We start from the raw sequence: 72089 nt of genomic DNA, 5'->3' as shown, positions 1-72089 counted from the left end.
ATCAGGCTACCATCGACTAGAGTTGAGCAATACTGTGAACCAGACAACTCCGAGTGTCGGAGAGCCGACTTGGACCTCCTGCCCGAGCTTCGACGCGAGGTTCAACTCTGCATGGCCTCCTACCGACAAAGAGTGGTCCGATACTACAACACTAAAGTTAGGCCAAAATCTTTTAGACCCGGAGACCTGGTTTTGAGGAAGGCAAAAATCTCGAAGCCTCAGGATCAAGGAAAACTATCCCCAAACTGGGAAGGACCCTACAAGATTGCAGACACCTACAGGCCGAACGTCTACCGACTTGAAATCCTGAAAGGGACGGCCATTCCTCGGACTTGGAATGCTGAGAACCTGAAATTGTATTATCAATGAATTTTGTATGCTATTCTTGCTCGGAATACAATACAATTTCAAAACTCCAGAGTCTATAAAGTTTGGCTCTCCGTCGAAGGTCGGCTCTTGCCAGGAGTACGAGCCTCGACGTCCCGACTTGGTCCCAACGTCTCATTAGGAATCTATGAGTCTACGACTCTACGCCGAATCTATGACTCTACGCCGAAGCTACGGCTCTACGCCGAATCTACAACTCGATCATCGAACCAACGGCCTTCGCCTCTAAAGGCAAAAGGGGCTTCGACCAACACGGCTGGCTAACTTGCCCACTTAGCTTTGACTAAGAAGGGCAAAATGCCAGGACGACCGCAGTCGCGCTCGCGACATGCCGACTTGGTTACGATCGATCGAAGGATATTCGGCTTGCCACCGTTTATCATACGTCATGACGTACCTGTCGACCAAGGTCTGGGCAATGGGTATTCGACTTGCGATGAACCGACTTGATCACGATCGGTCGAAGGATATTCGGCTTGCCACCGTTTATCATATGTCCCGACGTGCACGCCCGATAAAGGGCCGGACAACGGATATTCGACTTATCATCGTTATCCTATCCGAATACGTCGGACACCACTCGACTATCAGACTCTACAGAATGATCATGCCGACGAGCTACGTTCGGTGATTGGCCAACACTCGGCCTAACAAACACACCTGACCAAGGTCCGGGCGGCAGAGACTCGACCTATAATCGGTGCGGCACTCGACCATTGGGATGCTGGCCTGCGATCGGGGCTTGCACTACTTTTGGCACGGCGCGCGCTACTGACTACTTTGATCGGCTATGCTACACTCTACCGAACGTCCTAACGAGGTGTGTCGGAGCTATGACCTATACACTCGGGGATGGCTCGGCAAATTAAGCACTTCGAACCGCATGCAAGAAAGTGTGAAAAGTCTTTAATTTTGTTAAGTTGAAGTGACTTACAAAATTGGACCGAAGCCTAGCTACAAAATTGAGACGAAGTCCGATTACAAATATCAAAGACAAAACAGAAACAAAAAATACAAAGGTAATGGAGCAGGTACTCTGACTATTCGTCGGAGTCGACTTCTTGCATCGGGTAGAGTTCGGGAGCAGCCGACGTGCCCGTTCGGGTCGGGGAGGGACCGGGGGTTGGAGCCACCTCATCTTTGACAACTCATCCCATCGGCAGTGGGTCGGCCTCCTCCTCTGCGGCTTGGTCCTCCGACCCTGGAGGGACGATGCCGCTCAGGTCGAGCTTCGGGTGCAGACTCTGAATCGCATCCCGGGCGTCCTCGTACCCCACCCGATAGGAGGCGAAGCTGCTCTCCAGGAGCTCCTCCCGGTACTCATCCGAGCCACGGAAGTCCTCCACCGTCCAACTCAGTGCCTCCTTGGCCGACTCCGCCTCCGCCTTCGCTATGTCGGCATCGGCTTGGGCGGAGGACAAGTTCTTTTCGATCTTAGCCAGGTTCTCCAGGCTAACGCGAAGCTGTTCGCGCTCGGCCTTGAGCTCCCTGATGCAGCTGTCCCGCTCACACCGCAATCGATGAACGGAGCAGGTCTTGCGTCGAACCTGATCACGAACCGACTGAAGTTCGACCTCCGAGTGGCTAGGCCATTGGTGAGTCGGGAGATCTCCTCCTCAAGCCTAGCCTCGCAGTCGACCGACAACTTCAGCTGATCAACCAACGTCGCGTTCTCAGCTTCAGCGGTCTCGACCCTATTCTTCCAGGCCGCTCGGAGATCGCTGAACCTCCGATACCCGGCCTCCAGCTCGGACATATTGTAGATCAGCTGCGAGAAACAGGCTGGTCGTCAGTAAAATGAAATGGTAAAAAAACAACAAAATGATGAGGAAAGAAGGAGGGGAGCTCACCTGGATCATAGTCGGGTAAAAGAAAGAAAGCATGTCGGTCACCCGCCGACTCTTCATGATCTCCCGATCGACCGGGAGGATGGTTGCTTGACACAACATCCTGATCAAATTATGGTTGGCCAGGGCCGATGCTCCTTCGAAAAGCTAGACGTCGGATGATGCGGTGTGGCCGGCCGACCTTGTGTCGTCACCCGACGCCATCGGAGCCTTCCCTCATTCGGCCACTCAGGCTCGAAAATCAGAGAGAGATGGGAAGCTCGAGCTCGATTGGGTCCCTCCTGAGGCCGCGACGGCGGCCGCCGCAGGTCGTTCGGGCTCATATGCTTCGGCCCAAACCTCTTTCGTGGGTGGAGGAGCCGACACTCCTTCGGCTGCCCCCTCAGCCGCTCCTTCCTCGGGTGGCGCTTCGGGTGGCACCGCTGGTGCCGACAGGGCTATGACCGGCTCATAGCCCGATGCCCGTTCGGTGTCGGGCTGCGCTACCACCATCGCGACGTCGGTCGGGGATGCTATCTGAGGCCTCTTGGGAGGCCGCGAAGGTCCGACCCCAGGTGCCGGCCTCTTCCTCACCGCATATTGCCGAATATCGGCATCTGTCAGTCTCACTCTCGACGGTATGCCTGCAATTTTAACAAAGGATCAGGACAAGTCCAAAGACAGATAAAGAAGATAAAAATGACCGATCGACCGAACAATACCTAAATGGAGAATCGAACTCAGGCCGGCATCGTACAGAGCTTGCTCGGTGACGAGTTCCCTCTGCTTCGGTACCGACACATCCTTCAGTCGGTGAAAATCCTCTCGGTCTCCATACTCCACCCGACTGTTTTCATTCGGCTGAGTCCGAGGGTCGCCCCAGCAGGAAGGAAACCCCCAAGGTAGCAAAGAGGAAGCAAAGAAAAATTAGTTCTTCCATCCGTAGATCGACGATGGAAGATCGGTGATGAACGAAAGACCCTTCCGGAGATTGAAGAACCACCACCCTCAGGCTTTTGGGTGAGGTCGGAGGATGAAGAACGTCCGGAAGAGAGAGATACGAGGATAAGTCGGCAAAAGCCGACACAGCAAGGCAAAGCTGATTATCAGCTGGACTGAGTTCGGTGCCAGTTGCGCCGGACAAAGTCCGTAGTAATCCAAGACGTTCCGAACGAACTCCAGAATTGGAAAACGAAGATCTGCCCGAAGGTCCTCGACATAGAAGACCACCTGGTCCGAAGGCGGATTGTTAACCCGACCCTCAGCCCCAGGGGCGAAGTGCTCGAACTGCTTCGGGATACTGTACTGCTCCCTGAGCCGTTCGACGTTTGCCCCGAAAGTGAAGAAACCTCCACCTCTGGGGTCGACCGAGAATCGTCGGTCGGGTTCCCCGACTGACTTTCTCGGGGAGAGGCTCTAGCCATGATGCTAGCCCCAGAAAGGAGAATAACAAGGAAATGACAAAGAAGGAAGGACGCAAGGAGACAAGAACAGAAAAAACTTCGAGGGCTCAAAGGAAGAGGACAAAGACAACTACCTGGAACTGGGGGACAACTCGACAGAGCCTCAGCGCCAGGAAAAGATTTGCAGCAGAAAGTGAAGTTTTGGATGCAAGTGGCCGCATATATATAAGGCCCTTCGACGGTCGAGATGAAAGCGTGCCGAACGAGGGTTTCTCAGATATCGACATGTGGCAGCACCCGGGCCCTTCCTCGGTCCGATGGTTCGATGCACCTGCCCTCAGATCAAGCCACGTCGCCTCCATCCGTGTGAACGGTCCCGACCCAATAGCGCGCTGACATGTGGCAGAAAAATCGCATCTCAAAATTTGCTAACCGACGGCGGTTCGTGTTCCCCAAGGAGACGGCGGTTCATGTTCCCAAGGAGACGGCGGTTTGCATTCCCAATGCGACGTCTGATATCGGATCATTCATTGGAACGGTCGCCAGAGTCGGAGCATGACGTGCTGGAAAACCACTCCATTCGCCCGAAGCCGTCGCCGACGTGGAAACGCTGGCCAATACGACATCCGACTCAGGAGTGGGGGGGCAACTGTTGGGATATACCGACTGACCCCTCTCCGCCGACTTACCCTCGGACCGGTCCGACCGATGTCCGACTCTACCGACCGGACCGACAGACGACTCCGACAGACGATCCCGACGATGACTACCGATAATGGTTGCTGATAATACCCGACCGAAGGTATGTTGGCCGAACAGACCCATACTGTTCCCGACTGGCCAAGCGACCGAGCCCAAATCACCGACCCACTGTCGGGGGTGGCAGCCGACGTCCAACTTCCGCAAGGCACCAGACCAGCCAACGGTGTCTTCGGATTATCACCCGACGTCCCAGCAGTCGAATACCGACCTACAGTCGGTCGGCCCACCCAAACGCCGTGCGACCGCTATGGGCAGTTGTCCTATCAAGGACATGCGGTATGGCCGCCCTAGGGCACTGTCCTGCCAAGGACATGGATTAGTTCCAGTGACTTGACAACCCACGATGATTTGACAGCCCCCGACGATTTGACAACTCCCCAATTGTCTACGCCATTAATGATGGGACCATACCGCATTCTACTATAAAATGGGGTAAGGCAACAGTGTTAAAGGGAGGCTAAGTTTCCTAAGCTCTTGAGCTCTTTCTCTCTCCCGCTGAGCGTCTGATTTTCCACTGTTGCCTAGTCTCCTCTCTGACTTAACCGTCGGAGGGTCCCCGCCAGAGGCATCTCCGGCCAGTATGGACTTTTCTTGCAGGTGCGCGATACCAGCGATCGGACGATGGGGAGATTGGCCGCAACAAGTTACACTAGTCCAAACTCATGAATCCCATGAGATTTTGGGATCGAATATCCAAATAGATCCGTACTCTTCATCAACATCTCTGCCCCCATAAAAGTACATCCTGAATCAGAGGTCCATGATCAAGGTAGACTTTGAGCTATATATAGATGGAATGATATGCAAAAATGTTGTACATTACCTAAATTTACTTGGAGCAAACTAATATGCATCAGTCATGAGCCAATCTTGTCTGCTCATCTCAACCATTCGTTTAGGAGCATAACATGAAGAGCAGGAGTACTCGCTTGTTCAACGAGTGCGATATCATACTGGTGATATATGTGCAGTCTATCTCAAATGACATAAAGAATAGCACTAAAACTTTTTCCCAAAATCACTCGATTAGATATTTTTTAATGCTTGCACTCTTATGCCCATATAATAGCAAAGAACAATATTAGGGGTATAAATAGACTGAATTGGATAGGATTATACTTAAATCCAACTTCAATATAAAATATTTTGGACTTAAAAACTTGACTCCAAAATCGAACCAAATACTCTACTAGTCCAATCCAATCTAGTCCGAAAAGTTCGGATTGGATTGAATTAGATTTTTGAACTTTTACATACATTAGACTGTAATTTGGAACATAATTCAAAAGCAAGTTATATGAATTCAAAACATATACTACTTATAGGTACTCTGTAATATCACCCTACATCTAATAACTAATAACTAATCTAATAACTAATATTATAATAACGATAGATAAAAAATAAAAAATATAAATTTCAATACCAAGGATCTCAACAAGTCGTGCTATAATAGTATCATGTAAAAATCATGAGTTCTAGATTCTTAAGAAAAATTACATCGTCAAAATATAATAAGTTTTATAATATTTAAAAAAAATTAAACTTGAAACACATATACACACACAAACACATGCGTGTGCATACATATATACGTATGTATGTAAAATCCAAAAGTCCAAACTAGAAAAATGGATTGGATTTGATTTGGACCCATAGTTTGGACTTTGGATTGGATTTAGATTTTATAATATTAAATCCAAATCCAAGTCTAAAATCTAAAATTTTTAAAAATTGACTCCAAATCTAAAATCAAAATTCAAAAATCCGATCCAATCTTCTAGTTTGGTTTGAATTGGTTTGAATTTTAAATTTTTTCCGATCCACTTACACCTCTAAACAATATCTTCAAATTACCTTTGGAGCAAACCACATAGCAAATGCCCACATCTAAAGGTAGTTTAAGGGTTTCTGCTGTCTAAATATGCGTGCACTAATCCACAGTGAAATGGAGAATAAACCTCTTTTTTGTTGATACATGGAGGATAAGCCTCTTTATAGGTAATGCCAAGTAAAACAAATCAACAAGCGTCCAATAATAATAAAAAAAAAAGAGCAAAATAAGCAGACTAATGTGGAGGCACCAAATTAGAAATTATGAAGAAGCGGCAGCTCCTCCCACTTGCAGAAGCACACCACAATCCACGACGCATATTATGAAAATCCTTGCTGTGTATACGTCATGATTTGACCATGCAATACTATTAGATACATGTATGTGGGTTTGTGAGCGCGCGCAGGCGCGCACATCTTTGCGGTTTCCAAGCGTTTAGATTGATCAGGATTGCTCTGGATAACACTTAATTTCTTGTTCATGGCCTTTACCCTTTATGCTGCCCAATGCAATGTCAATATCAGGAAAATCTTGAGCTAAAGCCTGATCGAGAACCCAATCTTCCAGTGACTTAGAGATGACTCTCCAACCTGAAGTGGTGGACCACATCGACCTACTCCACCCCAAGAGGAGCCTCCATACTTCCACCATCGAAGCCGTGGAGGAGGAACCCTAGATTCCTTGGAGGGCTTGGGGAATTTATTAATTAAGCATTGGTTTTATAGCTTTGTTAGCATAGTGAGTCTGGCACTTTGGAGATCCAGGCCGATCTGACTGACCCATCGGCCGTCGCCCGATGTTTATTACAGGTTGAGTTGATAAAAACCTGCTCTTTGGAAAAAAACTATTTTGACCCAATGACTTCGACCGTTCGATCAAATCGGACTCAAACCGCACAAACTGATAAAAATTATGAAAAATACTTTGAATCGTTATGTTAGATTCACAATCATTAATTTAGCAACTCCGTAATCAACCAATTTCTGTGTATGGGAACAAATCCTTGCTTAAGCATCTTACCGTCCCAGGAGCCCGCTATTCAGTGGAAAACTGCTCGTGCTACAATCTTTGCATCTAATGAGGTTTTAATCAACATTGTGCATCCAAATAATGGATGCTATTCCCATTATATAACCACTGTTACAATTGCATGAAGGCTAAATAATAGTCATTATTTGATTTTATGTTACGCATGAAGTCACTACATCAGCTGTTATTTCAAACCTTGGTACCCACCAAAGACCTAGTTTAGGTATTCAACACAAATATATTATAAACTGACTCCGTCAACTCAGAATCTATTTGCAGAGGATGAAATTAAACAATGACACCTTTTCTGATACATAATGGTCTTTGAGTCAAATAATTTTTGGGATAATTATGACAATATATATAATGGATCATTCACAGAAACTTGGTAGCAGGTCCATAATACTACTGTTTCAATTTCCAAGGACTGCACTTGATGCTTTGAGATTTGTGAGTGTGCAAAATGAGCTCGAGGGCCTTACAGATAAAGGTAGCTGTGCTGTGCAATCAGAAGAAATCTTCCAATGGCACGAGGGGTTCCTTGAATCTGATGGAACACATAAATGTGGGGAAGTAGTCAATGCAGTAATAATACTATGTACTTTGGCCAGGCAACTTTAAACCAAGTCACCCAAACAATTATACAGGAAGATTATTAATAATTTAGCAAATAAAAAGCGATTTTTACAATGAGGGAGTTTTGTTTATGTTTTGTTCTAATAGACATCTCAGTGGTTTCTCAAAGAAGATGAGATATAAGCTTAAGGCACACAGAGGCAGAATAAGAAACACAAGTGAACCAAATCGTGCTTGGGCTTGTGGTCTGAAACGTTTAAGCTCCACTTGCAAATCATCATGGTTCTGAAAAAGCAGTACAAGCTGCAAAAGAAAACAAAAACAGCATGTAAACACAATTTAAGTAGGCAAAAATCTAGTGGTATTAAGATTAAAATTTTTGATCCTGTGGAACGAAGATGTCCTGATTTCTCTATGGAATGGAATGCCTTGCAGTCCCATCCTGTTAGACAATGGTCTCGGTTATGCATCCTAGTAGGTATTCTCCATTTCTCTCCATTTTTTCTTTTCTTTCTTTTTTTTCTTTTTCTCTTTCCTTTTCTTTTTTCCTTTTCATTTCATTTCTTTTTTTTTTTTAATTTTTCTTATTCTTTTCTTTCACTTTTCCCTATTCTTCATCTTTTCTTCCTTTCCTTTTTTCCTCTTTCTTTTTCTCTCCTTGTGCGGATGGGTTTCCAAGTCTCCAACTGTCCCAGTCCCATTTTCTCACAGAAATGGGGTGGGATAGTCAGGATGCTCGTTGTCCTATTGAGACATAAAATCTTGATTGAGATAACCATATACCTGTTGATAGATTTCTTGGGACGTTCGTTCCTGACCTAGAATGTCAAACAGCGACAAGTACAAATGATAATCGCGGGCCTGCAAGACCCAATGCAAGTCAGAAGAAAAGAAATTTGGTAGCTTGAGATCCATCATTGAATTAAGATAAGAATGATATAACAACCATAAATATATTTCCACTATTCTATGAAAGGTATGTGTAATTCTATATTCTGGTCAAACTTACTGCAACCAGAAAGGAGGAAAACAAAAAATGCATGAAGAAGTAAAGGATGAGCACAAAACCAAATTTTTGTATATCTGATATCAAGCAATTGATCTGACCATTTAATTTGAGAGTGAATGTTGGGGAGTCCCTTTCACCGTCAACTAATTGAGGAAACAAAGAGAGACAAAGATCGAACTTGATTGCTATTAAAGTCTCACAGATACCCTCTCCATATACATGTTAATATCTAAGAGATGCAATGCCCCCAAAATCTTCTCACCATGCAAATCCCCTCTGAATCCCTGAGAGGCAGATTTTATGTCCTGGGCCGATAATAAACAGCTAGCTGATCCTTTTGGGTCCTCCAGGCTAGAGGCAAGGTCTAACCAGGCCTAACCAAACACTTTTTGTAGGCAATGGCATCTGATACTTGCATCAGACATGCTATTTTTGTTTTTCCCCACAATGTAGCATGGTGTACATATGAGCACCCATTTTCATTTTATCTTTCACAACCTCAACGATGTTTTAAGGTCAATTTATGCTAATACCAGCATAGCCTGATATCCAATAGCATCCTTTAAATCGACCATATAGCTAAAATACATAATGATTTGAGTCTTTAGCATGATGTACATGTGCAGGTTTGGCAGCTTTCTTAGGCTAAGTGACTTATTTCAGAATGGAGCTTTTCGGAGAAAAAATGGTAAGAGAGAAGATAAACCTGTATTTTAAAAGATCAAGCTCATATTGATCATATGATTGATAATAAGATACCAAAATTTCACTGCTGGTTTCAAAGCAGTAAGAAAATATACAAGTTCCAGCAAAAAAGCTAGCCAGGATGAAGATGAAGTTAAATCATGGGTTTTGTTGCAGTAAAGAAGCCATTTAACATGATCAAGTTAATGAAAAGCTAAAATGCATCCCTCGTGCAGGACAAACATGTAACTAATAACCATGCAGCCCCCACTGTGAGGAGGTTGGGCTAAAATAAAATATGAAACTTGTCTACTTGATTAATGGTGGTGGATGTTTTCATATGAGTGAAGCAAGACACCGATGAAAATAATTAATCTTTAGTTCTCGGTACTTCATCAAGATACAGTCATAAGTAACATGTGATGTCATATTTAACTGAAGCCAAATCTCTAACAAGCTGGAAGTTGCATTGGTTCAGTCAAACCTTATAATGCACAGTAGAAGTAAAAAAGTTGCATCAAAGGTCTATTATACTTCAAGTTCTCGATCTAGATTTGTTAGCAAAATTTGAAAAGTTAATGTGTTCTATCACATATCATTTTCATGATGAACTATGGTTATGCATTCATAAGTGAATTATGGGGTTCAAATAACACAAAATCAGCATAACCTGGAATGTATGTTATCTTGAAAGAATACACCATCCAACATGGCTCAGGGTGATTTCCCTAGGAAGTGCTAATGGTTGTTGGTGCAAGTACTGTGACCGACAAATAACAGCAATGCAGGTCAGCCTAACTGGCAGCACTTTCATCATTCTACTTTAACCAGGCAAAAATGCATTGCAGAAAAACAGCTACCAATATTTTCATACAAAAATTAGAAATGCAACTAGGTACTCTCGAGATAATCACCCCCCTGAGCTGTTATTTTTTTCTGCTTAATGCATTTAAATTCCTTTACACTCAGCAGAAACAAGTATAGATTACTCAGAAGGAGATTTTAATCCAAACGTTTCTCACCTTTATTTTTCTTACAAATTTGAGGGCTTCCTCGAATGTCACAGGTTTGCATCTAAAAATGAAGGGGTTGTAGTCCAAGATAAGACTTGATTGTTGTTTAAATAACACCTTTACCTTTGACAGAAGCTTGGTGATAGTCATGCTGCACATGTAATGACACAGAGGTAAGGAAAAGATTTTGGGACACTTGAGAGTAAAATTTAGAAATTAATGACAAATATATATAAAAAAAATCCTAGTATAGAGTCCCATGGCTTCATAAGCATTAAACTTTTGATGAATCTATGCCCTTTCACCTGAAAACATGCCCTTCAAATTGTAGAACATCAATCATTATCCACTGATATCTCCTAAAACCAGAATTAACAATAAATTTTTGATCCAGTTTTAATACTTAAAGAAAGAACTAAAGCATTCAATTTCCCAATCAAATCAGATCAAAACTGTATATTTCTATTGTGGAAGGAAACAGTATATGAAGCCATAGTATCAAGAGTAGTGAATCTCCTTCTGTTACATATAATGTGATAGCCTCGCATATATGGGTAAAATTGATGCTGAACCTAAGTTGTGAAATGTTTATAAGTATACTGTTTGGTCCTATTACTCACATTGTTGAAGTAGTCAAAAATATGAGTACATTTATCAAACCACATAAAGTAAAAAAGATGATAGCAAAAGTACCTTTTACATTGGTTCATGAATCAAAGCAATCACAAACTAATCCTTTCTCTCGTATCAGTTACATGCATCCCATGTGCTATAAAATACACATAAATAATGGAAAAAAAATAAAATCCTAAATATTTCACTGGTTGATGGGGTCACAACTATCCATCTAATTTTCCGTCTGCTCAGTCACATGCATCACATGTGATTGGATCACAATGTCGACCGAAAACATAATCCGAGATATTTTGTTCTTTAATGGGATCACAGCCATCCATCACAAACTCCTTGAAATTGAACTGATCATATGTATTCCACAGCCCTAATGATAATTTAGTGAAAAGAGACATATCTATAGTGGTTGAAGGGTGGGGCATGATATAGAGTAGAAATATTAATAATGAAACAGAAATTATCAAAGAGTCTCCCCTTTCCTCTTAACTTTTGAACCAAAAAAATATACAGCTTTTCAAATGAGAGAGTCCATAGCTTTACTAAGAACTCACTAGAGCCCACATATTATGATCTGTAGTCTCAGAGTGGAACACCTAAACCAGCAGAAAAAGGACAGATTCCTTATACTAGGAAGCGAAGAGTCTATTGGCTAAGTGCCACTTCAGATGGAAAATATTCAACTAAGTTATGCAGTGTCCCAATGAGAAGCCATGGTAAACATGCTAAAAGACCATTGAAAAGTTGAAAGTTGACTGTTTCGAGGCAACTAAGATTGCTTCAGAAAAACAAACATAAACCTTACAGCCTTAAGATATGGGAACTGCTCGGATTTGCTTGCAGGATGAGTCGAGAGGATTCTTTATATCTAATGCATCTTAATGTGGGGAGGGGATAAAAAAGACCACAAGTTCGTATGCGTTTAGAAGTTTGGCTTCCCCATATTTGTAGCTTTCTGCAAGAGATTGTCGACGCTTGTAATGATACAGATTTGGGTTAAATGTATCTTTCAGATCCTTGAGAGGTTTCAGTATTGCTTGTTAATGAAATTCGTAACCCTAATTGGTAAGATGATTCTGTATCCTTGTTGCAAGAGGGAGAAGTACTCCATGACCTTGGACAAATATACAGATGAAAGCATCTTTATCGATCAATTCTTCATTTCGCCCTTGCATTTCCTATTTCTCTCTTTTCTCAAGTAACTATTCTATTGTTATCTGATCTCATCATATTAAATCCGTACATTGATAATTCAATCTCTATATCATGAATTTTCATGGAATAACTACTACATTTAGCCAAAATTAGATGGTTTGCAAGAAAAAAAATATTCCAAGGCTTTTTCCTAAATCAGATTTCCCGGTACCTAATTCTCATAATTAGCAATGGGGAAAGAACAAAGGAGCAACTTAAGAATAACTTATCCAAAAAGCATTTCTATAAAGAATTTCGGGTTTATAACAGATATAGCTCGTTTATTTCTTCTTATCACTTCACAAAAGTAATGATCAAAAACCCTTCTCAGGATAATCTTCTCGCCGTGTCTCCTAAGAACTTCTTCCAATTTCATTCCAAGATTTAACAAAAATCAACCTTATTCAACAGATTAACAATAACAAGTTAAAAAAACAAAAGCCCCCGCTCATCGCCCCATCCTTCCCAATAAAAAAAAAATAAATCAAAACCAAGTTGTAATGTCGTACAGAAAAAAGAAATCATAATACCCTTTTCCTACGAACAAATAAAATCCAGATGTATATCTTCAGAAGAAGGAATCAACTTTTACAAAGATCACATATTTCCTTCAATACATCAATTATTATAGCAGAATTAGAGGAAGAAAAAGAAGAAGAAGAAGAGATAAGAAAAGAATATGCTTACGGATGAGATGATGGGGTTAGAAGATTCCAAGGTACGGGGGAAAGATGGTTCTACGACGAGGGGTTTTATAGCTTTGCATCAGAGCTGGCATCTAATCATCTGTTGTAAGGTTACCGCGATGCCAGACTGTGATTACGGTCCAGCAAAATCGGTTTCCGATAGGGCCGGCTTAGTTCTCAATTGGTTACGCACGGTTCAGTGCCATGGACTCGTGCGGCCCTAATTAAAGCATGTCATTAACCTCAAAACCTTGTTTTTTTTTTTTTGAAAAAAAAAAAAGTAGCAGAAGATAGATACAAAAACCAAGAGAAATTATCGCAAAAAACGAGTTGGCATCTTCATCTCTTTCTCCATCTCTCCGGCCTTCCTTTCCTTTGCATGCGTGACAAATCCTAGCTCTTGCACTAATCCGAACCAATTCTTACGTTGCAAGTTGCCATTCTTTATTTATTTTTCTTGAATTGACCTGGTGATGAGAATTTTCCACACGTGATTGCTATCTCTCCTGCTTTCTCTGACGTAGTCCATGGCTCGTAAGCAAGGGAAGATTGATATCTTTTTAGATTCGTTTCAAAGCTTAATGGGTGTCTTTGGGATTCAAATCTCTACCTTTTACCAGGAATAGTTTATTAGTTTGACCAGTCTTTTCTTTTATTTTATTACCTTAAAGGTTTTGCCAATTTTTTTTTTTTTTTTAAAATCTCGGCTCGCAAACAACAATGAAACACCTAGAAAACGTTGGCATTGCATGACAGCTGTTTAGCGGATAACGTTGCTATTTAATTTTAAATCTCTCTCCGTGTCTCTCGCATATACTGACAGAGATACCCATTCACGTGGGATAAAACTTCCCCTCTCTCATTCCATTCTCTTCCTAATTTTCCCTCAAAGCTGAAACAAATTAAGCCACCTCTTACCCAAGAAACCAAAAACAAATTAAGTCATCATCATAATAGATAACAAAACAAAGGGTGGGGTGGGCGGTGGGGGTTGTCGGGTTGTGATGATGAGGAGACAAAATGTGCTTTAGTCAAACCAGAGAACCGTTTTTCATTTTTTGTGAAAAAAAAAAAGAAAAAGAGTATTGCTTAGATGTGCAAATAATCATGATGACAATGATGTAAATTGTGATGATTGCAAAATTGCAAGACCGCTAGTTCATAAATGGTCATTGCATTTGTTTAATATATATATCGTAGGTTGGCGTGTTATCCACCGTGGGATTTGCGCGGTCCAATTGCACCCGGTGCTTGCGATACGGTGGCCTACTTCTACAGCAATGCCGGTATTTTCACTCCTCGTCAGCACCCCCATGACCGGGTCACCCATGTCCTGAACAATGGGTGGTCATATGGCATCGGAAGCCCATATCCAGAATTGCAATAGCTCATGTGCATTTAAAATCTAAATTTTGTTCTCAAAGGATAACTTGATTCGGATTTTACCCATTTCAGTTTCAGATAAAGGTTTTATGAACTTCAAACACCATTTATGATTTTCAATCAAGAGCACCAAACCCCTCCTAAAACCAATTTGTCGTCATTAATATCATATTATAACAGAAGTACCTCCAGACATTTCATGCGGTACGTTTATCATCGACTAGCATGACCGTGAGAGACCGGAAGAGTGCAGACACAAAGTAGCATGCACGGCAGGGTGGCACCATCGGCACCGTAGCAATGGAGTCAAGGCAAGCTCCACCCGGCCATGGTTTCATCTATCATTTTATTTTCCTGGTTTAATATAAGGCTTTGAGATGTTTTGGTCCACGTGTTGGCGTGCACTAGATCAACCACGAGTAGCAACTCCCTGCAAACCCGACCCTCCAGGCAATCCATGCTCTCAAACGACCACATGTTCTGCTCGTTATAAAAGAACATAATTCGATAATTCTAATATGCGAAGTAAGTTCCACTTCCTCTCAAAGAACACTGTAAAAAATAGCAACCAGTTCACAGAGTATCAAAAATTTTGACATACTAAAATCGAGCATTAAAATTCAATGGCCGCTAAACTATAGGTCCGCCTTCTGTCACATTTGCATTGCATGGCTACACCTGAACAAGAGAAAAAAAAAAGAGTTTCAGAATCCAAGCATTTTGTCCTATCACATGATGGAAAACCATTAGAAACAGAAGCCTGATGGGCATAGGAAGAGTAGAAGTCTTGTATGAAAGCAGAAAAGGAAATTAACATGCAAGAAATCTTGGAAACTGTTGATCAGAAACATTTATATGAATATGACCATATTTTGATGTATTGTATTTTATCAAAAAGTTGTGCAGTACGATAGTCACCTAGAATCAGGTGACTCGATGAAGGGCATCAGTCGTGCTTGATGAACAAGCACAATGAGCCCAAAAGAAGGGAAGATACTTCAAGCAATCCCTATGAGAATATATTACTCAAGTAAATGATCATCCCAAAAGTAGAAAAACATGTCTCAGGTAGAAATATAATGTTTATACAGATGAAAAGGAATGTAATAAGAGAAATAGTACACCATAACAGGAGTTGATGCTCTAAATATTAAAATTATTGGAAAGATCACATTTTCACAAATAAACAAATGAATAATCCTGGGTAGCTTGTCTCATTTCCACAAAATACAACAAATTCTACCTAGCAGCTTAAGGACTATGAAGCATGGATGTAGGACACAGATTTGCGAATTTTTATGGCTAGGATCGATGAATGGATACATGGATAATTACATACATAGATACAAACATTGCACATGTTACATTCATTCACTCCATTCATTCACCCAAATGGATGCACATACATGTGAGGTAGAAAGGGATCTGTAAAGCATTCTGGAATATCAAAATGACATTTCCAGAACCCCTTCTTCCTTCCCTCCCCAACATTACCTGGGCACATTGGAGAAGTACCTGAAGCCTTTTCTTAGGTTTTAAAAAATAGGATACATGTTCTAAAAGCATCCAGCAAATATCAATACCAAGTCTCTATCAGATACAGACAGGTCGTAATGACCCACTAGCTTAAGAAGAAAACCTTAAGGATCTCTGCTCTTAAAAATCTGAAAAGAAGCTCATGATTTAATATAAGAGGCAACACTGTCAAGATCAACAAACTGCAGAGGGGGCTAGATTGGATCACATAGTGAATGTTAACGATGAAACTATAGGGACTGTAAAAACTATATAGAAGATGCTAAGAGTGATCATATATGAAAAATGGAGAATGAATCCTAGGATATCTTTAACTTCAAAAATTACAACTACACCTAGATCTCAAAGTTCCCAAAGCAGCAAATATATGCCCAAAAGCTTCAACAGATAAATGTGCTAAATGTTATGACAGTAAAGCATTCACCTTTCAAAATAAGAGTTCCAACAATTTCACTATAAGCATGAATATGGTCGCAGCTCAAAGAAAATAAAAAGCAAGTCAATCATCCTACTAAAGTTTTCCAACTTCACACTAAAACCAGTTAGTTGAATAGGAAGGATGAGGGTGCAAATCTCATTCTTATGATCCTAGAACACAGCAAAATTGCTACTCTTGGAAGAAAAGTGATTGGGCCCAAAGCCCTGTTTACCATCTTCCAAAACAAATCGAGTTTTAACAAACGACCATTACAAGCAAGATGAGAATCCTCTCTAGCATTTTAGGAAATAGCCTAAAATGCTAGGGTGCCCATCACATCAAATATACCCAAAGAGTGATGTGGTATATGCAAGCAAATCCTTTGCGGACATCTTACTATATTCAACAAAAGCAAAAAAGTGAATCCAAAATGTTCCAATTCAAGAAATTCCTCATGAACAGGACATGCTTGTCAGCTAACAAGTGATATCTACCTCCCCAAGCCAAGCATTTCATCATTCTACTTCCTTTTGTATCTCTGCAATCACAGTTGACATAGGCATCCCCATGTAAGTGTGGCGTTTAGACTCAAGAAACACCAACCAAACAGGTTATAGGCATGAGATGATGGGTCAAGCCTAGCCACCCAATTTGAAGACATGCAGTTAGGAGTTCAAAAGTACAGGACAGATAGCTGAAGTGAAAGTGAGAAAGATGGGCATAAAAAGCAACAACCTTGCAACAAGAGCTAGTGCAGGCGAGCAAGACAATCATGGTCTTTAATGGGGTCAGTATCACCATCAAGCATGACGTCAAACAAGGTGCTATCCTAAAGAGACAAAAGTAAATAAGAAGACAGAGCGAGGAAACATGAAAAGAAAACAACCTTACCCAAAGCAACAATAGAACCCGTATGACTCCAAATGGTGACAGAAAAGAAGTTCATTGTTGTGGCACGAAGGATACGGAAGAAACATCGAAAAGAACGGGTTTTTAAGTGAGAACTGTTCTTCCATGCGCTCATCATCGGAAAGCATCTTCTTTTTTTTTTTTTGAGTAAATTACCGTAACCCCACCCATTGTTTCGGAAATATTCGTATAAGCTCCGGTCAAATATAAAAATTTAAAATTTAGAAAATAAAAAAATATCAAAATAAAAAAAATATTAGATATTTTAAGACTCAAGTAGATTAGATAGTGATGATGTTAGTAAGATAATTAGTTTATTTAATAGAAAGATATTCGTAGGGGGTTACGTGTCATGTATATAGCAAAAATCAGGTAGTAGAATGTATATTTCCAAAACGTTAGGTGGGAAGCTGCAATTACCTCAAACCTCGAGGAAGGTCAGCTGCAATTACCTCAAACCTCGAGGAAGGTCATTGTAATTTACTTTTTTTTTTTAATGCTTGATTGGTAGAATTATACATCTCAAGAAAAGAAAAATGCTTCTCTGTTTGCACCCTTAAAACAAACACTCAATGCATCAAAAATTTACCAGAAAGAACTTTCAATCGAAAGCTCTAGAGTTTTACCGCAAAACATAAACATATCCAGCTAACAAGATTTATAAAAATCAATCAAAAAAAAAAAAAAAAAACTAGATGTCTCTATTTCACATCACAGAGGAATTTCACATCACAGAGGAAGCAAATGATCCACAAACCCTCTCAAAACATCATAACGCATACATCTTAGAATGAACAAACCGAAGAAGCCAAAAAGAAAGGCATTAGAGCCTCACCTCAAATGTTGCTCGGATACATGAAAACCCTAACTTTCCCGCCCATGGATTTGGGTGGGAGGTTGGACTTGAACTTGGCGCGGACGACGCCGCTGTTGCCGTGAGGGCGGGTGACCTTGCCCCAGATGCACCGGTAGCGGGTCCCGTCCGACTTGGTCTTGGCCTTGTAGATGTACGCCATGCGCTTGCCGCAGTACCAGGCCACCTCCTCCTTGGTGTTCACCCCCTCGATCTGGATCAACGACGTGTTCTCATACTGGTTCGACTTCGACCTGAGCAAAATCTCTTCCCATTAAATCAATCCGATCGGAAGAAAAAACAAATAAAATCGAACGAAATTCATCAAAAATTGGACCTCTTGTAGCCAAGAATCGTCCCACGAACGTAAAGCCTGCGAGAGAGAAGAAGAGAAAGCGATGAATGAGAGAGACGATTTTTAGGGTTAGGGTTCGGGTGGAGATGGGAGAAGAGACCGACCTAACGCGCTCTCCCTGCCGCCCCTTCACCATTTTCACGCGAGGGTTCTTCGGAGTGAGACCCGAAGATGGTTTTAGACGGCAGCAGGCGAACCCTAACGGGTGAGAGGCCGCGGGTCCTCATGAGACGGAGTGCTTCTTTGATCGGACGGTCGGGATCGCATTTATAAAAAGTTTGGACCCTCCTCCCGACTCACGCTAAGCCCAGGCTGCCCAGCCGAGTAATAGAAGGCCTGCGCAAATGATTAGATGTTTATTACCGGATGCTAATACAGTAATACTGTTCTCTCTGCAACATCTCTCAGTTTCATTCCTTCTTTGAGGACAAACTACAGAATGGGGTGGGTAAAAGTTCTGCACTCAGAACTCATGTATCCAAAAATCAGCACCTTCATTTAAAATTTGTTAAGATATCTGTTGCGGCCAATCACCTCGTCATCCGATCATTGGGAAGCGTACACGTACACTTACAAAAACGAGAAGTCCACTCTGACCGGAGGTGGCTCCGACGGAGACCCTCCGACGGTCAAGTCAGAGAGGTGACTGGGCAACAGTGAAATATAGACAGAGAACTCGAGCGAGAGAGAGAGAGAGGAGCGAACCTGCATTTTTGGGAGAGACGGAGCGGATCCATTGCACTGTTGCCTTCCCGGTTTATATAGCGGAGCACGGTATGGCGCCGTCATTAATGGCGCGGACAAGTGAGGAACTGTCAACTCACTGTAGATTGTCAGAGTCGTCGTGAAGATGTCACGTCGCCGCGCGGCTGTCAAATCACCAGGGTTGACCATGCCCCCGGCGGGACAATGCCCCTAGGTAGCCGTGCCGCATGTCGCTGTCAGAACTGACAAGGTCCGGCGGCTGTACGGCGATTGAAGGAACCGACCGACCCAAAGTCGGTAGCCAGCTGAGTGGTGTCGGGCCCCTCCGTTGGTCGGCGAGCCTTCTATGAGTCGGCCATCGGACCTCTGGGTTCAGTCGGTCGGGAAAAGGTGCGCCCGACGTATCCTCAGTCGGTCGTAAGCCGATAATTAGCCGGTGATGGCGTCCGTCAATCGGTCGCCCCGACCGACGATCGGTCGGTCTATCGGCCAGTCGGAGTCGTCCGTCGGAGTCGGTCGGGCCGTCGGTCGGTCAGTCAGACCGCCGTTAGTCGGTCGGGCCGCCGGTCGGTCGGTCGGGCCGCCGTTAGTCGGTCGGGCCGCCGGTCGGTCGGGCGGGCCGCCGGTCGGTCGGGCGGTGGGTATCCCCCAACAGTTGCCCCCCTCCACTCCTAAGTCGGGTGGTGAGCTGGCCGATGCTTTCATTCGGGCAGCAATCCCGGACGATTGGGAGTGGATTTGTCGCATGCGTAGATCCAACTGTACCGTCGGCTGATCCGATGTCAGACGCCTCACAAATGCCAAGAGATCCGGACGTCTAGTCGGTGTCGGTAGTCACGTCAGCGTCAGGTGTCAGACGTCGCGTCTTGTCGTCGTCAGACGTTACGTCGGTGTCAGAAGATCGGATGCCGGACGATACGGCGTCAGACGACCGGATATTCGGCGCCGATCGCGGGAGAGTGGGCCGCTGTCAGGCATCCCATCGGGAACGCGAATCGGCGCGGGCGCATGAATGCGGAGCCGCGCCCCGCGTGCCGCGTATCGAGGGTAGTTGGCCGGCGCCTCCCTGCATTTAATGTGGGCGGTGCGGCCGTCCTGGGATGGGGCGCGCCGAATCTTCCGCCAACCGGCGAACGCCACGCGTCGTGCATCTGAGGGCCTTCGGTCGGCGCGGAAGCATCTCGGCCGTCGGTCGGCCCTATATATATAGGACCTTCCGGACCCATGACCCACATTTGCCATTTCGCTGGGGAAACTCTGTCCGGGCGATTTCTCAGTCGTCGCGGGTAGAGCTCTCTTGCTTCCGAAGGGATCCATCTGGTTCGTGGTCCCATCTTCTTCTTCTTCTTCTTCTTCTCTTTCTTCTTCTTCTTCATTCGGTTCTGGTGCAATGACCAGGACACCGACTCAGGGAGCTCGGTCGGGGAACCCGACCGACGACTCCCGATTAGCTCCGAAAGATGAGGCCTCCTCGCTTTCGGGGCCGAATGTCGATCGGCTTCGGGAGCAATATCGCATCTCGGAGCAGTTTCGGCTCTCCGCTCCAGGGGCCGGCGGTCGGGTTAACAACCCTCCGCCTGGCGATCTGGCGCTATATGTTGAAGACCTTCCGCGGGTCTTCGGCTTCTAATTCCGGAGTTTGTCCGAAATTTATTAGATTATTACGGACTCTGTCTGGCGCAACTGGCGCCGAACTCTGTCCGTTTAATCATTTCCTTCGTGCTGTTGTGTCAGCTCTTGCCGACCAACCCTCGCGTCTCACTCTTTCGGGCATTCTTTGTGCTCCGACCCCACCCTAAAGCCCGAGGGTGGTGGCTCTTCAACCCCCGGAAGGGTCTTGCCTTCATAACTGGTCTTCCATCGTCCATTCATGGATGGAAGAACCAGTTTTTCTTTGTCTCCTCCTCATCTCCTTGGGGCTTTCCTTCCCGCTGGGGTGTGCCCGAACTGAAGCCAACGACAACAGTCGGGTGGAGGCGGACGACCGGGAGGACTTCCACCGACTGAAAGACATGTCGGTCCCAAAGCAGAGGGAGCTTGTTACCGAACAAGCTCTCTATGATGCCGGCTTGAGTCTGGTCCCCCGAATAGGTATCGCCCGATCCCCCGGTCTTTCTTTTTGTTCGGCTCTTGGTTCGGTCTTTAACATTTTTGTCGGTATTGCAGGGACACCACCAAGGATGCGGCCGACAGATGCCGAGATTCGGCGGTTCGCCACAAGGAAGAGGCCAGCATCGGGGGCCGGCCCTTCGCGCCCTCCGAAGAAACCAGCTCCAGCTCCGCCGACCGTCGAGGCATCGGCAACCGACCAGTCGGAGCCCGTAATAGCCCTCGCGGCTCCGACGGTCCACGCAGAGGAGAGACCGGCCGAGGAGGCGGTCGAGGGAACATCGGTGGCTTCGCCGGTGCGGGTGGAGCCGGATGACGTTCGGGAAACCGAACATCGTCCGCGGCGTCCGTTGGCACAACGGGGGGCGCCGAATCGAACTCCAGCGTTCCATCATTGCCGGTCCCGTCGGTCGGGGCAGCTGATCGGGGGAAAGCCCCGATGGAGCCCGAAGACGAAACAAGGTCGGGGAGCCGATCTGCGATTCCCAGCGCGCACTACCCCGAAGGAGCGTCGGCGTTGGCTGACCACAACCTCGCGAGGAGGTTGTGTCAGGGGATCCTCCTCCCAGCCGACGTAGAGTCGCTGCGATCTCGGCAGGTGACCGAGATGCTGTCGCGGTTCTACCCGACCATGGTTGAGGTAAGCTTCGCATCACTTCTTCTTTCCCTTAGAAATTTTTCTTGTCATGCGATTCTGACGAAGCTTTTTCAATCGGCAGCTGATCTTCACGATGTCAGAACTGGAGGCCGGGTACCGAAGGTTCGGCAGCGTCCGGGCAGCCTTCAAGGAGAGGTCGGCGGCGGCCGAAGCCGAGAGGGCGATGTTGGCCGACCAACTTCAGCAATCGGCCGACCGGGAGGCCAAGTTAGTTGACGAGATCTCTCGGCTCGGGTCCGAACTTCGGTCGGCCAAGAAGGAGGCCAGGCACAAGGGTCGGGCCGTGCGTCGTCTTCGCCGCGAACGGCACGGCGCCACCGCCGAACTCAAAGGGGAACGCGAGCAACTCCGGGTTAGCCTGGAGAAGCTCGCCGAAGCCGAAGAGGAATTATCCATCGCCCAGGTCGACGTCGAAATGGCGAAGGTTGAGGCGGAGTCGGTGAGGGAGTCGCTCGCCCGCACGGAGGACGAGGCAAGGTCGGCGAAAGAGTCGGCCGATCGGGCGGTGGAAGACTTCCGAGCCTCCGACCGATACCGGGAGGAGATGCTCGAGTCGGGCTTCGCCTCATACCAGGTCGGGTTCGAGGACGGTCGGGATGCCGTCCATGCTTTGTACCCGGAGCTGGACGTCAGTCGCGTCGTCCCGCCGCTAGCCAAGGAGGAAGGAGCCGAAGGGGAAGGAACCGAGGAGATGGCCGACCAGCCGTCGGGAGGCGTCGTCGTGGTGGAGGAAGCCGTCCCGGAGCAGGTGCCGGCCAATATCCCCTCGCCTACCGAAGCACCTTCTTCAGCCACCGAGCTAGCACCGCTTATGGCCGACACGCCGATCATCCCCGATCCTCCGTCGGTCGAAGAGATCGATTAGGACAGATGATCGGGCCCTGTCGATTATCTCTGTTTTTGTTTTTCTGAAGCACTTGTAATCGGGCTTCGACCTTTTCTTGTAAACTTTCTTTTATCTATGGATAAAATTTCTTTAAGTCTTGAATGAAATCTTCTTTTATCTTCTCCCTTTGTTTGTAATGTCGAACATGTCTGCAATGTCGAACGTGAGTCGCTAACTTAGGTAAGTCACTAACTCACGTAAGTCGGTAGGACTTCAGCAACTCGTGCAGCTTCGAAGGAAGAGTAAGTCCCGACTTTGGGTCGGCTTCTAGTAGTCGAGCTCATTAGTCGGGCGTGTCTCGTTAAGTCGGGAGCCGACCGAACCTGGTAAAGGTTCGGTAGTTGGGCTCCCATAGACGCGTTCAGTCGAACACCGTCCGGCGCAGTGTCGGGGGAACGATAGTAAGTCGGATCCCCATGCTCTTACGTCGGGTATTCGTTCGGTATCCTTCGACATACGGTTGCAAGCCGAATGTCGTCCAGCCGGTCGTAGGTCGGTCGGCAAGTCGTCAATGCGACTAAGGTCGCATTGTTCGATAGACGGTGGTAAGCCGAATATCCCTCGACCGGCCGTAGCCTGGTCGGAAGTCGCGACTGGTCGGGGCCCGATCGGCATGTCGGCCGATGGTTCGGCCCGAAAGTTCGATCGTAGAAGGAGTATGAACTCCCGTCGCAACAGATGCATCGGCCCTTGTCAAGGGCGGATGTGTTGCTGAAAGTTGAAGGAGTGCAACTCCCGTTGATATGGATACGTCGGTCCTGGTAAGGGTCCGATTTATCATTGATCGTCGAAGGAGTGTCAACTCCCGTTCTTGTAGATGCACCGATCTTGGTAAGGATCCGATTTATCATTGATCGTCGAAGGAGTGTCAACTCCCGTTCTTGTAGATGCACCGGTCTTGGTAAGGATCCGATGTCTCGTCGACTGTCGAAGGAGTGTTGACTCCCGTCGTTGTAGATGCACCGGTCTTGGTAAGGATCCGATTTATCATTGATCGTCGAAGGAGTGTCAACTCCCGTTCTTGTAGATGCACCGGTCTTGGTAAGGATCCGATGTCTTGTCGACTGTCGAAGGAGTGTTGACTCCCGTCGTTGTAGATGCATCTGTCCTCGCGAGAGTCCGATGCATTACTGATGATGAGGTCGTCGGTTTTAGGTGGATGCTAGGTCCACGTTAATACGTCGGGGCTGAGCGCCGATCATTAGTCGAAGAGTCAAGACTCCGAAGTTTCAAGCTGAATTTGTATTCCGATTACTGAATTACAAAATTCACTGGCAATACAGCTTCAGGTTGTCGGTGTTCCAGGTCCGGAGAATTGGCTTCCCTTCAAGGGTCTCTAGCCGATAGGCTCTCGGCCCGTAGGTGTCTGCAACCTTGTAGGGTCCTTCCCAATTTGGAGCCAACTTCCCCTGATCCAAGGGCTTCGAGACCTCCGCCTTCCTCAAGACCAAGTCACCAGGCCTGAAGAGCTTTGGTTTGACCTTGGCGTTGTAGTACCGGGCGACCCTCTGTCGGTACGAAGCCATTCGGATTTGAGCCTCATCTCGTAGTTCGGGGAGGAGGTCCAGGTCGGCCCTCCGACCCTCGGAGTTGTCCGGCTCCTGGTACTGCTCGACCCTTGAAGATGGCAGGCTAATCTCGAGCGGGATCATAGCCTCTGTCCCGCAGGCCAAGCTGAATGGCGACTCCCCGGTCGGGACGCGGGGGGTCGTTCGGTAGGTCCACAGAACGGAGCCCAGCTCGTCGACCCAGAGACCTTTGGCTTCATTCAGTCGGGTCTTGAGTCCATGGAGCAAAGTTCGGTTGGTCACCTCGACCTCGCCGTTGGACTGTGGGTGCCCGACTGAAGTCAGTCGGTGCCTGATGTTGAACCTGGCGCAGAAGTCTCTGAAGTCCTGGTTGTCGAATTGCCGTTCGTTGTCGGTGATGATGGTGTGCGGCAATCCGAACCTGAAGATGATGGACTTCTGGATAAAGTCCTCCATCTTCCGCTCGGTGATCTGCGCCAAGGACTCGGCCTCGACCCACTTCGTGAAGTAGTCGATGGCGACGACGATGAACTTCCTCTGGCCCGACGCTGGTGGGAATGGATCGAGAATGTCGACCCCCCATTGGGCGAAGGGCCATGGAGCGACGATTGGGGCAATTTGGCTGGCCGGTCGGTGTTGAATATTGGCATACTTTTGGCATGGCTCGCACCTCCGGACCAACTCTGCCGCATCCTTCTTCATGGTTGGCCAGTAGTAGCCTTGTCGCAGGACCTTGAAGGCTAGGGACTTGCCCCCCAAGTGGTTTTCGTAAATTCCTTCGTGAACTTCTCGGAGAGCGTAGTCGGCGTCGGTCGGCCCCAAACACCTAAGCAAGGGAAGGGAGAATGACCTCTTGTAGAGTCGTCCGTCCATGATCACGTATTGTGAGGCCGACCATCGGAGTCGCTTGACCTCCGCGGGATCTTCAGGACTGATCCCGTCGGTCAGGTACCGGACGATCGGGTCCATCCAACTTGGTTCAGACGTCAGCTGCTGTACTTCTTTGACCCGATCGATGCTCGGCTGCTGAAGGTTTTCCACAAACGTCCGACCTAAAGAGTCGTAGGCCGACGTTGCCAATCTAGAGAGTGCATCGGCACGGGCGTTCTCCGACCTAAGGATGTGGGAAATTTCGAAATACTCGAGGTGCGCCATGAGGTCCTTCACTTTTTGAAGGTACTTGATCATGGTCGGATATCGCGCCTCGAACTCGCCCTTGACCTGCCCCACGATCAGCTGAGAGTCGGAGAATGCCCGGAGGCTGTCGATGCCCAGCTCCTTCGCCATCCTCAAGCCAGCGAGGAGTGCCTCGTATTCGGCTTGATTGTTGGAGGCCTTGAAGTCGAACCGGAGGGCGTACTCGGTGACCACCCCCTCCGAATTCGTGAGCAGGAGCTCGGCCCCGCTTCCCTGAGCGTTTGAGGCTCCGTCGATATGGAGTACCCAGGTGGAGATCGGGTCTGGCTCAGAGACCGCATCTCGTCCTGGGTCTTCACCTCCCGACCCTTGGTCGGTTGTCGGGCACTCGACGATGAAGTCGGCCAAGACCTGAGCCTTCAGGGCAGGCCTCGGTCGGTACTGAATGTCGAACTCGCTAAGCTTCATCGCCCACTTGGCCAGTCATCCGGACGTGTTCGGTCGGTGCAAAATTGCCCTCAGGGGCTGGTTGGTGAGCACCACTATGGCATGGGCCTGGAAGTATGGTCGAAGTCGCTGCGCGGAGACGGTCAAGGCGAAAATCATCTTCTCCGTCTCCGAATATCTGGCTTCGGCGCCGTGGAGCACTTTGCTGGTGTAGTAGATGGGCTGATAGGTTCGACACTCGTTTTCCCAAACGAGCACCGAACTGATCGCCTCGGGAGATGTGGCCAAGTAAAGATACAAGGTCTCCCCGACCTGCGGCTTCACGAGCAGCGGCGGGGAAGCCAAGTACTTTTTCAAGTCTTCGAAGGCCCGCTGGCACTCATCCGACCAAGAGAAACCGTTCGCCTGACGCAAAGTCTTGAAGAACGGGAGGCACCTTTCAGCTGATCGGGAAATGAATCGGCTAAGAGCGACAATTTTTCCGTTCAGTTGTTGGACCTCCTTCTTGGTGTTCGGATGGCGCATGCCGAGGATCGCCTTTATTTTCTCAGGGTTGGCCTCGATCCCTCTCTGTGAAACGAGGAATCCGAGGAACTTCCCTGAGGCCACCCCGAAAGCACATTTGGTCGGGTTGAGCTTCATTCGGTGTCGTCGAAGGGTGCGAAAGGTCTCCTCGAGATCCTGAACGTGGTTCGGGATCTGCGTGCTTTTCACCAGCATGTCATCCATGTACACTTCCATGTTGCGCCCGATCTGGTCTTTGAAGATCTTATTGACGAGTCGCTGGTAGGTGGCGCCGGCGTTCTTCAATCCGAAGGGCATCACCCGATAACAGTAGAGACCCTTGGGAGTCACGAATGCGGTGTGCTCCTCGTCTTCAGGCGCCATCCGGATCTGGTTGTACCCGGCGAAGGCGTCCATGAAGCTGAGCAGCCGAAATTCGGACGTCGCATCCACCAGCTGGTCGATCTTCGGAAGTGGGAAGCTATCTTTTGGGCAGGCTCTGTTGAGGTCGGTATAGTCGATGCAGATCCTCCACTTCCCGTTGGCTTTCTTAACCATGACAACGTTGGCGAGCCAATCGGGATACGTGGATTTCCGAATGAAGCCTGCTTCGAGTAGCTTGTCCACTTCTTCGTCGATGGCCCTCTGCCTCTCTGGGGCGAAGGACCTTTTCTTCTGCCTCACCGGCCTCATCGTCGGGTCGATGTTGAGTCGGTGAGTTATTGTTTCTGGGGGGATGCCCGACATATCTGCTGCCGACCAAGCAAATATGTCGGCATTGGCCGTCAGCAGCTCCGTTAGTCGACGTCGGGCAGTTGAGACCCGACCCAAACTTTCCTGTCGGAATTTTCTCCTATCGGGATCACCTCGAGCTGCTCGACCGGCGAACCTCGTTCTTCCTCCTCCCGTTGGTCCAGCTTGTCGATCGTCAGAGAGCCCCTCGACTCGTCGCTTTGAGCGAAGATTTGGAAGCATCGTCGAGCGAGCTGCTGATCTCCGCGCATCTCCCCGATTCCATTTTTGGTCGGGAACCGGACAAGGAGATGGTACTTCGAGACGATCGCCTTGAGGGCGTTCAATCCGGGTCGTCTAAGTATGGCATTGTAGGCCGAAGGAACTTGGACGACCGTGAAAGTTAGGGAGACCGTGCTTTGCCGTGGTTCGGTGCCGACCGTCACGGGCAGAGTGATTTCTCCTTCTGTCGTGACGGCGTCTCCGACAAAGCCGATCAAGGGCATGGAGACCCTCTTGAGTCGGTCAGTTGTCAGTCGCATTCGGGAGAAGGTAGAGTAAAATAAAATATTTGTCGAACTTTCATTATCAACAAAAATTCGTTTCACATCATAATTCGCTATTGTCGCCGACACAACAACAGCATCGTCGTGGGGAGTCTGGATGCCCCGAACGTCGTCTTCAGTAAAGGTAATTACGTCGTCCGGGCGTGGCTTCTTCGTAGGCTCCCCTCCCGCAGACGTCCCCAGACCCAGCCGCTTGGAGATCATATTGATGACTCCGACCGTCGGCTGGTTGGTCGCCGCCTCTTCGGTCGGCCGGGGGCGTCGATCGGCAACTGGTTGGATCGGCGGACCCTTCCGAAATTTGTCGAGGTACCCCCGGCGGATGAGTTCTTCGATCTCATCCTTCAACTGGATGCACCGCTCGGTGTCGTGGCCGTGGCTTCGGTGGAACCGGCAGTACTTCCGACGGTCGAGGCCCTTTGCCTTCAGAGGCGGAGGCCGTCGCAGGTATTCTTCCCCTCGATCTCCATCAGGATCTGCGCACGGAGAGCGGAGAGAGGAGTGTAGGAGTCATACCTGGGACGTACCGGCCTCAGAGTCTGTTGCCGGGGCGATTTTTGGATCCGTCGGGGTGGCGGGATCCGACTATCGGTCGGGGGCCTGCTTGATTCGGCGGGCTCCCGACCTTTTCTCCGCTTCTCTTTCGGGCCTCTGGGCTCGGCCAAGCGTCGGTCGGACGCTCCTTCGTCCACGTGCATATACTTGTATGCGCGCTCCAGTAGCTCGGCATAAGTCCGGGGGAGGGTCTTGTCCAGAGAATAAGTGAATCAGGACGCCCTCAAGCCCCGCTTCATGGCTGAGACAGCCATGTCTTCGTTGAGGTCCCGGACCTCGAGCGTGGCCGTGTTGAATCGCACCACGAAGTGTCGGAGCGTCTCGTTTTCCCCCTGCTTGAGGGAGAAAAGGCTGTCCGACGTTCGCGGCGGCTTTCGGCTGGTGCTGAAGTGGGCCACGAACGAGTGCTCGAGCTGCCCGAAGGAATGGATACTTCCCGATCGGAGACCGGAGTATCAAGCCCTGGCAGCTTTGCGGAGTGTGGCGGGGAAGCCGATGCAAAGAAGAGCGTCGGTTGCCCCTTGAATCGTCATGAGAGCTTTATAGCTCTCGAGGTGGTCGACTGGGTCGGTGGAGCCGTCGTATGGCTCCACGTGCGGCATTTTGAACCGACTGGAAATCGGCTCGTCGAGGACCAGTCGGGAGAGAGGTTGGGCGGTCTGGAAGTCGACGTCGTTCGAAGACTTCTGACCGTCCATCTGCAACTGGGCGAGTCGACGGTCGATTTTCTCGAACCGTCGCTCGTAGTCGTCCGCTCGTCGATGCTGGGAGACCCCAGGAGTGGAGTCTCCGGAGGATTCTGAGAGGGAGGCCGACGGCGTGTGCGGCCGCTTCTCTTTCCTCACCCATTCCAGCAGGGAAGGAGAGGGCCGTTGGGACCGTCGGTCGTCGCGCCATGGTCGTCCCTCCTCTTCTCCGTGGGAGCGCTGTTGGGGGCGCTCACCTGGAGGCGACAGGGATCGACGCGGTCGTCGGCGGCTGCTCCTGGAAGGCATAGGTCGGGCCGCCGGTTGCTGCTGGAGGCTCTTGACTGCGTCGGTCAGTACGGTCATCTGCCGTATGATGGCCGCAATCTGCGCCTCCGTGGTCACTGCGGGGCGCGGAGAACTGGGCTCCGCCGCCGGTGGTGGCGGGGAGGCCTCTTCCCGACGGGAAGAGCGCCTTGCCGACCCAGTGATTCTCGATCGTTGAGCTCTAGTCTTTGTCATACTGCCCCCCTACCTGGCGCGCCAATCTGTTGCGGCCAATCGCCTCGTCGTCCGACCGCCGGGAAGCGTGCACGTGCACCTGCAAAAATGAGAAGTCCACTCTGACCGGAGGCAGCTCCGGCGGGGACCCTCCGACGGTCAAGTCAGAGAGGTGACTGGGCAACAGTGAAATGTAGACAGAGAGCTCGAGCGAGAGAGAGAGAGAGAGGAGCGAGCCTGCGTTTTTGGGAGAGACGGAGCGGATCCATTGCACTATTGCCTTCCCCGGTTTATATAGCGGAGCACGGTATGGCGCCGTCATTAATGGCGCGGACAAGTGAGAAACTGTCAACTCACTGTAGATTGTCAGAGTCGTCGTGAAGATGTCACGTCGCCGCGCGGCTGTCAAATCACCAGGGTTGACCATGCCCCCGACGGGACAATGCCCCTAGGTAGCCGTGCCGCATGTCGCTGTCAGAACTGACAAGGTCTGACGGCTGTACGGCGATTGAAGGAACCGACCGACCCAAAGTCGGTAGCCAGCTGAGTGGTGTCGGGCCCCTCCGTTGGTCGGCGAGCCTTCCATGAGTCGGCCATCGGACCTCTGGATTCAGTCGGTCGGGGAAAAGTGCGCTCGACGTATCCTCAGTCGGTCATAAGCCGATAATTAGCCGGTGATGGCGTCCGTCAATCGGTCGCCCCGACCGACGATCGGTCGGTCTATCGGCCAGTCGGAGTCGTCCGTCGGAGTCGGTCGGGCCGTCGGTCGGTCGGTCGGACCGCCGTTAGTCGGTCGGGCCGCCGGTCGGTCGGTCGGGCCGCCGTTAGTCGGTCGGGCCGCCGGTCGGTCGGGCGGGCCGCCGGTCGGTCGGACGGTGGGTATCCCCCAACAGATCCAAATTCAATGTGAAACAGGTAAGGGCAGTAGGATCCAAGTCAGCTTCAGGTTCAGTTACGTGTGCCTAAGGCTATCTTTAGTCTTTTTCTGTAGATTCACAGAAATTAATTTTATATCATTGTATATTTACATTTGGCTAGTCATTAATCTATTTCATAATCATTAAGATCTGAATCCTATACATTATGTATTCTAATTGGTTGTCCTATGTCTGAAATCAACATGATAATTTTTTTCAACCAATATCTAAGATTTTGGGTTGAATTTAGAGTAGATTAGCAGCATCCATGGTCACCAATTGTCAAATCTAGTATTGGCTGTGTCCTGCATTCATCTGGCCAAATTATCAGTCATATGGAACATCAGCGGTTTGAAGGGTGGCCAGATGATCTTGATTCCTGAGTTCTGCCACATGATGTGCCGGAGGTCACCAAGGTTGACAATAGTTGGAGAATCTGCCCGACCTGATGCCAGAGTTGCTCGGATAAAAAGGAAAGAATTCCATGCGGTCCAGAAGCCTTAAAAGCCTCTGGCTCAACTAGCCGTGCATTGTAAACAGGTTGGGTTGGCTGTCCAGAACCTTCATTCTGATAAAGCACCAGATCCGGATGGGTTTTCAGCAATCTTTTTCCAACAATTCTGGTCCATAGTTCAGCGTGAGTTTGTCGATGTTGTCCATTATTTCTTCTCTTACGGTTTCATGCCAACCTCCTGGAAAAGACTTTCATACTATTGTTGCTAACAAAGTCTAACCCCTCAACCCCTAATGATTATGAGCTCATAAGTTTATGTAATATTGTTTCTAAAATTATTGCTAGGGTCTTAATCAGTTGACTTAAGCTGATTTTGCCAAGTTTGATAGCTAAAGAACATGGTGCTTTATTCATGGTAAGAAGTATTAACTCCAATATATTGTTGGCTCAAAAAATTGCATTCTGTGTCTCGGGCTCAATGATCTAGAAGCTTAATGATGTTGAAATTGGATACAGAAAAAGCTTATAATAGGTTGCATTGGGCCTCCTTGCTTAGTGTTTTTTCCCAGTTTGGCTTCCATCCTAAAGTTCTTAATTGGATTTAAGCTTGTATGTTTGACCCTTCATTTACTTTGCTGATTAATGGCTCTCCTTCTAATAACTTTTCAGTTTCTAGGGGCCTTCAGCTGGCATTATCCGCTTTCTTCTTATATGTTTATCCTATGTTCTGAGATCTTCTCAAGAATTTTGCATTGCGCTGTGCAGAATCAATTGCTAAAAGCTAGAGATTGCGATCAAGTCCATCAATTTTTCATGTTTTTTATGCTGATGACTGCTTGTTAGTTGCCAAGCAACCATTAGAGATGCTGCATGTCTTGGTGCACTGATTCATGCCTACTGTCATCACCTAGGGCAAGCTGTTAATTATGCTAAATCACATATCTACTTTAGTTCTTCCACTTCACCTACTATTAAAAATTCTATACTTAAACTTTTACGTGTTTCATGAAAAAAGGATGCCTTGGCACTATTTTGGTCATTCCAGTATCCAGGCAACCTCTTTATGCTGTAGATTATCAATTTTATGCATAAGTTGGCTGAATTTTTCTTTGCTGAGATGATGAACCAGATTGAATTGATACCCATGCCTTAAGGACTCTGGTCTGATCAGCTAGTCTGGGGGCATTCTAAACTTCCAGAGGTTTCTCTTAGTGATATGAAACAATGGTCCTCCTTAAGGCAAAATCAGTTGAATCACTACTCTTTCAATTGATTTGGAAATTGCTGATACCATCTACAATCAAAACTCTTTGGTGTTTTCTCGGAAGAGGTAGATTGCCTACTTAAAGCTTATCTTGCCCGTTGTGGTATTATTTCAGCGGACATACAATTTTGTGATTTTTGCCCAGGAGCTGTGAAAGACAGTGCTCATGTTATCCTTCGCTGCTCTTTTGCTTATACTTGTTGGCATTACCTACGTAATATGTGCCGAGTTACTTTCCAATCTTTTGATTTGCCAGACTTGATTAATTATATAATCAATGTCGAGGTGAATCAAGATTAGAAAGTTCTCTTGGCATGTTTTGTATAGATGTTATGGCAAGGTCGGAATGAAAGGCTATTTAACCATCATACTTACTCCGTTTCAGATTGTTCGCCAAACTTTTATGCTATCCAATTCTCTTGCTTACCATTCGTTATAGAATCTAAAGGCTCTAGGTAGGTACTGAGGTGGCTTTTCTCGTCATCCTGCTTCTGTACCAATTACAGTCCAGTGGCAATCCCCTCCCCACGGAGTTCTTAAGATTAATTTTGATGCTTCTGTCATAAACACTAATGTAGCTGCAGGATATGTGACATGATGCTATAATGCTAAGCTTTTGCAAGCTGGAGGTAAATTAATGCCACATTCTTCAGTCCCGTTTGCTGAGTTACTAGCAGCGTGGTTACGGGTTCGGGCGGCTGTACAAGATTTGGAAGCATCTAATATTATAATTGAAGGTGATTCAGTTGTGGTAATTTCTTGGCTTACTGGTCTGCTGAAGGCTCACCATATGCATAATCCATTCCTTAAGGATTATCGGTCTACGATTGTGATGGCCCGGCCCGATAATAAATCCCAGCCCATGTAACAAAGCCCCCCCCAAAAAAAAAACAGAAAAACAGGAGAGAAGACTTCCGAGTCTTCTTCCTGCTCTCGCCGGCTCCCAATCGGAGTCGGAGACGAGCTCCCTCCGGTCCTATTTAAGGAGGAGAACCCTTCTCTCTTCTCTCATCAAGAAATCCCGGGGCAAAATGGTAGAGATCACCGGAAAATCCACCACGAAAGACCGTTCCTGTGCCGTCCAATTTCTCACCGGAAAAGCTTCGCCGGCAACGGAGGTAAGCCTCCTCCCCTTCCTCTCTTCTCCCCCTTCCTTCCCGTGCCGATGTGCACACTCGCCGGCCACTGGAGTCGCCGGATTTTGTTGCGGAAGTAACCTTCATTTTTTTGCCGTTTCTCTTTGATTCCGATGCCAGTGGTCACCGCCGACCACCGGGTTTGGTCTCCCTCTTGCCGCCGGATCGCCCCCCTTCGGCCGCCGACCATCTCCGTGCGGACTGCATAGTCGATCGGCCAACCAATGAGGAGATTAAAGATCCCCTGTTTCAGTCAAAACAACCCACGAAGAAGAAGAAAAGAAGAAGAAGAAGGAAAAGAAAAGAAAAAGAAAAGAAAAAGAAGGAAAAGAAAAGAAAAAAAAGAAAAGAAAAAAAAAAGAAAAAAGAAAAAAGAAAAAGAGAAGAAGAAAAATAAAATAATAATAATATAATAATAATAAATAGGATTTTCTCCTCTCTCTTCCGTGAAGAAAAAAAAAAGAAAAAAAAAAGAAAGAAAAGAAGAAAGAAAAATAAAATAAATTAATTAATAAATAATGATATAAATAATAAAATATGAGAAAGAGAGTTTCTCCCTCTTCCCTCTCTCTCTTCAGCCTGAACTAATATTTTCTCTCTCTAAAATTAGACTTTCTTTCTCTAAAATTCTCTCTCTAAATTATTTCCCTCTCCTAAGATTTTCTAGAATTTTGAGAAGAATGATGATGAATTTAAATGATTCTCGTGATGAATTTTTGATCTGTGATCGTCGGACGGTACACCGACATCCACTTTGATCAGATCAGGTATTTTTAGATTTTATTTCTCATGATCTTATTGAATTATCCACATGATAATCTTAACATGATTTGATCTGATCGATCGGATTTGTTGAATCATATTGTCTGAAGAATTTAAGATGAGCTTTCTCTCTCTAGAATTTTCTCTCTCTAAAATTTTCTCTCTCTAAAATATTCTCTCTCTTGATTGATTCTCTCTCTAAAAAATTAGTGAATGAAGAAATTTTTTTTAATAGTCTTGATCTGATTCTAATGAAGAATCCTGATCCATGATTGTCAGACAGCGTACTAGCACCCACCTTAATCTGACCATGAATCTTTAGATTTGATTATCCATGATTTCGATCTAGCCATGACTTGATTTGATCATGTTGATTTCACCAATCGAGATATTGGACCAATAATAATGTTGAATTGTGTCATCTGATCAATTCGAATTGTACCTCATTGATTTCTCTCTCCTCTAATTGTCTCTCTCTACTTTATTTTATGAAATCGATGAAGAAACTTCGGTCCTATCACTTCTTATCCGATTTGATCTGATAGTCAAACTTTGGATCGTTTAGGTCCTAATTAGATTTTGATTAGATGAAATTAGATGATCGGACCCAATCTAAACCATTGAAATATGATATTCGTATTCTTTCTAATTATTGAAATTGATTCTGTATAGGATTGTGGATGTTTGATCATGGGATATCGCGATATGATCTACGAACAGAATTTTTGGAAGAAAAATTTATAGAATTATGTGGATTTATTGGAATGCGTTCGAGGTAAGTAATATTTTATTTTTTCTAGATTTATCGATAAATTATAATATATTTTTCTGACATGATTTGTGAAACGATGTATGAATTGGATGAATGGTATTTTGTTATGAAAATATCTTATTTGAAATGTTATGATGAAGCATGATTGAACATATTGATTTCATGATGCATTATATTGATTGATTTCGATACTACATGATTATATTTTTTATTATCAAAATTAAAATATGAAACATGATTTATGAAGAATTATGATATAAGAAACATTATGAATTGACAACCTGACTATGTAAAGGACCCCGCCAATGGGGGCATATACGTTGGTAATTGATTGTCCTGAGGGTTTATGTCGCCAGCGAGATCAACGACATGTCGCCAGAGAGACCAGCAACAAACCGCCAGTGAGACCAGCGGTTCCAAAGGACATGGCTGCCAGATGATTCGCAGCCTATCGCAAGCAGATACGTGGTATTATGACTCTGCCACAGAGAAAATATGGTCATAGCTCATGGTTGACGAAAAGAATTTAAGAACGAAAGAAATTAAAATTTGGAAAGAAATTTAAATTTTCGAAAAAGAAATAAATTTGGCATGAATTATGTTGCATAATTGAAATTGATTTCGAATTGATGAACTCTATATGCTTATTTTCTATAAATGATGATTTACTTAAATGCCTGATGAAATCTGTTGAAAAGTGATCATTGCTTACTGGGCTGTCTAGCTCATTACCTCTTATTTTACTGTTTTTACAGATGTTGAGGAATTAAGATGATACAAGATATGAAAGGAAGAGAGATCAGAAGCAGAATCTTCATACTTTTATTTTAGGTTGAAAGGCTTATTGAATTAGATGTAAAGCCTATGAATCGTTGTTGAATTTATTGAGACATTAAAGAAAAAAATTTTAGGTCGTTATGTTTTAGATTTAAATTATTGACTAATTATTCCGCTGTTGTTTTAAGATAACATGATAAGATGCCTTGCATGCTTATGGAAAGAGTTTTCTATGAGTATGCGGCGGTTGCCATGACCCTCGATTCATAATTTCGGATCGGGGGCGTGACAATTAAAGTGGTATCAGAGCATAAGTAGATGAATTATGAAACATAGAATCAGATATAGAATGGGTGTAAGTGGATAGATACTAGGGACATTATAGTGTAGATCTTTGATGATTGTAGTGGGAGAAATATTTAAAAATTTTGATTAAACATTGAGATTATGTATAAAAGGATCGCAAGAGATTATGACATATGGAGTTTGAAATATAATGGATAATCTATAGATCATGATATGATTAGTTAGATCTTGATCGAAAGTAATCACAAAAGGATTGATATAAAATTTTATTGTCCATTATGGTTATTAATTTGATCATTGGTTATTCAAGTGAATCGTAAGTTCAAATTCGATGTGAGAATAATACTATGATATTACTTCTAGTTGAGATGACTATTATCGGCAAGATAAAGATTTGATAATAAAATGTTATTCCAGAATGGGCTAAGAAAGTTTTTTTTTATGGTTCTTGATTGAAATATTTATCGAAAGTGAACTTGGTATGTGGATCATATATAAAGTGGTATATTAGGATGAATGCATATTTGGAGATATTGCAAAGAAGCCTATTTCTTATTGATGAAATCGATTATGAGATTGTAGAATATTCATCGTACTGGAATTTTGAATCATCATCCTTAGATCTAGATAATGGATCTTATTATGTCTCTTGGAGAGTACATGATGTGTATGAAATTTCAATTTAAAGATTTCGTATCTAAGTTGATCAAAAGATTTTTTGATATTATTGTTGAGGTTGTTAATGAAAAATTGATATCTTTAGATTAAGATAAAAAGCTCTGATTTATATTTATTTTAGATTAAGGGATCCATGTGAATTTATAATTTAAAAATTTTGGATTTAGAAATTGATATGGAGTTCCTTTGCTTTTGTTAACAAGGTCCCTAATTGAATCTACTATTAAATGAAGATTTGATTTTTGAGGCTTGTATGATTGTTGTGAAAAGATACGTGATAGATATTAAAGATCTTGATTATAGAAATTTTAGAAAAAAATAATGATTTGAAGTTCTTATATATTCTGATTATGTCCAAATTTGGTGGAGCATCGAAAGATTTTTTTTTCATTGATTTGACTTATAAGGATTTTTGGTTTGGAAATAATCAAATTGAATTGATATGAGAATTAAGATTTGATTCATATTGATTATAGTAAATCTATATGGTGGTTTAAATATGATATTGGACTCAAGGGTTAATCAAGATTATTGTATACCAGTAGAAGTATGAATGAGAATCGAAGGTTAATCTTTGACTTCAATTAAAATTTAAAATTTTAGATCTTTTCTATTAATAAGATAAAGAAATAATTTGATCAAAATTTTTTGATGAAGCTAAGAAATTTTGATTTTTAGATCAGAGTGCGCAGCGGAAACATGGTAATCTGGATTACTTTGAGTAAGTCAGGAATGTTGATTTTTTGAGTCAAAAAATTATGATAGATGATATGGTTTGATACAAGAAATTTATTGATATTAGAAAGAATAATATTTTAAAATTTTGAATTATCTTAGATATCCTAATGTGATTTTTAAAAGTAGTGCTTCCCCTACTATGCTACAAAAAATATTTAGCATCCTAATTCTAGGATGAGTGGACCCTTGATTTTTGATTTTAGATTTAGAATATTTAGAGATAAATTTTCTCTATCCTAGAATTAAATTTTATAATTCTCTATTTATTAGAAAAAAATTTGAGATTGTTTATTGAATAATGATTTTGATCTTAGATTATTATACTCAAATATTTATCTCCAGGGTATAATAAAATTTGAAGTTAGAACTCTTTTGATCATTATTATTTCTCTGACTAAATGAAAAAGATTAAGGTTATCTATTGATATTGACGATTGTTCTACAAAAGATGGATTGGAGTTATTTAATTTGTTAATAAATCGATTAAATAAGAGTTGTTAATGCTTAAATAAAGAAAATTGATATACTTACTTAGAATAGAGACATTGATTTTGATTATAAGAAAAATATAGTTTTGATTTAGATCAATTTTTGAGTTATTGATTTTTATTAGGGAATGAGAGCATAATTTTGAAAATTTTGAAATATTAAAAATCTTTGAGGTATTGATTTTGATAAATAAGAAAATGAATGGTTCCGTTTCAGATAGATATTGATGTATCGATTTTTTTTCTTATGAAACATTTAAGAATGAATTTATATCAAGAATTAGAATATTAAAATATTTGTGGATGAGATTCAAGTAAGAAACTATGAAGACTCAGGCAAGAAAAATTTCGAGGACGAAATTTTTTTTAGAGGGGAAGAATGTGATGGCCCGGCCCGATAACAAATCCCAGCCCATGTAACAAAGCCCAAAAAAAAAATAGAAAAACAGGAGAGAAGACTCCCAAAGGAAGTCTTCTTCTTCCTCTCGCCGGCTCCCAATCGGAGTCGGAGACGAGCTCCCTCCGGCCCTATTTAAGGAGGAGAACCCTCCTCTCTCCTCTCATCGAGAAATCTCGAGGCAAAACGGTAAAGATTGCCGAAAAATTCACCGCGGAAGACCGTCCCTGTGCCGTCCAATTTCTCGTCGGAAAAGCTTCGTCGGCGATGGAGGTAAGCCTCCTCCCCTTCCTCTTTTCTCCCCCTTCCTTCCCGTGTCGATGTGCATGCTCGCCGGCGACCGGAGTCGTCGGATTTTGTTGCGGAAGTAACCTTCATTTTTTTTGTCGTTTCTCTTTGATTCCGACGCCGGTGGTCACCGCCGACCATCGGGTTTGGTCCCCCTCTTGCCGCCAGATCGTCCCCTTCGGCCGTCGACCATCCCCGTGCCGACTGCATAGTCGATCGGCCAACCAATGAGGAGATTAAAGATCCCCTGTTTCGGTCAAAACAACCCACGAAGAAGAAGAAAAGAAGAAGAAGGAAAAGAAAAGAAAAAGAAAAGAAAAAGATGGAAAAGAAAAGAAAAAAGAAGAAAAAGAAAAAAAAAGAAAAAAAAGAAAAAAAAATAGAGAAGAAGAAAAATAAAATAATAATAATAATATAATAATAAATAAATTTTCTCCTCTCTCTTCCGTGAAGAAAAAAAAGAAAAAAAAAGAAGAAAGAAAAGAAGAAAGAAAAATAAAATAAATTAATTAATAAATAATGATATAAATAATAAAATATGGGAAAGAGAGTTTCTCCTCTTCCCTCTCTCTCTTCAGGCTGAACTAGTATTTTCTCTCTCTAAAATTGGACTTTCTCTCTCTACTTTCTCTCTCTAAAATCCTCTCTCTAGATTATTTCTCTCTCCTAAGATTTTCTAAAATTTTGAGAAGAATGATGATGAATTTAAATGATTCTCGTGATGGATTTTTAATCTGTAATCGTCGGACGGTACACCGACATCCACTTTGATCAGATCAGGTATTTTTAGATTTTATTTCTCATGATCTTATTGAATTATCCACATAATAATCTTAGCATGATTTGATCTAATCGATCGGATTTGTTGAATCATATTGTCTGAAGAATTTAAGATGAGCTTTCTCTCTCTAAAATTTTCTCTCTCTAAAATATTCTCTCTCTTGATTGATTCTCTCTCTAAAAAGGTTAGTGAATGAAAAAATTTCTTTTAATAGTCTTGATCTGATTCTAATGAAGAATTCTGATCCATGATTGTCAGACAGCGTACTGGCACCCACCTTAATCAGACCATGAATCTTTAGATTTGATTATCCATGATTTCGATCTAACCATGACTTGATTTGATCATGTTGATTTCACCAATCGAGATATTGGATCAATCATAATGTTGGATTGTGTCATCTGATCAATTTGAATTGTACCTCATTGATTTCTCTCTCCTCTAATTGTCTCTCTTTACTTAATTTTATGAAATCGATGAAGAAACTTCGGTCCTATCACTTCTTATCCGATTTGATCTGATAGTCAAACTTTGGATTATTTAGGTCCTAATTAGATTTTGATTAGATGAAATTAGATGATCAGACCCAATCTAAACCGTTGAAATATGATATTCGTATTCTTTCTAATTATTGAAATTGATTTTGTATAGGATTGTGGATGTTTGATCATGGGATATCGCGATATGATCTACGAACAGAATTTTTGGAATAAAAATTTATAGAATTATGTGGATTTATTGGAATGCGTTCGAGGTAAGTAATGTTTTACTTTTTCTAGATTTATCGGTAAATTATAATATATTTTTCTGACATGATTTGTGAAACGATGCATGAATTGGATGAATGGTATTTTGTTATGAAAATATCTTATTTGAAATGTTATGATGAAGCATGATTGAACATATTGATTTCATGATGCATTATATTGATTGATTTCGATACTACATGATTATATTTTTTATTATCGAAATTAGAATATGAAACATGATTTATGAAGAATTATGATATAAGAAACATTATGAATTGACAACCTGACTATGTAAAGGACCCCACCAATGGGGGCATATACGTTAGTAATTGATTGTCCTGAGGGTTTATGTCGCCAGCGAGACCAGCGACATGTCGCCAGAGAGACCAGTGACAAACCGCCAGTGAGACCAGCGGTTCCAAAGGACATGGCTGCCAGATGATTCGCAGCCTACCGCAAGCAGATACGCGGTATTATGATCCTGCCACAGAAAAATATGGTCATAGCTCATGGTTGACGAAAAGAATTTAAGAACGAAAGAAATTGAAATTTGGAAAGAAACTTGAATTTTCGAAAAAGAAATGAATTTGGCATGAATTATGTTGCATAATTGAAATTGATTTCGAATTGATGAACTCTATATGCTTATTTTCTATAAATGATGATTTACTTAAATGCCTGATGAAATCTGTTGAAAAGTGATCATTACTTACTGGGCTGTCTAGCTCATTACCTTTTATTTTACTGTTTTTACAGATGTTGAGGAATTAAGATGATACAAGATATGAAAGGAAGAGAGATCAGAAGCAGAATCTTCATACTTTTATTTTAGGTTGAAAGGCTTATTGAATTAGATGTAAAGCCTATGAATCGTTGTTGAATTTATTGAGACATTAAAGAAAAAAATTTTTAGGTCGTTATGTTTTAGATTTAAATTATTGACTAATTATTCCGCTGTTTTTTAAGATAACATGATAAGATGCCTTGCATGCTTATGGAAAAAGTTTTCTATGAGTATGCGGCGGTTGCCATGACCCTCGATTCACAATTTCGGATCGGGGGCGTGACAACGATAACTGATACATATCGTGAGGCCAACCAATTGGCAGATTATCTGACAGCAAAGGCTTTTTATGGGAATTTTACTTGGGATTCTAGGACTCATTTGGATGCATAACGTTCATACATTTTAAATGCAGATGCATATGGTATTAGTTTTACATGGCAATAGTCTGTATCCTAACACAGACAAATAGAAGCTGCCTGTTCACTTCATTTATATTTTCTTTTGCTTGTTTGCGACCTTTCTATGTCTTGATGTGCCGCTTGATCTTATTATATGTTCACCACGTTTGGACAACCTTGCCAAGCAGCTTTCCTGTTCTATCACTATATCTCTTTTACCATATGGGAGGTTCTTTGGGCTGATAATTTTGACATGGGAGCTGCTACATTCCCCCATTTCCCTATGTGCCAGAATACGTACACCAGCTAGCTCTTATTATTAGCACATGTTCTGATGAACTATGGTCTCATTTTCTGCTTTCTTTCAGGTATCTAGCTTTTGTGGTGGTTACTATATATTCTGCCCTCTGTTCTTCATTCTATCAACATGCTACCTTGGTATGTAGTACACTGTTGGTAAAGGATTTTCCATCTATTCGCCTGGCTACTGCTTTTACACTCTTTAGCATTACAATCTGCAAGGTGGCATTTATACTTATCACTCAGCAGTTCTCCTGTACTTTGTTCTTTATGAAGCTCTCATTAATGGTTGCCCCTTTAAACTTCTCATACCATTGGTTTACTGTTATATGGTTCTGCATCTTGGAAGTTACCTGCTGCTGTGTTGTGCTCTGCTTGTTGGTTATTCACCTATTCCAATTTTACTTCTTATACAGCAGTTGCATTGTTCAAGCCTGTGTTACATATCCTCTCTTATCTTGTAAAACACACAGTTTTCTGCTCTTCACTTGTCTCTTTTATGTATTATCTACATAGGTTGGGAGCTGTATTTTTGAACTATGGGCCACTTGTTGTTTTTTGGCCCATCATTTTGTTGGTTCCCTTTGCTCCTTCTGTAAACTTCATGTTATACTTTTCATTAATATAGCTTTTACTCCTGAGTTACCAAAAATAAAAAATAAAAATGAAATTTCTCAATAAAAGAGAGCTGGTTCCATGGATGACAGTCAGACTGAGCTCAGTTGCTAGAAATTTTGTTGCAATATTTTTTGTTTAGTATTAGATATGTAAGTTTTGAATACTGACCTTTCTTGCCCAGACTGATTCTTTTCATTCTTGTATCTTACAGAATTCTCCTTACAATGCTGAAATTATAAAAAATGTTCATAATATATTTCATGCTTCTTTTCCTTTCTTTTCTTTCCTCAGTTCCTGGTTTGTGGTAAGCTTCGTGTTTCAGAAATGAATGCCATTCAGGTATTCTTCATGATGCATGGCAGATTTTGAGATTATGTTTGACAGCTGATATATATAATTAGTAGTAAACCTTCTAGGATGGAATGGGCAAAGTGAATGTCAAAGCCACACATGCACCGCACCTGCCCTGGTAAAATTGCTGCGCAGCAGAGCTAAAACTATCCTCCAAGAGAAATCTTCTATGCTCTACCAATTCAATAATATAAACTTGAAGTCATTATTTTTTTTAATCAAAGAATACTGCACAAATCCGTTCCTGTTAGGTATATCAGATGGCCAGGTCAGCAAACGAATTGTTACTGTCTGGCTCCCACATTTTGAGGTAATTATTACATACTTGTGACACAAAGTTCGAGATGAAGCTGTGAGATACCGGTAATCAAATGGCCAGGTTAGCAAAAACATTGCTGTTGTCCACCTTGCACAAATGAGGTAAGGATTGAACAGCTGCAACGCAAATTTTGAAAAGAAGCCTATCGAATAAAACGAATGTTGGAGGATATTAACAGGAAACTTGTTTGATTGTCCTTGCAAGACATGGATAGATATTTAAAAATTCTTATTTTAAAAGAGATTCTTATTTGAGATTATTATTTTACAAGATTTATCTTTTTTTTTTTTTTTTTTTTTATCGAATTCCAAGATTTATCTTTAGAGGTACTATCTAGAACTCCGTCTCTTGAAAAGGAAGCCCATCTATGTTTTTAAATTTTATTGCACTTAAAAAGGATCCCGGAATATTAGTATGAATTATGGAAATAGTGAATCAAAGGATCGTATTCTTTTGCGCATCCATGCGGAAAAAGGGCTTAAGGGTTGCATTACATTACCAATTTCCTAGGGTTGTCCTTTTCTATTTTTAATTAAAAAATCTCTTCATTCTTTCATTTCCAGGAGCTCTTTCTTTAAGGATAATGAGGTTACCATCATCTGAAACATCCATCCTTTGCGCACTCTCCCTCAGCCCCCTTCTCTCTCATGCTCCATAGTCCAATCGGGAAGAAAGTTATGGGTGCAAATAATTATTACCCTTGCTGTTTTTACTTTTTCCTAAAATAAAAGTTTTGTAACGGATTAAAACTCAACTTGCATTGTTAACATTATAAAAAAAATTATTGCCCTTACAATGCGTTACTCTTGAATCCTTATCAACAACCTCTTCTCCGCATGAAACCAAACAGCAGGTTAACTCGCCCCTCCACCCACCTCTCCCCTTTCATTCCCATAATTTTGCAAGATATATCATTTTATTTCTCGTTATTAGACACCAATACTACTTATTGATTAATTTTAGACATATATATATATATAACAAGAATGGCAGCAACATTAATACCATTTTATTCACTCGACAGCTGTAAGAATCCGGTTGAAACAACTCACAGCTGTCAAAGTCCTCAGAAACGAACCCGCTCCCCGGTTCGATCTGTTGCTGGCCCCAACCGACGACCAAATCCATCCCCCCATGTGCTCACGTCAATCCTTTCCGCGTCCCCTCTTTTCTAAAATTAGAACTACCACACAAACTATCTCACCGTCGCCTTCCTCCCACTTTCCCATTAAAAACCACCAACCTTCTCCCACCTCACACCTCTAACAACTTTTATTCAAAGCCCCTTCCGGATTCATCCATCCTTTCTTTCCATCGTATTGGCCGGCCGTTTCCATCCTTTTGGGCGATGGGCCGCCGGCTCCATGGCGAGCACCTCAAGCAGCTGAGGGACATCTTCGACCGGTTCGACATGGACTCCGACGGCAGCCTACCCAGCTGGAGCTCGCCGCCCTCCTCCGCTCCCTCGGCCTGAAGCCGACCGGAGACCAGATCCATGCCTTGCTGTCGAATATGGATGCTAATGGGAATGGTTCCGTGGAATTCGCCGAGCTCGCCGACGCCATCGCCCCCTTGATGAGCGACGAGGCCCTCGTCAACCAAGAACAGCTCCTCGACGTCTTCCGGTCGTTCGATCGCGATGGCAATGGTTATATATCGGCGGCCGAGCTGGCCCGGGCGATGGCGCGGATGGGACAGCCGCTGACCTTCTGCGAGCTCACCGAGATGATGCACGAGGCTGACACCGACGGCGATGGGGTTATTAGCTTCACGGAGTTTGCCGCCGTTATGGCCAAGTCCGCCGCCGACTTCCTTGGATTCGCCGTTTCCTAGATTCGCTGGAAGGACTTCATTGACTTGGTGACCAGGTCAGCCGGTGTCCCACCTGGGTTTAATATGATAGGGTGTTTGGGAGATGGTTGTAACTTGTAGATTCGCCAGAAGTAGTTCATGGATTTGGTGACCAGGTCAGCCGGTGTCCCACCTGGTTTTAATATGATAGGGTGTTTATGGTTATTGTTAGGTTTGTAATAAAATGTACATAAGGGATGATGGGATTGGGAGATGGTTGTAACTTGTAAGGTTGTAGAAATGCAGGACAAATTTTTCAATGATCTTCCCCTGGGTTTCCTGTAAGTTTCCAAGGGGAAGAGAGAGAAACGGTCTCGGTAATGTTATTATTTATAATCTTGTGTTCTTATATTGGTTCCAATCATTCATCTAGAAGATGTTTCTTTCTTGAGTTTAGTAAGAAATCGAGACTTTTTCTTTTTGACTTTTCTCTGTCTTTTCTCTGAGTTTGCTTTGGAATATTGTAGTCGATGGCCATTGGTGGTAGGAAAATAAATGGAGGACTATTCTTGAGAAAACGAATGGAGACTTCACATTTCACAGAGGTTTGTTTTTTATTTTTTCTTTATTTTCAGTGTTAATAGACGTCACATTCCCCTATGATCTTTGGATTCTTTTCTTGTTTTGTCCCCGGTTAGTTTGGCTGGTGGATCTAAAATAAGCTCGGGGCCTTACATCTAAATGTCATATAAATAAATTAAATATTTTTGCCGAGCTTTCAGTTTGGTAGTCACTCGCTTTCCACCGATGTGGTTTGTCTTAATTTATTCTTTGAAGTCTTTTTTTTTTTTTTTAATTATCATTAGATATTCCAGAATCTCTACCTGCTTTGCTTTGATTTCTTCCACCAATCACAAATTATACAGCTTTCGATACCAAAACCCATCCAGCGCACAAGTTCAGCTACCCCACAAAGGAGTGAAGACAATGATTCGGCGCACAGCCAAAATTAGATTTAGTAGAGTTGCTAAAAACTAGCATGGTGCTGCAGCCACAATTTCAATTCGTTATTGATACAAAACTCAGGTTTACAAAAAATCGTGTGCATGAAAGGGCAATCCAAGTTACAATTTGTGAAAGGTTTTGCTTTGCCTGAAACTGGGCTACCTTTTCCCATGAGAAGATTTTTTTCAGACAGCAAAAATGGTAATCTTCAGATTTCTTCTCATTCCTTTTCATCCAGTCTCTCTTCTACCTGAACCACCATCTCTGGACAGCCGATATGGGGGTGTTCAAGAATGGGGTGTACCGGTAGATGAAGGGTTGACAGACCGACCAATGCCGGACCACACACTTCGGTGATAACCAGCAGTTCCAGGAGCATGGTACATGAGTTTAAGTAGCTGCCAACATAATCACATGTATATCAGATACAGGTAGCATACAGACTGCCAGAAATGAGCAAGAAGCTGAAAGGGATTTAAAGGGTTGAAGCCCAAATTAGAATGAAGAAATGACTAAAAATAATCCCTTGCAAGGATCTAAATTATTTTGTAGCAGGGATGGTTACTCTTAAAAATGATTAAATGCAACCCACTTCAGATGATTTATATGAGACTCGATCAGAGTTCCAGGTTTAAATGGGCAAAACTGCCAGCAATATGATCCACAGCTAATTGTTGCAGTCAACAATGACAACGATATGGTCTCGGTTATATGAACAAATGATGTCTGAAGGAATCCAATATGGTTTTCACTTGTAAACAGATTTTTACCCATGATGCACTTGGAGAAAATAGAGTATAGAGACTTTGCAGAAGAAAAAAAAGAAAGAAAATGAAACAGACCTGCCAGTACATGAATGCCTGAATTATGCTGCGCTGCCACCTGCATCAGAAAAACTAGAGTTTAAAAACTGCTAAGGTATGTAAAGAGCAAAGAAAAGCAAATAATGGAATTTGGTAAGATTGACTAACGAGAACAGCGATATGATCAAAAGAAAGCCCAGTGAAATCTCAGCATTTGAACTCAGAATGCCAAGTGTGGTAGCGTTAGTCTCCACCCACAAACAAGGTTCCTCCAAGTATTTCCTATTCACATGTCCATTAAGAAGATCATCTTTAGATTCTTGATTCCAAGGAAAGTAGAGCAAGTTGGAAAGCTATTTACATGCAACAGATGCAGCACAAATGCACTACAACATAATAGCATCATGGATATGATACTGCTTAGCAGAATGAGCCTATAGAGATGTTTTAACTTTACTTTTTCTCTTGTGAAATACAGAGATGTTTTAACTTTCTGTCTATATCATTCTGTTATAAGAAACATGGGAATAAGAAAATGACGAAAACGATACAATAAGATAAGAAAATGACGAAAATGATACAGTAAGACAGTCTTACATACACAACATTCTAGACAAACTTTGCCAGGCAATCTACACAGCCAGTGGCATACCTCAGACATCGTGAAAACCTATCCAAAGTTAACCATAAAGAAACATGCTGGAAAAACATTTTTTTTTTCAAAAAAAAAAAAAAACTACAATATACTAAGGGAAGAAATGTGAAAGAAGAAACCTAGTTACGCGACAACAAAAGTTGACTAACTGAAAATCCAATTTTAAATTGAGTGAAACAGTGCGTCATGGCACACTATGGCACATGATTATGACACACATTTCACAGCATAATATTATGAAGTCTATAATGAGTCAGTAAAGTGGAGTGGTCTCATTTCAGAAGGCTCATAATAGACCATTCCTGAGGTAACTACGGGTCTACTTTAGGGTTACATGTTGAAGAACATGCATTGGAAATGATAACTGCTGAACTACAATTTTATGAGCAAGATTGACTTTCATCAACTCTTTTGCAATTTTTTTTCTGAGTTAAGACCCAAGTAAACAAGCTTAAATTGCTTGGATCTTACAATCTCAGCATCATTTTTCGCTCCTTTCTCCGAAGAGATCTACTTCTTCCTTCTTGCTATTACTTCCATATCAATCTAAGCGTGACATGTATCCCAAATCCCACACTGAAAGCTTTTTTTACTTTAGTCAAATTAAAATATTCCAGGCCAGAAATTGCAAGACCATTTATTCATATGTTTGTTTCTACTGCCATCGAATGGATTGCAGAGGCAGCAACACTCGAAATAATTTGTGGAACTTAAAAAGAGGCCTTAAAAATGCAAAGGAAACTGTTTAGCTTTAAGATCTGCATGCCTTTTCCCATATATGTACTAAAAGTATTCAAGCGAAGGGTGAAACCAATCCCATACCAAACTTAGATATTTAAGCTTCACGAACTTCACGTATTTATAGATAAGGTTGGGTAAATCATCACAAACTAAGAATTGAAATTCACAAGAAGATAGATTTAGTCTTCAACAAATTCGTATTTGCTTCAGATAAAGAATCACTGAATCAAGCTTGAGCTGATCTACCTGTACAAAGAGGAGCGTGCCAAGTTACGCCTAAGGAATTTGGCAACATGTTCAAGCGCCCAGCAAAGGACAGGCATCAAAGCAACTGCCAGGGAAATGGGAATTAATAATAATAATAAACTGGTAAAAGATTGACTTTATAAAGTATTATCTGCATAAAGAGTCAATAATGCTTACGGTTGAAATGTAGTTGAGATGTCAGAAACAGGAGGCAGTATATTAAATGGATGAAATCTTTGGTTGCTATCACAGTTTGAAACCATGCTTGAATGGCAGGTAGATTCCATGCCCTTGGTTGCTGAAAAGAAGGAAGAAAAACTGATAAATAAATAGACACAGGGAACTGTGAAAATCCATGACTAAGCCCTCAAACAAATATGAACAAAAAGGGCCACGAAAATTTAATGGTGAGAATTATACCCCATAGAGAATGTACAAAGAATAAAATGAGGAGCATGTGGTGCCCAGCAAGGACAATCGATATGCCTTGTTTGAAAGAAGCCTTGGCACAATTGGAAGGATCCCAAGCACAGCAACAACTAAAACCTTCCAGGCACAAAGTGTAAACATAATCTTAATATAATTCATGCAGCAACCATCTTCAACAAAAGGAAGAGGAACTGAAGAAAGAAAATTGCGAGCTGCAGAATGTAGACTTTGCACAACGTGGCAGAGCATATACTTACTGAGGCACTTTTATAAAATGAATCCCCCCTTAGCTTTTCCAAACTTCAATCGTATTACAATGGCTTTTATTCTCACTAGGCATTTTTTTCAATGTATTTATCAGGTTACACCCCATCCCATTAAAAAAAAAACAGACAAAAATGTGGGGTTGGGGTTCTAAGAAAGTTGAGCTTATTTAATAAGAAAGTGTGCATATGAATAGCAATGGCACGAGTGCAATATAATTTTGCATAAGCCATGCACTAGTTTTACCAAATTTGCTTTATTCAGTTTGGTGAACCTTGGTCAGATTGCAAGACTTCTTATAGTTCGTGAAGGCTGATCTTTTTCAGAGTTAGGTGGCTTGTGGTTCCACTTAAAGAGTTATGAAATATACTATATTGGTGGTTTTTTGGAACGAATATTGTCCTTTTCAAGTAAAATTTCTTTTATGTTCTAGTACATCTCCATCTTAAACTACAATAAGGTATTAATCTATCATTGTTCAACTGTATCAGTACAATTCTATTTTTCTCTTATTTAAATTAAGCATTTAAAATGCTTGCCTCCTCATATTTGCTATATCTCCATGAGTTCATGATTATAAAGAACCCCATGTAATTCATGCATGAGAGACTGAAACAGTGGAAGGAATGCTACTAAATTCAGGTGTGCGACATTAAGCATTTATCAAAAAATAGCTGCTTCTCTGTACCCAAGCATTGATAGAAAATGTATGGACCGTCGATCCAGCTGCAAGGAATTTGCATTCCTCCCTGGTGGTGCAGATGTTGTTGTACCAGATCCTGCACCACAGATTTAGTTCACAAGCCACACTAAGAAAATAACGGATTAACTTTTTCCTGATGGAATATGTGGTGAGATGACAGCAATAAAAGCTTCAGTAAGCTTCTCTCCACCTGAGCTATGAGGCCTTGCATTTTCTGTAGCTGAAGATGATGAAGATCTCACTGATGGTCTAGCTGACTGAGAGGTGGCACTAGTTGAGGACATTGCCTCGACCACAAAATCAGGGTCCTACATTATGATAGTAACTGTCAGAACTAGAAACAGCAAACTAAATGACAATCCAAACTGGGAATTTATATTTTCTGGGAATAACTGAGCCAACATCAGCATTATATTGGAGAAACTCGGCATGGCACATAATCAAGACCAAAATAGCAGATGACATCACTTTTTTCCTCAGCTTACAGTCTTCATGAAACAAATATAACCATTTGGAAAATGTTACATTAAAACACATGCAAAGCAATCAGCCCTTCGAGAAATCTAAAGAAGAAAATGTTTGGAATTTCAGTTAAGAACCTACTCTCTTTTGATTAGAAACCAAAAATTTTATTTTCTTGCAACATAGGATGCAATAACAACCCTTCAAAGCAACAAATAACAACCTTGGAAACTAGCATACATGCATGCAAACATATAGTACAATAAAAAATCATCCTTGAATTTTAACCACATCACCAGGTAACCTAATCCCAAAGTCCTAAGCCCTATCTAAAAATATAGTCCCTAAAGCCTTTAGCTTTGCTAGTTCTCTATTTATCCGAACTTCTTGACACACCTCTTCTTTGAAACTCCATGCTTCTCTCTTATACAGTCTTAAGCTTTTCTTTGACGACCAATGATCCTTAGTTCCAACTCTGAAGGTGTATGTTTGTCTTTCCTAAGCTTTCAACAAATCAGCCTTCACTGACAACTCTACACATTAGGCCACCATCCTCAGTTCAAGCCCAAGCTTGAGTAAGCACCAACTTCAAAAGTCTGATTTGTTTTTCACATCAAAAGAAATCCACCAGCAACTGTAGTGGAAAAGGCTAGTTGATGGTAGAAATTTTGTTTGCCACAACAAAAGAGCCGTTTCCCATGGTATAAATTAAAATACCATCCAAATCAACAAAATGAGTGCACCCTCGTCACCTTCAATAAATAAAGGAAATGAAGCTTCTGGAAAATTCGACAGCTGCATCTTACCTTGACAATTACCATAGCGCATGGAATGGTAACACCAGAACCTCCAAATTTAGCCATCCGTCTGTTACAATTAATACAAACAAAAAGCTAGGGAACTACAGGAAAACTTATAGGTTTTATGAAAATCCACCAATGACAAAGAGAGTTTATCTTCCAATCAAAGAAATTTTGGCCTTGGCTTTTGCAATTCCAGGCTGGGTAGATGGGCTTACCGCTGTGGCAAAAGGATCACCTATTGGGTTAAGATGCAGCCACAAGGCAAGGATATATAAGGCTTTTGAGAAGCTGATTCGAACTGGTTGAAGGATCCCTCCCACTCCCCAAAAAAATTTAACAAGAGATATTTTCCTTTTAATCAGGCATATATTACAAAGTTAAGAAAAAAAGCCAAGTTAAAATTGAGGAATGGACAATGGAACAAGGTTCCAATACATCAAGATTTTCCTCCCAAACAAATAACACTTAAAAGGATGAAAAGGAATCAAATTACATGGCCTCATACCCCTAGTGGTATATCACCACTGAAATCAATTAGGACTCATTTGGTTCACGGGAAGTGAAGGGGGGAAAGGCAATTGTTGGGAAGTGGAGAGGAGTCCTTTTGTTTGATTGGAGTTTTAAGAGGAAAGAGAATGAAAAAAGCTCGTCCTATGAAAGACACTTCCCACATTTCATTGGAAGTGAAAATCTATGGAAGAGGTGGGTTTTAAGACTTCCCATAGGATGAAATTGATGGTCCTTTTTTCTTTTCAAAAATAACCTTTCAAGATATATAGCTGACATTCTACAAAATATCAATGGATGGTTACGATGAAATACTAAATAGTGATATATACTAAGATTCCATTTTCTCCTCCTTGCAAAGTTAATAATATTATATAATATTATGCTAATATTTATATTAATATAATATAGATTTATTTTATATATATTATAATATTTATAATATATTAATATTATTTTGATATTTATATTGATGTACTATTATATTTTAAATTTATTATATTAAAATATTAATATTATATTAATATAATATTAATACATATATATTAGTTTTATATTAATATAACAATTATTATGATCTATTATTATATTATAATATAATATTACTATATTTATATTAATATGATATTATATTATTATTTATACAAAGTTTGGGAGCAAAAAGATATGATCTTATATTTCTTGAGGATATAATAGTTATTTTACATAATTTTTCTAAAAAAATGGATACTCAACCAAACATAAGCTATTCTGAAATAAACTACTTTCCCATGATCAATCAAACATGCCAAAATCATATTATCAGAAGTAACTTATCAGAAAGTTGATTTCTGGGAAGAAAATTCTTCCCATGAATCAAACAAGTCCTTAGTTTGCATGTCTATCAACAACTCCAGGAGATTGCCAAACAATATGAAAACATCTTGGATCTCCCAACCGGTCCAAGGTTTGATCTTTTCTCAAGAAGCTTCTGCATGACTGGCTTTCTATATATGCTCTTCTTCAGCAAAGGGGCCTGTCTTAACAGCAGCACATCCTTAAAAATTTCACATATATTGTTCCATTGCACAGATATTCTGCATATTTGGGCACTGATTTTGCAAGAATTGCAGCTTAAGCAGTCCATCAATCATAAACCCATTGCGCGAACTCTACAAGGCAATTATATGGGTCAAGAATTGGTAATGAAATAGTCAGTTTCTGTACTGGTTTGTTCTTTTTTTTCAAAATATTTGGGAAAATAGAAAATCTGGTAGTTTTAGAGACCACAGGACTTCAACTGAAGCTTTATTTGATCAGTCACCGATCGAAGGGAAGGAATTTATCTATAAGAATGCTAAACAAGCAGAATTCATTGAAGAGGATCTTCACTTTGTTACATGCTGGGGTGCTGGGGACTAGATCGGGTGGTTGCTTGGGATCTGCTTGAGGCCAAAGCAGTAGCTTGTGATCTGCTGGTGGCCCAAGCAGTAGCTTGCTTAAAGGGGCTAGAAATTGCTAGAGCAAACAAGAGAGTTCCCTTACGATCGCGGGATCCCAGGAATTGGTTGCAATGTTTCATTAAACTAGATTGGCACCCAGATACATCACTTTTGTAACTGAACAAACCAGAATCTTGTTGACTCTGAACACCAAGATATAACATATGGTAATAAACAACTACAAAACACCAAGAAAGGGACCTAATCTCTTCTCTTGCTTCTGTTATCAAACAAATTCCAGTAGTAAAAACTCATAGAATCAAGAGAACACAAGAATCAAAACAGAAATAATGACAATAATAACAATAATAATAATAGTAACAAATTCCGTATCAGAGTAACGAGACGCATGCATTGAAACCCACAAGAAAAAAAAAAAGCGTTATTTTTTTTTTTAAGACCAGAAAAAGGAACCTAAAGAGGGGAAATTAAAAGAACGGGGACGAGAAGAAAAGTTACAATGAAGCGCTGGTAAAACTTGCGCTTGAAGTGGTCGACGACGTCGGATCGAGAGGCCATGTGGGAAGGGATGAGGATATTCGACCAGTACTCCGCCCATCGGGAATCGCTCTCGTAGTCGTACGCCGCCGCCGCAATCTTCTTTATCCTCTGCGGATCGTCATCGCCATCTCCCATCACGCTCTTCTCTCTACCTCTATATCTCTCTTCGGAATGATGCGATTAACAGGTCGTAGCCGGAGGAAAATAGAAAGATCCTCGAGCAGCAGCGGCAGCCACGACCGCTCCCTCGGCTCTCCGTTGGAAATCTCCCAAGAAAGGAGCGGATCGGCCCGGTTCGATAGACTTGGACGCAAGGTCAGTACACCGGTTCGAGTCCTGGTCCGTATGACCGTACTGCACAAGTGCAGCTAGTAGGAATACCGCACTTGCTCGGACTTATGCTTCGCACCTTCAATGCGGTCTAGTTATATATATATATATATATATATATATAATTATTATTATTTTATTTATCATGAGCGTCTCGGATCGAAACTACGTCACAAAATATTTCAGACTCTCTGATCCGCAATATGGCCACTGAGCTAAACGTCCGACTTATGCATAAACTACCTCAGCCGACCTATTCTTTCATCGTGTACGACAGCTGTCCATCCCGAATAGATAAGAATATGGGTAACAGTCTCCTTTGATCTTGCAGAAGAGATTAAGGGCTGAATTATCTCACCAAATACGGTAATTTAAATGATCCAACAATCTCGGATTGTGTGATCTCACAGCTAACAACCCAGTTATCCAACACCTTTCTATATGAACAAATCAGAGCCTCGAGACCTAGATGAGTCAAATCAAATCCTCTCAGAGAACTAGTTGCTGCTCTTTTATTCTCCGCTTTTCTAATTTGAGCGTCGAAGATTCTCGTCGGAGTCAAAACTTTCGATTTGGGACTTGATTTACAGGTCACTCCAGCACCGACATCCCTGCACAAGGACTAGGCATCCATCTTTCGACCTCAATCGTCCGTCTTCTGGCCTTGACCGATTTAAGCAGCAACAGATAGAGGAATAGCTGTATTCGCATTCATGGCTCCAAGACGGATATCTTTCCAGCTTTCCAATGCCACCGCCTCTCGACAGACGGTCAACCAAACTGACAATCAAGTTCAACCAGTGGCACCAGAGATCCCTCCACCAGTTCAACCGGTCCTCCCAGTGCCAGTCACAGCTGACTAATTCGATCAGTTTATCCAGTAAATTCAACATCTAACAACTGCAATCCAAGCGGTCCAGACCTTTCTCATGTCCTTCCAAGCGATGCCACAGCCTCCTCAAGCTGTCCTGTACCTCCTACAGTGATGCATCACACAGTTCCTTCGACGGTGCCATCTGTGCCTTCTGTAGTGGTAGCTCCACAGAACCCTACTTCGATTGCGGCTCCACAACCACCATCTCAACTAGAGCCATAGGCGTCTCCTCGAAGTTCAGAGAGGAGGTTGACTCATCAGAGTCATCCTATGGCCTAGCAGCCGGCCCGACGGTGATCTCCAAGCCTCCAATCGGCCATGATTCAACCCTCGACATTGATCTCTTTTGCTCTCCGAGGCTGGCACCGTCCGTGAAGTTGACTTCGAAAGGCGATTCTAGGAGCTTGACCAGTAGTTGGGTTAAAAAATAAAAAAAAAACCCTCAACAATAATGACTCTCGACCTGCCCTACGAAGGGTATAACGCCAACCCCCTTTGTTTCGAAGATTATGCAGGAACCGCTCCCCTGCACTTCAAGCTACCCCAGCTGGAGGTTTACGACGGGACCACCGACCTCATCGATCATGTGGAGACCTTCAAGACAGCAATGCTCCTTCAAAGGCATCGGATGCGATCCTCTGTCGAGCGTTTCCTCCAACACTTAGGGGGTCGCTGGTAGTGAAACTCGAATTTGAGGTCGGCATCTATCCATTCGTTTGAAGACCTATGCCGGTCTTTCGTCGGCTATTTCATCAGCAGTTGATGATAATAGAAGCAGTTCGACTACCTCTACACCATTAAGCAAAAGGAGACGAGTCAATCTGCTCTTTCATTAATAGATTCAACATGGTGACTCTGAAGGTCAAAAACTTAGACCAGTCAATCCGATGGCTGCAATGACGAGCGATCTATGAAGAACGACTTGAAAAAGTCATTAATAAAGACTTATCCTTGGGATCTCCTGGATATGCTTGTCCATGCGGAGAAGTATGTCCGCATAGAAGAGGCCTTTCCGAGATCCTCATGCGATTAAATCGATGGGACCAGCAAGGAGCACCATCCAGGTGAGTTGAGAAAAAGCTGCCTGCACTCTCGATCTCCACCTCTGAGATAGAATAATGGGGATTGAGGTCGTCGATCTCAAAGTCTCTCGAGAAGGGCTCGGCGACTATCACCGCCTGGCAATACGACAGCTACACGCCCCTGACTGTCCCTCAGAGTGAGATATTTTTGTAAGTGAAGCCTAAGTTACCTGCACCTCAGTTAATGAGAAGAGGCTGGAGCATCGTCGAGATCCGATAAAATACTGCTTTTATCATCGCGACCATGGCCACAATACTAAAGACTACCACCAGCTTCACGATAGATCAAGAGGTCGTTAGGCAAGGATGGCTGAATCATTTTGTTCGGAGAGCAGCCCCCAATGTCGAGCTCTGAGAGTTCAGCAGCCACCCCTATGCCTCACAGCCTCTACTTCTGTCTCAGCCGTAGCAAGCGCCAGGCGGCAAGAGCGACAATAGGTCAAAAAAAGGTGGTGGAAGAAGAGCGATCTATCCATGGAGAAATCCACATAATTACTAAGGGTCATCTGGGGTTCCCGATAGGCCTGGTTTGGCCTAATTGACAGATGTCCCCGATCAGCCGAGGAGAAGAATCCGAGCCGGGTGGTGAAACTCGCCTCACGTCTATATGAGGTAACCAAATGTGGCTAATTTATCTTTTGTAGAAAAATACGGACTGCTGCAAATATGCTCGGCATCAATGCTGAAGTGATATCTCATCACCTAAAGCAGATCCAATTTATCGAACAAAAAAGCGGAAGAGGCAGAGTTTTGCCTCGGAATGTCAAGAGGCTATAGCTGAGGAAGCCTTCATAGGCTAAAGCAACTCGACGGGATTTCAATTTAAATTCAGCAAATCTCTGCATATATTACAATAATGTAATAAATTTTTTATGGAAATAAAATTTGCAGGCCATCAATTTATGATGGGCCATGAGTCTCCCAAGAGTTGTCTCCTCCTCTTACTTGAGATCTTGAACCATAATGACGGTCCATTAGCATGAGGGCTAACTTATCAGACCCTCGAGAAGATCTCGATGACTCTGAGAGGGGCTAACTTATAAACTCCAACAGAGTCTGAGTCATTCGAAAAGCGAGGGAGATCTTAGAGAACCTCTGGAGGGATAACTAATCAGACCCTCAGAAGACCGTCGAGAATGCATACCATGAGCACAAACTCACCGTCAGCACACAATGCCTCTTGCATGAAGACGAGCAGTGCTAAATACCATGGGCACAAGATCATTGGGGCACATAATGTCACTCATGAGGGATAACTAATCCGACCCTCAAAAGGCCATCGAGAATACATGCCCAGGCACAAACTCGTCGCCGACACACAATGCCTCTCGCACAAAGACGAGCAGTGCTAGATGCCACAGGCACAAGATCTCCACAGACAACTACGCCACTCATGAGGATAACTAATCAAACCTCAGAAGGCATCGAGAGTGCATGCCACACGCACAAGCTCCCATCGACACCAATGCCCCTCGCTGAAGATGAGCTATACTAGATGCCGTAGGCACAAGATTGCCATAGGCACACAATGTACTGATAGGGATAACTAATTAGACCCTCAAAAGTCACCGAGAGTGCATGCTACAGGCACAAGCTCGCCACCGCACACAATGCCTCTCGCACGAAGACAAGCAGTGCTAGATGCCGCAGGCATAAGATCATCGTAGGCATACAATACTACTCATGAGGGATAACTAATCAGACCTTCGAAGACCATCGATAGTGCATGCACAGATACAAGCTCACCGCCAGCACACAATGCTTCTCATACGAAGACGAACAGTGCTAGATACCGCAGGCACAAGATCGCCACAGGCACACAATGCCACTAATGAGGGATAACTAATCAGACCCTCAAAAGATCATTGAAAGTACATGCCACAGGCACAAACTCACCGCTGGCACCCAATGCCTCTCGCATGAAGACGAGTAGTGCTAGATGTTGCAGGCACAAGATCCGTAGCACAAGATCACCAGACACACAATGCCACTCATGAGGGATAAATAATCAGATCCTCAGAAGGCCACCGAGTATGCATGCCATAGGCACAAGCTCACCGTCGACACATAATTTCTTTTGCACGAAGACGAGCAGTGCTAGATGCCACAGGCACAAGATCGCCGCAAACACATAATGCCAGTCATGAGGGATAACTAATCAGACCCTCAGAAGGCCGTTGAGAGTGCATACCACAGGCACAAGCTCACCGCCGGCATACAATGCCTCTCGCGTGAAGACGACAGTGCTAGATGCTACAGGCACAAGATCGCCGTAGGCGTACAACGGTACTCGTGAGAGATAACTAATCAAACCTCAGAATACCATCGAGAGTGCATGTCACATGCACAAGCTCCCCACTGACACACAATGCCTCTCGCACGAAGATGAGTAGTACTAGATGTCATAGGTACAAGATTATCATAGTACACAACGTCACTTGTGAGGGCTAACTTATCAGACCCTCATGAAGAGCTCGATGACTTAAGATAGAGCTAACTTACAAGACCCTGCAGAGCTCTAGTCGCTCGAGAAGATGAGCAATGCTAGATACCGCAGGTACAAGATCATCGCAGACACACAATACCACTCGTAAGAGAATTGATCGAGTGCTAGAGGAATAATAAAAAAGACAAACAACATCTGGCCAGAGGTATTATCTCAACAGCATTCCTTCTGCCTGAAGCATTGTCTCAGACTCAGGAATAAGGGGGTAGTGTTGAGATAGTTATGATTCTTCACTAATGCTAAAGCTGAGCGACCTAGATCTCTACTCATGCTGAGCTGAATAGTAAGCATCTCCTCAGTCGATCTAAGCATTTGTCTGTACTGTTCTCTACGGCTGAGCAAAGTGCACACAAAATTCACAGACAAACACGGATTCAAATTTGAAGATGAAAATCAAGCATCTCATTTTATTAAAGTCTTTACAAAGAAAAAGCTTTTACAAAAAAAAAATTGATACATGCTTCATAAAGAAACGATAATTGCTCCAGATAGTGTCTTGCGAATAAGAGAAGAAAATGAGGAAGAAAAAAGAAAGAAGAGGAAGATGGAGAGAAAAATAAAAAAAGAGGATAAGGAAGGATGTCTTGCTGCAATCGACGGAACATCAGATTGGCCAAATGAGTTGGTTCGATCTTCGTCCACCAAGGACCTACTCCTCACCGTCCGAGAGAGTGATCATATCATCCATCGAGACTCCACCTCTCATCGTGCTGCCAGTTTGTATGTCGTGAAGTTCTAGATATGTATTCTCTGCAAATGGATCTTACAATCATCGAAGTCCTGGATAAAGGTGGCGGCAGTGACGTCGAGCATCTCCTCCTAAATGCCACAGAATTTTGGAACTCTACAATGCAGTGCTCCTGGATTGCAGGCGGGATGCGCTCGGGCAGAGGGGGAGGCATGGTCACAAGAGGAAAAGGAGAAGAGCCCCACGGGAAGAAGATGCGCCAGCCTGCCTAGCTCTCTCCCTTTCGCAAAGGTATTCCGCTTTCTTACTCGTTGCTTGATTTGCTTCAAGGATGGTAGGTTCGAAGGCGAAGACATGACAGCAGACGAAGAAAAGATTTCTTGCCACAGGAGGAGTGGAGATCTTTCTGCTCTTTGGTTTTCTATTTATAGGCACTAGCAACCATATCAATCACCAATCGATGCTTTCCAAGAGTTAATGGCTAAGCAGTTAATGATGTACTTTCTCCAGAGTGGGAATCCCTGCGATGCTTCAAAAATGGAATGGACCCACATGGTGCATTTTCTCAGGCCTCATGCCTGTCCCAGGTGACCTTATCGGATGAAGTTATCAACCGTCATTCTCCATAATCTTCTACATTTAAGGAAGTAAAATGAGGTTATTGTTCAAAATTGAATTACCTCAGATCGGCATAATAAGTCCACTAGCCGAGGTATGGTAAAAAAGATTTTTTTCATTTTATTCTTTCAAATTTTCTTACAAATGATCCCAAAGGGACCCAAAAAAAATACAGAAATTATGAGATGTGGATCTGGCCTAGATCTGAGGTGCCGACCGCTGAGACATCCACCATGGTAGGATCTTAAATTTCATCCAAAAATTCAAGTCCAATCTGAATATTTGGCGGCAACTCAAGCTCAAATAGACTGCCTTCCAGCATCATAGGCGTCGATGGAGTATTCAGTCCTTTCTTCCTCATATTTCTCTAAGGCCCGAAAGTCCTCCATGGCCTTAGAAGCGACCTGGTTGTTCGCTTCTCCTCAGCCTCTAGGTGAGTCTTCAACTCCTTTATTTTCTCTAGTAGTCAAGAATTCTCCTCAACGGCTTTTTTCAATGCTGCCTTAGCATCTTCAGCTCTCCTCTCGGCGGCGTTGGCTCTCATGGAGACTTCACCAATTTTCTTCTTGGCCTTTTCTCTTGCTCTTTTGAGCCTCTTGGCTTTGAGCCTAGACTTCTTCGCCTCTTTGGCCAGCTCACAGGAACTTTCAATATTCCCGTTCAGGTAATGGGCGAGCTGGTAAGCAAAGAAAAATTCATAAGTGAACAATAAACATACAGTAGGGGTGAAGTGAGAAAGTCCCAATATACCCAGATGAGGCAATCCACGGCTCCTTTACTCATCTCCCTCCGAGCAACGTCCAGTAGCTTGTTTGCATCGGCAGGGAGGAGCAGTCCGGAGAGTAGCTCGCTCGCCAGTATGGGATCCCTTAGTGCTGAGGCCTCAAGCTTCAGCCCAGATGATGCAGTTTTAGATGTGCTGGCAACCTCGATCGAGCCTCATCCGAGGAAGATTCGGCTATGGTGAAGCTGGTCGGGTCGGGAGCTAGGAGGAGCGGGTAAGCTCAGAATCACCTTCTCCATACTGCTTGCATGAACAATAACTGAACATCAGAAATGTAGCAATCCTCTCACCCACACAATCATGACCCTCCAAAGGATTCAGACTTCTGATCTCTAGGATTGATTGTGGGTCTCGACTTTAAAGGTTCACCTGGTAGCAGCTCGCACTTCCTATAGATTTTTTTCTCTCTCTTTGTGGCTCAAGCTTTCCCAGCTTCAGCTCTGCAATCATCATGGAGATCCAATTGCAAGATGAACAAAGCCAGAAGAATTAAGGATAGGACAGCTTGCTCGCATACCTTGGAGAGCAACTTGGCTGATACCGATATTAAACAACGTTTGAGCCAACAGTAGTTCTTTCAACTCTGAAATCTTGAAGCCCCACAAAGCTGCCATCTCTTGCTCCAGAGCTTTGTTCATTGAAGGCTCTCTTAACGAAACCTCTCGGATTCATCCCAAGTAGTAAAGTTTCAATCTTCACCTGACGTCTGCAAGACGAAGAGAAACTTCGGCTTCCAACCATGCACAGTGGAAGGCATACCTAAAAATATCAAGCGAAAGCCATTCTTCTTCCTCCATGAAGTCACATACCACCAATCGCATGAGTCAGGATGCCACTTGAGGCTGATGAAAAAGCGAAAGAATATGACGTTTGATACAACCCCAGCCAGCACGCATACCACAGTGAATCCACAAATATGCTGCCATACATTCAAGGCCACCATGCATGATGATTTTTCGAAGTATTGAAGGAGCACCATGAAAAAGGAGAGGAGAGGAAGCCTCACCCTCGCTCAGAAACTCTCCTCGTAGAAATCCATATGTCCTGGAGGCAGACGATAAACTCAATCATCTGGTTTCGAAACTTCAAATTGAAATGCGGGAGGTATTTGATACTGCTCATGCCGCATGATTATGTCTTGCTCTGTTATTTCTGACTTGAAGCCCAGCGGCATAAAATTCCTCCGTGGTGGCCATCTCTCTCTCTCGTGCAAGAAGGCCACGAAAAGATGAATACGAGAGGGACTCACAATAGACGGAGAAGGTAACTGCAACTTTGCAAGGACTGTGTCTTGTCTTGTACGAGGATTTTAAATAACCTCAGACGTGAATGAGACCACCAAAAGTTGCACCCTGTCTGCACACTAATTGTAGGAGACATGAGTTGTCAGATGATTAACGTATGCGTGATGCGTGGAGACTACGAATGGACATGATTGCTGTCACTGATATGGTAGTTAATGCCAGTGACAGGCGAATCATACTTTACACTGCTTTCGAAGGAATGTGCACAGACATGCGCCAACTGCTCCCATGTGGAGGCAATTCAAATTCCAATCTTTTTCAAAATATGTACGACATGTATGAAAATTCGCCCCAGATCATAATGAAAATTGTAATCTCTTACAATTCTAATTATAGCTAGAGTCAACTCAAATTTTTGCCTTACCCTCAGTTTGGCTCGTGCCTTGCTCGAAGCATAACAGGCTAAGTGTTTGTCTGGGTCATTATTCTAGTTTTTATAGTTGTAATCAGGGGTCAAGTATACATTAAAAATTTTCACATGTTTAAAATGCATGGTTTATATTTATCAAAAGAAAAAAGATTACATTTGTTCCTGTGAAGATTTTATTACAAGACCAGGGGCCTCGGATCATAAAAATAAAAGAAAAAAAGAGCATAAGTCATTCCTCAAGAGGATTGCCAGGACAGTCGTCTGTAGGATGGTATTCCTCTGTGCAAACGATGTCTTCGGTTTGGCTGGTTGCATCGATCTTTTCCATCTCAGCTGGAAAGTGGGATGTCATCATGAACCTTGACAAGTTATCCCACAACACCACCTGCAAATCGTCATCTGGACAATCAATTTGAAGCTGTTAAATGAAGTCAGGAGGATGATGTACCTGGGCAATGGACTTGCACTTTTCAAAGCCCATGAAGAATGCTATCCTACAAACTTAGGCTATGACCTTAGCCTCTTCTTTTTTAGTTACTTTCTCCTGCTTTTAGCACATTTAAGTAAAATCTCATGATCTATAAACTTATCCCAGAGAAGCTTATAATTTATCTTTCTCTCTTTCAGCTTTTTCTTCAGTTACTCCACCTCCGATCCAGCCTCTTGGATTTTTGAGAGCGGTTCCGGAGAGGTCTGAACTCCCTTGGAAGCAGAACGCTCATCTCCTTGAGCAGCTCTCTCTCCACGATTCATCTCCTCAGAAGTTCTGGCCCTCTTGGATGGATCACCACTGGGGCTCCTTCGAAGATAAGTTTCAAGATGAGGAGAGCCTCTTCTCTCTTCAGTTGCCCTCCTTAAATGCTCCAAGTCATCACAGGCCTGATGACAGTCTCTCTCAGACTTAGACTTTTATCTCTCGAGGATTCTAATCCGCTCCTCGAGACCTTCGATCTTCTTGTCATCCCTAAATTTCAGCCGCTCGAAGGCCACGATCTTCCTTTCAGCCCATCCTAGTTCTTCATCCCGACGGAAGATCAACTCCCAAGTCTCTTGAAGAGCCTCCTCTGTGAAGCTGAGTTTCTTGACCAGTTCGGTATTGTTCCTTTCAGCTGCTCTGATCGGTACTTCAACAAGTCGATCTCTTCCTTTTCCATCATCGGAACATCAAGATTGGAATTAGCAAGGCTCGCCATGTATCGGCCCACATGTGCAAGTAATCGTAAGGCATCAACAAATCACTTATCCCACCTTTGTTCATTGAGAAACAATCTCTCGACTGACGATAGGAGATTCCTTAGATACTCTGCCACGGATTGGAGTTTTTAAAGGAAACATAGGTAGTGCTATGTATGCAATTTCAAATTTTTTCATAGCGAAAGAATAAGATTAAACTATTTAATCTAAATCATATGCATAAGATCTAATCTAAACTATCATGTCATAAAAAAAATATGAAACATGATGCACTTTAGATCTAAAAAATAGAAACATACATCAACCTCATCGATGCTGAAATCTCAGATCTAACTATTAGATCTAACAATATGATCAAGACAAGTTAGTAACAAGTACCAAATCAATTTTATCTTAATTTCTTCTGGTTGAATGCTTGAAGAGGATGTTCTTCAGATCGTTCGTAGCCACACGAAGATATTTGACCTCTACAAGAAAATTCACACAAAGACTGACGCAGATCAGAGACTTGGAGGTACTAACCTGCAAGCAACTTTAACGACTGATCTCTTCCCTTTTCTTTAATTACCTTGGACACTCCAAAGGATGAAGAGATCTAGAGGAGGAAGAGAGGAGAAGGAGAAGAGCTCTGAAAAATAAAAAACCAACAAGGGGAGAGAGTTGTGACACCAAGAACAAGGGAACCCTTTTTATAGGCAAAAATTAAGTTTTTCATCCAAGGGAAAGGGCACCATAATCACCATGCCTCAAACCATCTTTGGGTATTCCAAAATTTCTTGAAAGGGCTCTTAGGTGTGGAGAAGGTTTTTGGTATCTCACATGTCCAAGGACTCTCTAAGAAAAATAGAAAAAAAATTATTAATGTGCCAACAACTTTTCTTGTATGAAAAATCTCTTTTCTTGTTTTCATCTTATCTTTCATTCAGATTGCATTCGAATTTGATAAGAGATAGGATTATGAGTCATCAACCACTGTCGCCCACCCTTATTGAGTCTCCTACTTTGACGCCAAAAAGGTCAAGTCAAATCTTATTTGGCGTGGAGATATGGGCAAGGGTCCAATTATGGCGCAATGAGATAAGGATAGAGTCCTAATTTGATAAGGACTCTTCATTTCTAACTCAATTCTAATCCAAATCAAATTTGAATTAAACCCACTGATAGAAATAAACCTAATCCAATTAAAAATCTAAATATCTTATCAAATTTTTAACCCAATTAAGAATTAGTAGAGTCCAAACCCTAATCGAGTCAAGATCAGATTTTTTTTGTAATCAGGATTGATCATATCAAACCCAATCTAAGTCAAACTGAATCTCATTCAATTAGACTTGTTCTAAAGCTCTTTACTCAATCAAATTGAGTCAATTACTAACTAATTCTCTATTAATAGTAGAATCTTAGTCCCAGTGGACTCTCTTTCAGAGTCTTAGTCTGAATAGGACTCTTCACCACAGTCACAATCCAATTAGACTCTTCAGCCATCTGATCTGACTAAATCTTCTAATACATGTGACCTCATAAGTTCGAACCTAGGCCGGTAGCATAGAAATAACTTTCTATACCAATCGATGTAACCATCTAACAATGATGATCCGATAATCAGATAGGTCGAAGTATTGTAAAGCAATCTTTTAGAACCTACTGACGTATTGTTATCGTATAATTTATCTCTTTGACCCTAATGCTCAAGATGACCTAGGGCTTAACTATCAACCCTAATTTAGTTGACCTCATTATATTTCAACCTTTCAAATCTACCTCATGAATTATCCTGGTCAAAATTTTGTTAAATTGAAATACATTGATACACATCTCCTACTAATTCAGAGGGATCAATTCCATCTTGACTCACACACCGACTTGATAAGTACTTGACTGCACCCAGTATCCTTCCATCACTGAATTAGAAATTCAGATGGACTGGTATCAAAGTACAGTGAGTTTTTTATAAGTCACCATAGTGGTCTCAGATCTGAGGGATACTTATACCCATATCCTTCACGAGCTACTCTTGACTGCAAAGTGCTCGACACATGATCACGTTCGATGCGAATGTACTCCTACATTCCATCTGCATGTCATAACAGTATCTCCATACTTCTTGATTAAGAAGACAACCAACTCATATAGCACACAACGACCTATACTCGATATTGCTATCATCCTATTAATAGCATATCATTTGGTCGCGAATATCTTTAAGGACTAAACAACAAATCCTTCTTTGTCGATTAATTAAGGTCCTAAAGACTTCATTACAACGTAGGAGTTCAAAGATGGATAATTTGTAATAAAAAATATCAAATAACTTTTATTAATATAAATTCATATATATTTACAAGAATGAGCACAATCGTCTAATGATTGGCTTTGGGACACAACTCCCATTTGGACTAAAGTCAATCGGTACAGTATCATATATCCATTTTCGATTTGTGATCATCAAACTCCTTGATTTCGAGAGCTTTAGTAAATGAGTCGGCCAAATTTTTTTTTCACTGATCTTCTGAAGATCGATGTTATCTCGATCCATGATCATCCGGATAAGGTGATAGCGGTACAAAATATGCTTGGTGCATTGATGAGACTTCGGCTCCTTGGCTTGAGCAATGGCTTCAGTGTTATCGTAGTATAACAAGACAGAGCCATCAACGGAAGGTGCTACTTCAAGCTCGTCAATGAACTTTCGTAGCCATACAGCATCTTTCGTAGCATCAGATACCGCGACATACTCCACTTCGTAAATGAAGTCAGCCATAGTGTGCTACTTGAAACTTTTTTAGCATATTGCTTCATCATTCAAGATAAAAATATAGTCCAACACATTCTTGCTATCGTCATGGTCTGACTGAAAGTTAGAGTCAGTAAACCCCATCAGTTTCAAGTCAATTTCACTATATACAAGTCACTGGTCCTTAGTATTTCTCAAATACTTGAGGATAGTCTTTACGACCTTCCAGTGATTCTCTCTTAGATCAGATTGATAACTACTTACTACCCCTAGTGAGTATACTACATCTGATCTTGTACATATTATGACAGACATTATAGAATCCACTGTCGAAGCATATGAAATTCTACTCATATGCTCTCTCTCTCTCTTGAGGAGTTGTCGAACAATCTCTTTGAGAGAAAAATTTTATGGCCTATTGGTAGATAGTTTTTCTTAGAATTCTTCATATTGAATCGCTTCAGCACGGTATCTATATACGTGGATTGGGATAATTCAAGCAACTTTTTCGATCTATCTCTATAGATCTTCATCCCAAGGATGTAGGATGCTTCTCTCAAGTCCTTCATCGAGAACTGAGACGATAACCAGATTTTTATCCCTTGTAATATAGAAATGTTATTTTCGATTAAAAGAATATCATCCACATACAGAATGAAGAAAATAACCACAGAGTCATTTACCCATTTGTAAATGCAGGGTTCTTCTCCATTCCTAACGAAGTCATACGTTTTGATAACCTTATCAAAATGCATGTTCCAACTCCTGAATGCCTGTTTTAATCCATAAATGGATCTTTGAAGCTTGCACACCTTGGACTCTTCTTTGGATGTGAAATTTTCAGGCTGTATCATATACATCTCTTCTTGCAGCTCTTCATTCAAAAATGATGTTTTCACATCTATTTGTCAGATTTCATAGTTCATGTATGCTGCTATCGCAAGCATTATCCGAATGGATTTGAGCATCACCACAAGAGAGAATGTCTCGTCACAGTCAATACCATAACGCTGACGATAACCTTTGACAACCAAACAGATTTTATAGGTCTCCAACTTTCCGTCTGCACCCCTCTTCCTTTCGAAGACCCACTTACACCCTATGGGTTTAACCCCTTCAGGTGGGTCAACCAATGTCCATACATCGTTGACCTTTATGGACTTCATTTTAAATTTCATGGCTTCAAGTCATTTATCGGAGTTGGACCTTTGCATGGCATCCATATAGGTGATCGATCCTCATTGTTCTCATCGAGCTCAACAAGATCTCCGTTCTGGATCAAGAAACCGTAGTATCTGTCCAATTGATGCAATAATCTATCGGATCTTCTTAATGATCCTTCTACAATAGGTTCCAAATTTGATCTCATCAAATCTGATTCTGTAGGTTCACTAAATTATGTCAGTTCTACTTGTTGAACTTTCTCAAGTTCAATCTGAGAGGCATTAATTCCTTCCCCAATTGATTAATTAGTTTCAATTTGACTAACTTAGTAATTCGGGTTCAACCACTGAGCCACAATCAAGATCCATTTGGTCTAATCAAAGATATGGACTTGACCATCTTCTATTGTATTAAAAAAATCTTGATTAATCTAATTTAATATTTAATTAGACATAATCAATTTCTCTATATGGTCAATCAATTCTTTGATTCTAACTTTAGATCTAACCCAATTAAAAAGAAGGACCTGATTTGAGCTAACCCATGCCCCATGTTTTATGTAATGTTATTAGATTTCAAATCACAATTCTAGATCTAATCATTTCAACACTTAATTCTTAATTAAGTTTTGCATCAACATAGTTAATGTTTTGAAAATATTTTTTACATGTAAATCATAAAATTTTTTAGATCAAATTTAATTTTTTTATAATTTTAAATTAAAATAATTTTTGATTTAAATAAGATGAGATGTAACTAACTTCTTCACAACTTACATTACATATAACAACACCTAGGGTTTCAAGATCTAGAATTTTGCAAGTAAATTTTCTCCTTTCATTTTCTTCTTTATGGGATCTCACAATGGCACCCTTACACGCCATGAGAAGCACCCCATTGAATGGAAGGAGAGGATCATGAAACTCCACTTGCTCCTATGACCGGACGGCCTGGTGATTATCCAATCCGAGTACTTTACTACTTAGAACATCTAATCTAAACATAATAAAAATCAAATCTGAAAATAAACATATTTAGATCTAATCTAAATCATGAATAATCAAATCTAACATCATAAATTCAGATCTAAAGACATAATAAATCATATCAAAATAACCTTGGCTCTAATACCAATTGAAGGAAACATAGGTAGTGCTATGCATGCAATTTCAAAAATTTTTTACAATGAAAGAATAAAATTAAACTATTTAATCTAAATCACATACATAAGATCTAATCTAGACTACCATGATATGAAGAAAAATATAAAATATGATGCACTTTAAATCAGAAAAATAGAAACATACATCGATCTCATCGACGCTGAAATCCTAGATCTAACAATGTGATCAAGACAAGTTAGTACCGATTACCAAATCAATTTTATCTTGATTTTCTCTGGTTCAATGCTTGAAGAGGATGTTTTTTAGATCACTTGCAGCCACACGAAGACATCTTGCCTCTATAAGAAAATTCACATGAAGACTGATGCAGATCAGGGACTTGGAGGTGCTAGCCTGCAAACAATTTTGACGGCTGATCTCTTCCCTTTTCTTCAAGCACCTTGGACACTCCAAAGGATGAAGGGATCTAGAGGAGGAAGAGTGGAGAAGGAGAAGAGCTTTGAAAAATAAAAAACTAGCAAGGAGAGAGAGTTGTGATGCCAAGAACAAGGGACCCCTTTTTATAGGCAAAAACTAAGTTTTTCATCTAAGGGAAAGGGCACCATAATCACCACGCCTCAAACCATCTTTGGGCATCCCAAAATTTCCTAAAAGGGATCCTAGGCATGGAGAAGATTTTTGGTATCTCACACGCCCAAGGACTCTTCAAGACAAATAGAAAAAAATTTATTAAGGCGCTAACAACTTTTCTTGTATGAAATTTTTTTTTTCTTATTTTCATCTTATCTCTAATTCGAATCGCATTCGAATTTGATAAGAGATAAAATTAAGAGTTATCAACCATTGCTGCCCACCCTTATTGAGTCTCCTACTTTGATGCCAAAAAGATCAAGCCAAATCTTATTTGGCATGGAGATATGGGTAAGGGTCCAATTATAGTGCAATGAGATAAGGATAGAGTCTTAGTTTGGCAAGGACTCTTCATTTCGAACTCAATTCTAATCCAAATCAAATTTGGATTGAATCCACTGATAGAAATAAATCTAATCCAATTAAAAATTCAAATATCTCATCAAATTTCTAATCCAATTAAGAATTAGCTGAGTCTAAATCCTGATCGAATTAGGATCAGATTTTCTTTGTAATCAAGATTGATCATATCAAATCCAATCTGAGTCGAACTGAATCTCATTCAATTAGACTTATTCCAAAACTCTTTACTCAATCAAATTGAGTGAATTACTAACTAATTTTCTATTAATAGTAGAGTCTCAGTCTCAGTGGGACTCTCCTTCAGAGTCCTAGTCCGAATAGGACTCTTCATTAGAGTCACAATCCAATTGGACTCTTCAGCCATCTGATATGATCAAATCTTCTAATGCGTGTGACCTCATAGGTTCGAATCTAGACCGATAGTATAGGAACAACTTTCTATACCAATCGATATAACCATCTAGCAATGCTGATCCGACGATTGGATAGGTCGAAGTATTGCAAAGCAATCTTCTAGAACCTATTGACGTATGGTTATCATATAATTCATCCTTTTGACCTTAATACTCAAGGTGACCTAGGACTTCATTGTCAACCCTAATTTAGTCGACCTCATTGTATTTCAACCTTTCAAATCCATCTTATGGATTATCCTGGTCAAGGTTTTGCTAAATTAAAATACATTGATGCATATCTCCTACTAATTTAGAGAGATCAATTCTATCTTGACTCACACACCTACTTGATAAGTACTTGACTGCCTGTAGTATCCTTCCGTCACTAAATTAAAAATTCAGATGGTCTAATACCAAAGTACAGTGAGTTACTAATAAGTCACCGTGGTGGTCTCAGGTCTGAGAGATACTTATACTCATATCCTTCACGAGCTACTCTTAATAGCAGAGTGTTCGACATATGATCATGTTCAATGTGAATGTACTCCTATATTCCATCTGCATGCTATAATAGTGTCTTCACACTCCTTGGTTAAAAGAATAATCAACTCATATGGCGCACAATGACCTATACTCAATATTGCTATCGTCTTATTAATAGTATATCATTTGATCGCAAACATCTTTAAGGACTGAACGATAAATCTTCCTTTGTCGATTAATTAAAGCCTTAAGGACTCCATTACAATATAGGAGTTCAAAGATGGATAATTTGTAATAAAAAATATCAAATAATTTTTATTAATATAAATTTATATACATTTACAAGAATGAGCACAATCGTCTAATGATTGATTTTGGAACACAATTTTCAACAGTTTTTGTCCTGCGGATGGAGCATGAAGTATTGGATCTGAAGGCCCCATAGGAGAAGTAGATGCGAGAAGACATCAAGAAGGAGTCGCTATCTCCAGACATCTCCCAGTTTCCATCATCATTGCCAGATTCTTCTCTAGATTGTCAACTGCCTTCTCCATTCGTGATACCTCAATTGAATCCTTTTCGGAGCACCCATTGCTACTCGTTTTCGGTACTGTCTCCGATGGTGCTCCAACGATCGAAATTTTTTTTGGAGAATCCCGCACTATAACTTTCGATGGTGGGGACGTGGACTCAATGGCAGGAGCAGCCTAATCTTCTTCTCTGACTGCAGATTCCATTTCAGCCATCGAAATCACAATCTATCTCCTATGAGCCAGAATCTGCTCTAGTCTCTTCACGCATCGTGAATCCATCCTGTCCCAAAGATTCATGATGAGAAATTAGCACTAAAGGAGATTTATAGATACCTATCCTTCAAAGTGCAAATTTAAAGGAGGAAGAAAATGAAAAGCCATCGCAAAAGTAATTAAAATCTCAAGAAGACCGTCATCTGAGTGGTCCCATCAATGATGTCCGTCTGCATCGGTCGTATCAAACTGATGTCATAAGTCTTAAATGCAGAAGACAGATGTGAAGGCACGAACGCATGGCACTGGATGCAAGGTACTTTTGGAGTACTCCCTTTGCCTGATTCTCAGACTCAAAAATAGAGGATAGTGTTATGATGGTTACCGTGAGTACCTCGGATCAGAACTATATCACAAGGCATTTCAGGACCTTTAGTCAGCAACACGACCACTGACTGCCGTATGAGCTGAGGAGCTAGTCTCCCTGCTGAGCTGAGGCGTCCGACTTGTGCATGAGCTGCCTCAGCTGACCTATCTTTATCATATATGACAACTGTCCATCTCAAACAGATAAGAATCTGGCGTAACAGTCTCTCCTGATCTCGCAAGAGAGATTAAGGGCTGAATTATCTTATCAAATATGATAATTTCAATCGATCTGACAATCTCGAGATCGTACGATCTCACAGCTAACAATGCAGCTGTCTAACATCTTTCTATATGAACAAATCAGAGCCCCGAGGATCCAGGTGAGTCAAATCAAATCTCTCTCAGAGAATCAGTTACTGCTCATTTGTTCTCTACTTTTCTGACTGGAGCGTCGGAGGATTCTCGTCGGAGTCATAACCTCCGATTTGGAACTTGTTTTGCAGATCACTCAAGCACCGACATTCCTGCATGAGGATCAGGCGTCCGTCTTTCGATCTCAGCTGTCCGTCTTCTGACCTCAACTGATTTAAGCAGCAACATATGTATATATGTATGAATGTATGTATGTATATGTATATATATTTATGTATGTCCATATATATATATATATATGAACATACATAAATATACATACATACATATATATATATATATATATACATATATATATATATATATATATATATATGTGTGTGTGTGTGTGTGTGTGTGTGTGTGTGTGTGTGTGTGTGTGTCCATACATACATACATACGTACGTGTGTGTGTGTAGACACACACACATAAAGAATGGCAATTGCTCCAAAAGAAAATATTTTTGAATTTTTATTTTTATTTTTTTTCGAGCATGTAGAGTGGGAGGGAGAGTGAGGGGAATTTATAATGTATGGCAGGTGCATACCACTTAAGACTAAGGTATGAGAAAGAGGGAGAGGTGTGGAGTGGGAGGGAGAGTGAGGGAATCTTATAATGTATGGCACGTGCATACCACTTAAGGCTAAGATATGAGAAAGAGGGAAAGGGGAGGGGTTGTCACCAAATGGATTGTATGTTTGCTATTTTTTTTATTTCACCAATTCTCTCATCATTTGAATTATGCA

General features: G+C 42.4%; 3 protein-coding genes and 1 non-coding gene across 5 annotated transcripts; 1 reads left to right on the top strand and 3 right to left on the bottom strand.

The window, feature by feature from the left end:
• Window positions 1-7822: 7822 nt before the first annotated feature.
• LOC105047104 (paired amphipathic helix protein Sin3-like 3) lies at window positions 7823-13308 on the bottom strand. 2 transcript variants are annotated; one of them, XM_010925910.4, is made up of 5 exons: window positions 13035-13308; window positions 10829-10882; window positions 10533-10674; window positions 8601-8678; window positions 7823-8120 (listed from the first exon to the last, which is right to left on the bottom strand). In XM_010925910.4, exons 2-5 carry the CDS (start codon window positions 10864-10866, stop codon window positions 7926-7928), a joined length of 453 nt encoding a protein of 150 aa, XP_010924212.1. In that variant the 5' UTR covers window positions 10867-10882; window positions 13035-13308; the 3' UTR covers window positions 7823-7925. The 2 variants fall into 2 exon arrangements, with proteins under 2 accessions (XP_010924212.1, XP_010924213.1); XM_010925911.4 differs by lacking the exon at window positions 10829-10882 and having other exon boundaries at window positions 13035-13266.
• A 1595-nt stretch (window positions 13309-14903) lies between these two features.
• LOC105047105 (large ribosomal subunit protein eL33w) lies at window positions 14904-18720 on the bottom strand. Its single transcript, XM_010925912.4, has 4 exons — window positions 18592-18720; window positions 18470-18505; window positions 18115-18386; window positions 14904-15094 (listed from the first exon to the last, which is right to left on the bottom strand). Exons 1-3 carry the CDS (start codon window positions 18621-18623, stop codon window positions 18116-18118), a joined length of 339 nt encoding a protein of 112 aa, XP_010924214.1. The 5' UTR covers window positions 18624-18720; the 3' UTR covers window positions 14904-15094; window position 18115.
• A 25263-nt stretch (window positions 18721-43983) lies between these two features.
• Window positions 43984-45063, top strand: LOC105047106 (probable calcium-binding protein CML14). Its single transcript, XM_010925913.4, is given in 2 exon segments — window positions 43984-44209; window positions 44212-45063. Coding segments are annotated over 2 exon segments (483 nt in total). The 5' UTR covers window positions 43984-44130; the 3' UTR covers window positions 44616-45063.
• Window positions 45064-45552: 489 nt separating this feature from the next.
• LOC105047107 (uncharacterized) lies at window positions 45553-53446 on the bottom strand. Its single transcript, XR_012142053.1, has 9 exons — window positions 53132-53446; window positions 49610-49727; window positions 49405-49495; window positions 48444-48569; window positions 48201-48321; window positions 48024-48108; window positions 46550-46663; window positions 46421-46460; window positions 45553-45976 (listed from the first exon to the last, which is right to left on the bottom strand). It is a non-coding gene; the product is annotated as an uncharacterized protein (transcript).
• Window positions 53447-72089: the final 18643 nt, after the last annotated feature.

This window comes from Elaeis guineensis, chromosome 6, assembly GCF_000442705.2.
Source record: "Elaeis guineensis isolate ETL-2024a chromosome 6, EG11, whole genome shotgun sequence".
NCBI lineage: Eukaryota > Viridiplantae > Streptophyta > Magnoliopsida > Arecales > Arecaceae > Elaeis > Elaeis guineensis.
This window is presented reverse-complemented; position numbering and strand designations above follow the sequence as displayed.

Excerpts from the sequence above, each read along its gene's own strand:
- LOC105047104 (XM_010925910.4), bottom strand. The coding sequence starts at position 10,866 with ATGATTGATGTTCTACAATTTGAAGGGCATGTTTTCAG. Across the intron at positions 10,675-10,828 it reads TTTGAAGGGCATGTTTTCAG|CATGACTATCACCAAGCTTC; the intron begins GTGAAAGGGCAT and ends TTACATGTGCAG. Across the intron at positions 8,679-10,532 it reads AATTTGTAAGAAAAATAAAG|GCCCGCGATTATCATTTGTA; the intron begins GTGAGAAACGTT and ends TGGGTCTTGCAG.
- LOC105047105 (XM_010925912.4), bottom strand. The coding sequence starts at position 18,623 with ATGGTGAAGGGGCGGCAGGGAGAGCGCGTTAG. Across the intron at positions 18,506-18,591 it reads CGGCAGGGAGAGCGCGTTAG|GCTTTACGTTCGTGGGACGA; the intron begins GTCGGTCTCTTC and ends TCTCTCTCGCAG. Across the intron at positions 18,387-18,469 it reads ACGATTCTTGGCTACAAGAG|GTCGAAGTCGAACCAGTATG; the intron begins GTCCAATTTTTG and ends GATTTTGCTCAG.